Below are 70,586 nucleotides of genomic sequence, written 5' to 3' on the forward strand. Positions count from 1 at the left end.
GCAATCGCCGTCGGCACCGTGTCACTTCAACTACCATCGGGATTAGTGATGAACTTAAATCATTGTTATTTAGTGCCTGCGTTGAGCATGAACATTATATCTGGATCTTGTTTATTGCGTGACGGTTACTCTTTTAAGTCTGAGAATAATGGTTGTTCTATTTCTATGAGTAACATCTTTTATGGTCATGCACCGAATGTGAGAGGATTGTTCATATTGAATCTTGATAGCGATACACATATACATAACATTGAGACCAAAAGAGTTAGAGTAAACAATGATAGCGCCATATTTTTGTGGCACTGCCGCTTGGGTCATATTGGTGTAAAGCGCATGAAGAAACTCCATGCTGATGGACTTTTGGAGTCACTTGACTTTGATTCACTTGACACGTGCGAACCATGCCTCATTGGCAAGATGACTAAAACTCCGTTCTCCGGAACAATGGAGCGTGCAAGTGACTTATTGGAAATCATACATACCGATGTGTGTGGTCCGATGAGCGTGGAGGCACGCGGCGGATATCGTTATTTTCTCACCTTCACTAACGATTTAAGTAGATATGGTTATGTCTACTTGATGAAGCACAAGTCTGAAACATTTGAAAAGTTCAAGCAATTTCAGAGTGAAGTAGAAAATCATCGTAACAAGAAGATCAAATTCCTACGGTCTGATCGTGGGGGTGAATATCTGAGTTTCGAGTTTGGTACTCACTTAAGACAATGTGGAATTGTTTCGCAGTTAACACCGCCTGGAACACCACAGCGTAATGGTGTGTCCGAACGTCGTAATCGTACTTTGTTAGAGATGGTGCGATCTATGATGTCTCTTACTGATTTGCCGTTATCATTTTGGGGTTATGCATTAGAAACAGCTGCATTCACTTTAAATAGGGCACCATCAAAATCCGTTGAGACGACACCATACGAACTGTGGTATGGCAAAAGACCAAAGTTGTCGTTTCTTAAAGTTTGGGGATGTGATGCTTATGTCAAAAAGCTTCAGCCTGAAAAGCTGGAACCCAAAGCGGAAAAATGCGTCTTCGTAGGTTACCCAAAAGAGACAGTTGGGTACACCTTCTATCTCAAATCCGAGGGCAAAGTGTTTGTTGCTAAGAACGGAACTTTTCTCGAGAAGGAGTTTCTCTCGAGAGAATTGAGTGGGAGGAAGATAGAACTTGACGAGGTTGTCGAACCTCTCATCCCTTTGGATGGTGGCGCAGGGCAAGGGGAAACCTCTGTCATTGCGACGCCGGTTGAGGAGGAAGTTAATGATGATGATCATGAAACTCCAGTTCAAGTTTCTGTTGAACCACGCAGGTCGACGAGATCACGCACTGCTCCAGAGTGGTACGGTAATCCCGTCTTGTCAATCATGTTGTTAGACAACAATGAACCTGCAAATTATGAAGAAGCAATGGTGGGCCCAGATTCCAACAAATGGCTAGAAGCCATGAAATCCGAGATAGGATCCATGTATGAGAACAAAGTGTGGACTTTGGAGATACTGCCTGAGGGCCGCAAGGCTATTCAGAACAAATGGATCTTTAAGAAGAAGACGGACGCTGACGGTAATGTGACCGTTTATAAAGCTCGACTTGTGGCAAAGGGTTTTTCACAAGTTCCACGGGTTGACTACGATGAGACTTTCTCACCCGTAGCGATGCTTAAGTCTGTCAGAATCATGTTAGCAATAGCTGCATTTTTCGATTATGAAATCTGGCAGATGGATGTCAAAACGGCGTTCCTTAACGGTTTCCTTAAGGAAGAGTTGTATATGATGCAACCCGAAGGTTTTGTCGATCCTAAAAATGCTGACAAGGTGTGCAAGCTCCAGCGATCCATTTATGGACTGGTGCAAGCATCTCGGAGTTGGAACAAGCGCTTTGATGAGGTGATCAAAGCATTTGGGTTTATACAAGTGGTTGGAGAATCTTGTATTTACAAGAAAGTGAGTGGGAGCTCTGTGGCGTTTCTAATATTATATGTGGATGACATATTACTGATTGGAAACAACGTAGAGCTTTTGGAGAGCGTAAAAGGTTACTTGAATAAAAGTTTCTCTATGAAGGACCTAGGAGAAGCTGCTTACATTCTAGGCATTAAGATCTATAGGGATAGATCAAAACGCCTGATAGGACTTTCACAAAGCACATACCTTGATAAAGTTTTGAAGAGGTTCAAAATGGAACAGTCCAAGAAAGGGTTCTTGCCAGTGTTACAAGGTACGAGATTGAGTAAGACTCAGTGCCCAGCAACTGATGAAGATAGAGAGCATATGCGCTTCGTCCCCTATGCTTCAGCCGTAGGCTCTATCATGTATGCAATGTTGTGCACTAGACCGGATGTTAGCCTGGCCATAAGTATGGCAGGTAGGTTCCAGAGTAATCCAGGAGTGGATCACTGGACGGCAGTCAAGAATATCCTGAAGTACCTGAAAAGGACTAAGGAGATGTTTCTCGTGTATGGAGGTGACGAAGAGCTCGCCGTAAAAGGTTACGTCGATGCAAGCTTTGACACAGATCCGGACGACTCTAAGTCGCAATCCGGATACGTATTTATTCTTAATGGGGGTGCAGTAAGCTGGTGCAGTTCCAAGCAAAGCGTCGTAGCAGATTCTACATGTGAAGCGGAGTACATGGCTGCCTCGGAGGCGGCTAAGGAGGGTGTCTGGATGAAGCAGTTCATGACGGATCTTGGAGTGGTGCCAAGTGCACTGGATCCAATAACCTTGTTCTGTGACAACACTGGTGCCATTGCCTTAGCAAAGGAACCAAGGTTTCACAAGAAGACCAGACACATCAAACGACGCTTCAACCTCATCCGCGACTACGTCGAGGAGGAGGACATAAATATATGCAAAGTGCACACGGATCTGAATGTAGCAGACCCGCTGACTAAACCTCTTCCACGGCCAAAACATGATCGACACCAGAACTGTATGGGTGTTAGATTTATTACAATGTAATTCACATGGTGATGTGAGGGCTAGATTATTGACTGTAGTGCAAGTGGGAGACTGTTGGAATTATGCCCTAGAGGCAATAATAAATGTATAGTTATTATTATAATTCCTGTATCAAGATAATAGTTTATTATCCATGCTATAATTGTATTGAATGAAGACTCATTTACATGTGTGGATACATAGACGAAACACCGTCCCTAGCATGCCTCTAGTTGGCTTGCCAGTTGATCGATGATAGTCAGTGTCTTCTGATTATGAACAAGGTGTTGTTGCTTGATAACTGGATCACGTCATTAGGAGAATCACGTGATGGACTGGACCCAAACTAATAGACGTAGCATGTTGATCGTGTCATTTTGTTGCTACTGTTTTTCTGCGTGTCAAGTATTTATTCCTATGACCATGAGATCATATAACTCACTGACACCGGAGGAATGCTTTGTGTGTATCAAACGTCGCAACGTAACTGGGTGACTATAAAGATGCTCTACAGGTATCTCCGAAGGTGTTAGTTGAGTTAGTATGGATCAAGACTGGGATTTGTCACTCCGTGTGACGGAGAGGTATCTCGGGGCCCACTCGGTAATACAACATCACACACAAGCCTTGCAAGCAATGTAACTTAGTGTAAGTTGCGGGATCTTGTATTACGGAACGAGTAAAGAGACTTGCCGGTAAACGAGATTGAAATAGGTATGCGGATACTGACGATCGAATCTCGGGCAAGTAACATACCGAAGGACAAAGGGAATGACATACGGGATTATACGAATCCTTGGCAGTGAGGTTCAAACGATAAGATCTTCGTAGAATATGTAGGATCCAATATGGGCATCCAGGTCCCGCTATTGGATATTGACCGAGGAGTCTCTCGGGTCATGTCTACATAGTTCTCGAACCCGCAGGGTCTGCACACTTAAGGTTCGACGTTGTTTTATGCGTATTTGAGTTATATGGTTGGTTACCGAATGTTGTTCGGAGTCCCGGATGAGATCACGGACGTCACGAGGGTTTCCGGAATGGTCCGGAAACGAAGATTGATATATAGGATGACCTCATTTGATTACCGGAAGGTTTTCGGAGTTACCGGGAATGTACCGGGAATGACGAATGGGTTCCGGGAGTTCACCGGAGGGGGGGCAACCCACTCCGGGGAAGCCCATAGGCATTTGGGGGGGTCACACCAGCCCTTAGTGGGCTGGTGGGACAGCCCACCAATCCCCTATGCGCCAAGAGAGAAAAATCAAAGGAAAAAAAAAGAGGAAGAAGTGGGAAGGGGGAAGGACTCCCTCCCACCAAACCAAGTAGGACTCGGTTTGGGGGGGGGAGAGTCCTCCCCCCTGGCTCGGCCGACCCCTTGGGGATCCCTTGGACCCCAAGGCAAGGTCCCCCTCCCTCCTCCTATATATATGGGGCTTTTAGGGCAGATTTGAGACGACTTTCTCACGGCTGCCCGACCACATACCTCCATAGTTTTTCCTCTAGATCGTGTTTTTGCGGAGCTCGGGCGGAGCCCTGCTGAGACAAGATCATCACCAACCTCCGGAGCGCCGTCACGCTGCCGGAGAACTCTTCTACCTCTCCGTCTCTCTTGCTGGATCAAGAAGGCCGAGATCATCGTCGAGCTGTACGTGTGCTGAACGCGGAGGTGCCGTCCGTTCGGTACTAGATCGTGGGACTGATCGCGGGATTGTTCGCGGGGTGGATCGAGGGACGTGAGGACGTTCCACTACATCAACCGCGTTCTCTAACGCTTCTGCTGTACGATCTACAAGGGTACGTAGATCACTCATCCCCTCTCATAGATGGACATCACCATGATAGGTCTTCGTGCGCGTAGGAAAATTTTTGTTTCCCATGCGACGTTCCCCAACACTAACCGCTTCTGGTTCAGACCACCCTCCTAGCCGAGTGGCTCCGGCGTCGCGCCTCCACCAGGGGGGTCGTGGGTTCGAATACCCCTGGCCTCTTTTTATTTAACTATGTGGTGTGTGCTACTGCAACAAAAGACCTTCCAACGGCGCCAGAAACACGTGCTGACGGGAGACTATTCTTGTCTTGATACTCCTCAGCAACGGCACCAGGAATCCTTCTGCTACGGCTACGCCTTTAGGTACTTCCTTGGCAAATATGCAAATGATTCCCTCGTGGCATTGGAGCCTTGCATTGGTGTTCCCTCGAAGCGGAAAGGGTGATGTAGCACAGCGGTGGTAAGTATTTCCCTCGGTTTCGAGAACCAAGGTATCGATCCAATGAAGGAGTATCACAAGTACCTGCACAAACACAAAAGGCTTGCTCCCAACGCTATGAAGGGGTTGTCAATCCCTTATAGATTGTTTACCAAGTGAGAACTGAAAGCAACAAAGTAACAAAGCAAAGTAAAAGCGAAAGTGGAAATGATAGGTGTGAATAGACCCGGGGGCCGTAGTGTTCACTAGTGGCTTCTCTCATGAAAGCAAGTAGACGGTGGGTGAACAAATTACTGTCGAGCAATTGGTAGAACCGCGCAAAGTCATGACGTCATCTATGGCAATGATTATATCTATAGGCATCACGTCCAAAACAAGTAGACCGATACTTTCTGCATCTACTACTATTACTCCACACGTCGACCGCTATCCAGCATGCATCTAGTGTATTAAGTCCAAAAGAACAGAGTAACGCCTTAAGCAAGATGACATGATGTAGATGGACAATCTCATATCTACGACAAAGCCCATCTTGTTACCCTTGATGGCAACTACACGATGTGTGCCTTGCTGCCCTTTCTGTCACTGGGAAAGGTCACCACATGGTATGAACCCAAAACCAAGCACTTCTCCCATTGCAAGAATCATAGATCTAGTTGGCAAACAAAACCCAAGACTCGGCGAGACTTACAAGGATATAAAATCATGCATATAAGAAATCAGCAAAGACTCAGATATATATCATAGATAATCTGATCACAAATCCACAATTCATCGGATCTCGACAAACACACCGCCAAAGAGGATTACATCGGATAGATCTCCATGAAGATCATGGAGAACTTTGTATTGAAGATCCAAGAGAGAAGAAGCCATCTAGCTACTAACTACGGACCCGTAGGTCTGAAGTGAACTACTCACGAGTCATTGGAGGGGCGATGATGATGATGTAGAAGCCCTCCAACTCCAAAGTCCCCTCCGGCAGGGCACCGGGAAGGGTCTCCAGATGAGATCTCGGGGAAACGGAAGCTTGCGGCGGCGGAAAAGTGTTTTCGTGGATTCCCTGATTTTTTCTGTATTTTAGGGAATATATAGGCGAAGGAGCTAGGTCAGGGGGGCACCAGGGAGGCCACAAGCCTGCTAGCCGCCGCCCCTGGTGGCGGCTATAGGGCTTGTGGGCCCCCTGTGGCTCTCCTGGCTTGGCCCTCAAGCCCCCCGATCTTCTTCCATTCGGGAAAAAATTATTTCGGGGATTTTATTCCATTTGGACTCCGTTCCAAAATCAGATCTGAAAAGAGCCAAAAACACACAAAAAACAGGAACTGGCACTTGGCACTGAATTAATAAGTTAGTCCCAAAAAAGATATAAAAGATACATAAAACATCCAAAGATGACAAGATAACAGCATGAAACCATCAAAAATTATAGATACGTTTGAGACGTATCAGTGTGTGTGCTGGTGTTGTGTGTGTGGGGGGGGGCTAACAGTGGGCCACACGGGGCCACGTGTCATCCAGTGAGGGGGCCCTGACCACTGCCAGGTGGGTCCCCCCTCCTTATTATTTTTATTTCTGTTTATTTTATTGTTTGTGTTTTTTATGTGATAATTAGAAATATTTCCATTTCTGGAATATGTCCAGATATGGACTTGCCAAATAGGGCAAGCTCAAGAACATCCATGTTCTTGACATAGTTGTGGATTGATTCTGTGCCAATTTTATTTTATTGTTTGTGGTGTTTTTCTGAATGCAACATGGGTAGTATGATATATGGATTTGGGGTAGAAAATCCCAAGAAATTCAATGGTGGTACTGGAATCTGGATTTGGGCATTTTTGTAGAAAGACTCCTTGTGGTGAGGTGGCAATAACTTTATCTGTGTAGGTTAGTTCATGTGCATGGTCAAAGGTTGTGCTTGCATGCATCATTATGTCTGTGGCATCATCATTTGGCTGGTATTTATTTCCTGCTTGTTTCTTTTGGGTAGCTTCTGGGGCCAGAAACGAGTTCGAAGAGTCCGGTGAGTTCATGCAGGAAGATCAGGATCAGTTCCACTCTGAAGAAATCACAGGCAAGATGATTGTGACCTTGACACCGTTTCTAGCTTTGTTTTGCTTAGTGATTCGTTTCTATCGTTACATCTCCGTTGCCTACCACATGATATATAGGCCATCAAACATTGCCATGAAACCTCAAACACCTCCCCTCCTAGCAAATATTGTCTGGCTAAGTTAGGCTTGCTCAACCACTAATTGTTAGTGTTGCTAGTTGCAGGTGCCAGTTAGTCCATGTGATAACATGGGCAATTTGATATCATCATATTTAATTTTTATTTAATTAATGTGCCTATATACTTGGTAAATAGCAGAAGGCCTAGCCTTTTGCCGGGTGATTTGTTCCGCTGTTGCCGCCTTAGTTTTGTCTACCGGTGTTTATTTCCATAACTGAGCGCTCCTAACACGTTCGGGGTTGTTATGGGGACCCCCTTGATAAATCATTTAGTGTTAAGGTTTGTCTGGCAGGACCCATCTTTGGTGTTAATTTTCTAATAACTTAATAAAAAGCATAAAGAATAGCTACCCCGAGGAATTAATCTACAACCCGGGCCAGTGCTCCTCATGAGTGTTGGTCCAACCCAGAACAGCTTATTAACGCTCCCCGGGGCAACTCGGGTTTTGGCGTGGTAACCATAGCTCATCCTTCGTGTCCTGAGAACGAGATACGCGACTCCTATCGGGTTCGTCGACACATCGGGAGGTCTTGCTGGACTTGTCTTACCTTAGCAATATATCTTGCGCATGGGGATTCTGATGAGACTTTGGGTCTTCCCAGAGTTGAGGTTTTCCACTAAGGAATCCGACGAGATCACGAGTTTCGTGGTAGAGGATTACTATGAGGCATGTGGTAATTTGTGATGGACTAGTTGGAGCACCCCTGCAGGGTTTGATCATTTGGAAAGACGTGTCCGCGATTATGTGGCAAACATGGATATTTTGTTAACATCCGGTTCTAGATAACTTAAAGTAATTCAAATAAAACTTGCCAACTGAGTGCGTAACCGTGACTGTTTCTTTCAGAGCTCCTTCTATGATCGAGAACACTGTGGGGTTATAAATGACGTAAGTAGGTGTTCAGGATCACTTGGTGCTCATTCTAGTATTCGACCGTTTTACGTAGACCACCATATTTATTTTTGCTCTTCAAGTTAGCCACCATATATGCTTAGGATGCTGCAAACTCAAACACTTAACCCTACCTCACCCATTAACTTAGTTAGACTCGATACCAAGGTCATGAGATTGCTGAGTCCTCGTGGCTCACAGTATACTACAAACACCCACAGGTACATGTACCCCCGTTACAGATGTTCCCGAGGATACCCAACTAAGGAGGGAGTTCGACGAAGGCAGTGGCAGACCGTATGTGACGTATCCCGAGGACTAGAGGCGCATGGTCGTGATCGTGGGACTAGCAAGACGGGATAGGATGATTTTGCCGTTTATCTTGTCCGTAGTCAGACCCTGTCTTATGTATGAACAATGAATGCTTGTGTGGATTGTAATGTAGTTTGTGGCGAGTGTAAGACGAATCTTATACTCATATCTCTATTTATGTAATGTCAATGTTATCTTGCTTGCGAAACGCTGAGATGCGCCCCTTTCCCCTTTTGAGGCCTCTCCCCCAAATAAGGAAAGAGCCGCATCTTAGTCGTTACAGTTATGTATATTCTTTTGTGTTCCTTATTGGTTGCGAGAACCGGCAAGCAGCGGTACCTACCTGGCTACATCAGGCCGGTTGCATTCCATTTCCTCCTGATATCTCCACCCTAAACTTTGTTTACGACTCCGTTTTGAGAAATATTTGTTTGTGATATTCAACCCTAAATTTATATATATAAATTACTAGTGTTATGGTGGGTCATGAGACATCAATTTGACATGGAAAATCAAGGGGCGGGGCTTTCGCTGCTAGATTTGTTTTGTGAGTGTCATCAAGTTGCGATCTTCGGCTGATGGACCTGCCCCTCTTCTATCCAAAGTTAGAATTATGATATGACCTGTATGCAACTGCTTTTTGTTAGCATGCAATGCTAACATTGCCAGCCATTAAAGCCCATTTGGCCACACATCAGCGGAGGGGAGGTTTTGCAGCGGCGGTTGAGGGAGTCCAGGACTAAAGGGTCCTAGTATGGTGGGCTCATCTCTTATAGGCCGACCTAATGGGTCGTGTTGTTGAAGACCGGATTATGTGACGACCTCATGTTCAGGAAGGAAACCTCCGAAGACTGGCTTGTCATCCAAGTTAAGTTGGCTAGATCGGCGCATCTGTCCCCGGTTGGAGGTCGGTTGTATGTAACCCTAGGAACCCGTGGTGTCTATATAAACCAGAGGGTTTCATCCGTATAGGCAAGTTGACTCATCTAGGTTTTATCTCATATGATCTCGAGGTAGATCAACTCTGTAATTATCATACACGTCGACATAATCAAGCATGACGTTGGGTTTTACCTCCTCAAGAGGGCCCGAACCTGGGTAAACACTGTCTCCTTCGTCCACTGTAACCCATCGATCCAAGGTCCACAGCTCGGGACCCCCTACCCGAGATCCGCAGGTTTTCACACTGACATTGGTGCTTTCATTGAGAGTTCCTCTGTGAGATCACCAGAAGGATTGATGGCTCGCTTAATCATGAGTGATCGAATCAGCAACGGGGACATCTTCATCCCCGGGCAGGTTCTCGCGTTCGGCAGCTTCATGCTGCGGGCCGACCCGACCGGCCGCCTCGGCAGAATCGGATGCTTCGTCCCCGGTCAGGAGATAAGGTTTGGGACTCCTGGGGCGATCTTTTCCCCGCTAAGGTCACGGTTTCGTCCGATGAGCTCCAAAATCCCGAAGCCTTGACTTCGGGTCTCTTCCCTAGTCATGCCCTTGGTTCCCTCTTTGTCGAAGAGACGACTTTGAGCCCGGACCCGACCTCAGTGTCCGGGCCACAGCAAACAACCATTGCCGAACACACGCCCCTCGTGGAAGCCAGGGAGGTGAACTCCAAAACCATCAAGAGATCGATTAGGATAACCTCTCGAGGTTAAATGAGACGCTCGATCGGATCCGGTCGTTCAAGATCACGGACGGCTTGAGCCCATCATATACTCGGATCGGTCTGAATGCGAATTATGAGGACTTTTACGGCCCACCCACCACCCACTTGGTAGCCATAGTTGAAGTCTTAACCGACATGTTGGATTACACCTCCGAGGAGGTTGAAGAAATGGATGATGAGGCCGATGACCCCGCCCCTGTTAATACCGGGCAGTGGACTACCATCTCCACCTATGACGTCTACATGATGGACACATCCGACGGCAATGGCGATCATACCCCCAAACAAAACGCCGATAAGTTCGGGGAGGAGCCATCAAAGCACCGAAGGCAGCGTAAGCGGGCCAAGGCGAACAAGAGAAGGAAGACCATACAGGGCACAGGGGAAAACATAACCCCGAAGGACCATGACAACCTCGGATCTCCCGAGCAGCCACCGAAGGACCCGAACAAGCCCGAGGGCTAGAGCGATCTCGACGATCCCGATGACACATGACGACAACTACCCCCGTGTCGACGCGGAAGACATCCTAGAGGCCGAAGATTTCATAGTTCCCCAGGACCTTAAGGGTCAGGAACGGTTCAGGCAACAGCTTATAGCTTCCGCCCACAGCCTACAAGCGAAGCAGCAACACTCCAGGCCGAACAAGACACGATCAACAATAGATGGAGGAAAGTACTGGCAGCCGAAGAAGGATATGGCACTGAGTGGCCGAATGAAAACAACAGCTACCCACGCCGACGCGTGGCCTGGTGCCTCAGTTCGATGACGAGGCCCCGCAGCCCGTGTCTCCTAGGCACACAAAGTACGATGAGCCCGACCGCCCACCCAGAGGGCGCGATAAAGCGACCGGAGAAGCCGAGTATAGACCCGAGCCTCCCCACAAGAAAGGAAAGGAACATGTGCAACCCAGGAGCAGACACGACCTACGACACGGCCTGGACAACAAAACAGGTCGCAACTGGTCCATGTATGGATCTAGAACATACTCTCCGACTCGATGGGATTGAGACCAACCTCGGTTACCCACACCAACCGAGATCGGGAACCGTACCGCACACAACCAACAACCGATTTCCGACACAATATAGCTCGGGTCAGAAGCGCCGCCTACCCACTGTGCTTTACAAATGAGGTCATGCAACACCAATTTCCGGAAGGGTTTAAACTTACGAACACAGAACAATGCGACGGAACAGCAGACCCCGCCGTGTGGATAGAAGATTTCCTTCTACACATCCATATGGCCAGATGAGATGACCTCCACTTTTGTCATTTGTAGTGGCTCGGCATTAACAAAACCTAAAATGGCCACTTTTGTCATTTGTGGTGGCTCGACAATGACAAAACCTAAAATGAGCCTCTTTGGCCATTTGAGGTGGCTCGACATCGACAAAACCTAAAATAAACATCTTTGGTCATTTGTGGTGGCTCGACATCGAAAAAACCTAAAATGAACATATTTGGTCATTTGTGGTGGCTCGACATCGACAAAACCTAAAACAAACATATTTGGTCATTTGTGGTGGCTCGACATCGACAAAACCTAAAGCGAACATATTTGGTCATTTGTGGTGGCTCGACGTCGACAAAACCTAAAATGAGCCTCTTTGGTCTTTTGTGCTAGCTCAAGAACCACAAAACCTTAAATAACCACTTTTGTCATTTGTGGTGGCTCGAGATCGACAAAACCTAAAATGAGCATCTTTGGTCATTTGTGGTGGCTCAACATCGATAAAACCTAAAATGAGCATCTTTTGTCATTTGTGGTGACTTGACATCGACAAAACCTAAAATGACCCGCTTTGGTCTTTCGTGGTGGCTCGACATTGATAAAACCTAAAATGACCACCTTTATCAAAGACATAAATAATCAAACACACACACACACACACACACACACACACATCATTCCTCATACAACATTCATAGTTGAAACATTACATTCCATAGTTCAAACATTAAAATGCATAATCAAACATTAAAATGCATAGTGTTCAAACATTACAATCCATAGTTTAATGATCGTAAGTAAACATAATGACCCACATGGTCAGTTCCAACAAGGTCAGATCATCTAATTAATCTTCATCACAAATGGGCATTATCTCCTTCAGCTTCCTCTTGTTTTTTTTCACCTGATTTCTTCAGGTCTGCAACACAACACTCAAGAGTCATATTATCTTTGGTCAGCTTAGCAATGCAGCAATCGACGTTCTTATTCTCAATGATCAACTTCTCCTTCTCTTTCTTCAAGTCAGCAAAGCAAAACTTCAAAGTCCTATTATCACAGCTCATCCTTTCCTTCTCTTTAAGATGATTGAACTTCAAATTCCTCATGACATTGCCTTGAGCAACATGAATGAACTTCAACCGGTCAACTACAGCCTTCGACTTAGTGATCTCAGCATCCTTTACAACCAGTTGCTCATTCACATGTCCAATGCCCTTATCCACATGGATAGTATTATTCTCCTCCTCTAAGCCATTCTTCAAATTATGCAGTACATCGGGTTGTTGTGGAAGGTTATCCTGGGAATCCGGCAGGTTGTTCACATCTTCAACAAGCTTTTCATAAGTTCCCTACAACTGTTTCTTCTCTTCTGTGATATTGTGGACATTAGCTGAATGATCCACGCAAGCAATCCTATTAGAATGTTGGCTATCCTCATACATAAGGCAGAGTTTGTGAAGAGCATTCTGCAGATGATCTGTCCAATCCTCATATACCCATTGTACTACTCCACAGTTACCATCTCCCTTCAGTTAAATTCAAGATTTTGTTAAGTTAAATATTCAGTTAACTTGAACATTCATTTGAGTTAAATATTCAGTTAAAGACTCACTTCAAAATTCAGTTAACACTTACTTTACCAAAATAAAGATTCAACTATCTTAAACATTCAGTGCCAAATCAACCGATCAGTGCCTTTTGCAGAAATTTTACTGAATGCACCGTGATTTTTGTTAAGGATTAGTGACCTCGTAATTTTCTGCAAAAGAAGCCTGAAATAGGGGGGGGGGGGGGGTATGCTTTTAATTCCCACCAAGCTGACTGCAGCTGGTTAACCAGAATAGTAGTTAGCTGGTAAGCAATATACTACTCCATCAGGCAATTATGCATGACACTAATTTACTCTTCCGGTGTCCAGACATTCAGTCCGCCGAACACATCAGGCCGTGTTGACTGCCGCGCCCGTCCATGAATCATCTGAGATCCTGCAGGCGTTGGGTACAACTTAGCCATTGGCGACGGCAAATAAAGTTGTGATAATCATGCAAGTAAAGTTAGACTTTGGGGTTGGACATGGACCCGAGGAATGAAATGAGAGAATCTCATCCTGCCTGCCCCCCCTCCCCTTTTCTATCCGGGCCTGTCTGCGGGTGCACGATGGATTAGGTGCCACCGTACAGTGCAGCACCGCAAAGCTTAAAAATTAGCTCATCCGTTGTGGTGATCGGGCGGGTCAGCTTCGGAGGAGCTCGTGTTAGGTGCCTCTGCCCCGCTGGTTTCATGTCGCCCAGCCATCGCCATTGCATGGATGTATGTATGCACAGCACGCGCTTTCAAACAGTGGTGTTCCGTCCATCACATGAACGACGCAGTCTTCAGTAATACTACTCTCTCTGATTCATATTAATCGTCGTTGAAATAGATGTATCTAATCATAGTGCTTTGTACTCCCTCCGTTCCTAAATATAAGTCTTTCTACGAGTTTCACTAATGAACCACATACGGATGTATATAGACATACTTTAGAGTATAGATTCATTCATTTTGCTTCGTATGTAGACACCTAGTGAAATATCTTAAAAGACTTATATTTAGGTACGGAGGGAGTAGTTGCTAGTAGTGTGGTTTGGGTGACATCAGGTTTTTACCCCAATGGTCCGTTGTCCTGATAAATGTGCAAACAGGGTTTTTGATGTTGCTTCAAACTCGCTTCTTCTCTTTTTCTAGCTTTCCGGTTTTGGCTATTCCCAGTTAAAGAAATATATATTTCAATGGTAGATACATCTATTTGAGTGAGAATTGGAGGTAGTGCTTCAGTTTCTTCATATTTATCTTGATATTTTCGGTGAAGTGTATGGCACACATTTTTCTTCACATCACATGCACGACAGATTTATTATTTCTTACTTCCTCTGTTCCTAAATATAATCTTTTAAGCAATTTCATTAGGTGTCTACATACGGAGCAAAATGATTAAATGTATACTCTAAAGTATATCTATATACATCTGTATGTAATTCACTAGTGAAATCTGTATAAAGACTTTATATTTAGGAACGGAGGGAGTACTTTATTGCCAGTGGTCCTAGTTTTGGTGTTTGTGCACACACTAACTACACATGTTTAGGCTGCTGTCATTGTTCGTGCAGTGTTTGGTTGGTATTTTCCTTTGGCTGCATTGCACCTGCCGTCATGAAATCTCGCAAGATGCTGGTAGATAATCCAACAATTAGGCACAAAAACAGCCGGGGAATTGTACGGGCTGTTCGTTATTCATGATTAGTAGAGGCGCCGGTGTTGTTCATGCACACGATTCGCATGTGTTAGGTTCTCCGTCAGTTGTCACTTGAGACTACAACGTACTCTGTCGAACGGCCTTTGTGCGCACCGACTTGTTTAGGCTCTGTTTGGAATCATAATAGATTATGATAATCTGAATTATAAAGATAGATTATATAATCTGGTTTATAAAATAATCTAGGTGATCATGTATGGAGGCCAGATTATATAAACTGTAATCCAGGTCTTACATTGCATAATGACTTGTCTGCCCTTTGTTTTTTTAAAGAGGAGGGTGTCGGTGGCAGGAATGTAATTATCTTCAACTTTACAAGGATAATGGGTCATTAGCAATTCATAATCTGATTTTAGCTGGGGTAGAGTAGATTATGAGTTTTTAATAATCTGTCCATCTAGTTTTTATAATCTACACCATAATTTGTCCTGTTTGAAGACAAAATAGATTATAAAAACTGGATTATATAATCTGAGTGGTACCAAACAGGGCCTTAATCAGTCTCCGTTGGAGACAAGGGTCGACTATGGACAGAGCGTGAATATCTAGTGATACCACATCCTAAATGCTGCCATGATACCATTTCGAATAATTCAATTTTAAATGTTCAAAAATTTGTGGATGTCCACATCACATGAATGTGCAGTTTCTAAAATTTTCGAATCAAAATTCAATACACACTGAAAAGCAAAAAAGGCAAATCATGCATGAATAGCACACCCTCCCCCCCCCCCCTCCGAACATTTTCGAAATGACACATTGGTGCACAACATGTGATGATCATGATCGAACGACCAAGGTAGCGTCGTACATGCTCCAGGAGCACCGAATATATTCTCTTTGTGGATGGGCTATCTCGTCCTTTTCCCTCCCACGAGGCTATGAGGGCAAAATACTCTCCTGATCTTCGTCTTTGAATCCGAGGATTTGCCTCCACTCTACCTACCATCCAGGTGATTGATAATAGGGACGGAAATCCTGCTGCATTGGCTTCAACTAGTAAATAAGTTCAAAAATTAGTCCTCGTAGAGGCGACATCTCCGGCGAATGGCGGTGCTTGATTGTTGAGTCGGTCTTCCGGGCTCCAATCTTCCTCAAGTTAATCCGCCGGGATGGATAAGACGAAGCCTAGGTGTAGATTCTTATTGGATCCTTGGGACAGTGACATTAGGGTTTCCTCTCGTGTGTACGCGATGGTGGTATTTTATATAAGGTTCTTCACCTCCATTTAAGGGTTCCTTCGGGACTTTAGTTCTTAGAGTCATATGCATGAAGACTTCTCGGCTATCATCGAGAAATTCATCCCGACTCCGATATGGGAGCGACAATAGTGACGCACCGACATATCATTCTAGTAGGTGTAGTGTTCATTCTGCTGGGAAAAGGAGCTACCCAACCGTCAGGGACATCGCTCATGAAAGAAGGAGGGACACCAACATCGAAGCCAAACATTGGTACATCGCTTCTACTCAAGAACTAGAGCCACCCAAAGCTCCCACCTTCGGCGCCCCATACCAGAAACCTGGGCATGTTGACCTCTAAGTGGTGACGTATTTATGTATTAACATAAGTATGATCAATTCTCATTCGTAATATCTTCTATTCATGAGTAATTGTTATTTGTTGTGGTGTCCATCTTGTTACCAACATATGACCTTTCATATGTTATGAAGTCATATGTTGGGGCAATCAATACGTGTTTTTATTCTTAGCGGAGATTGCAAAAACTTCAATGAAGCTAGGATTGCATGTTGGGTGTTACTTTGAGGAACGTCGCATGGGAAACAAAAAAATTCCTACGCGCACGCGATACCTATCCATGGTGATGATCATCTACGAAAGGGGAGAGTGAATCTACATACCCTTGTAGATCGCTAAGCAAAAGCGTATATAACGCGGTTGATGTAGTGGAACATCTCCGCGATCCAAATCGCAGCCCGTCCCGCGATCTCATCACGAGCCGTCCCGCGATCCCATCACGATCCATCCCGATCTAGTGCCAAACGGACGACACCTCCTCGTTCAACACACGTACAGCTTGATGACGATCTCCGCCTTCTTGATCCAGCAAGAGGGGCAGAGAGGTGACGAGTTCTCCAGCACAACGACATGGTGGTGGTGGTGGTGAACTAAACTAGCAGGGCTTCGCCTAAGCACTACTGAATTAAACTAGAGGAGAAACAAATCAAGAGGGAAAGAGAGGGAGCACGTGGCAATTAGGGTTAGGGGCTGCCCTCAAAATCCCTCAATATATATAGGAGGAAGGGGAGAGGAGGCAGCCGAACCAAACAAGGGAGGAATCTTGTGGGAGGTGGAATCCTATTAGGACTCCTTCCTAATTTGGAAACACTTTCCACCTTTTGGCATTTTGCCTTATCCCTCCACTCCAGCCGCATGGGCCCTTAGGGGAGGCTTCGGCCAACATACCAGGGGCTGGTCTGCCTCCTCTCATAGCCCATGAAGCCCTTGGGTCGTCACATCCATCCCGGTGGTCCCCCGGAACCCTCCCGGCACTCCCGGTACACTATCGATGAGCCCGAAACTTTTCGAGAGACCAAAAGAGGACTTCCTATATATCAATCTTTACCTCCGAACCATTCCAGAGTTCCTCGTGACGTCTGGGGTCTCATCCAGGACTCCGAACAACCTTCGGTCACCAACATACATAACTCAACTATACCGAAACGTCACCGAACCTTAAGTGTGCAGACCCTGCGGGTTCGAGAACTATGCGAACATGACCTGAGACACTCTCCAATCAATAACCAATAGCGGAACCTGGATGCTCATATTGGCTCCTACATATTCTACGAAGATCTTTATCAGTCGAACCTCTATGTCAAGGATTCAGTTAATCCCGTATGTTGTTCCCTTTGTCCATCGGTATGTTACTTGCCCGAGATTCGATCGTCGGTATCTCTATACCTAGTTCAATCTCGTTACCAGCAAGTCTCTTTACTCCTTCCGTAATACAAGATCCTGTAACTAACTCCTTAGTCAAATTGCTTGCAAGGCTTGTTGTGATGTTGTATTACCGAGTGGGCCCCGAGATATCTCTCCGTCACATGGAGTGACAAATCCCAGTCTTGATTCACGCCGAGCCAACAAACACCTTCGGAGATACCTACAGAGCACCTTTATAGTCACTCAGTTACGTTGCGATGTTTGATACACACAAGGTATTCCTCCGGTGTCCGGGAGTTGCATGATCTCATTGTCATAGGAACAGATACATTGACATGCAGAAAACAGTAGCAATAAACTGACACGATCATATGCTACGTTTATAATTTGGGTCTTGTCCATCACATCATTCTCCTAATGATGTGATCCCGTTATCAAACGACATATCATTTCTATGGCCAGGAAACCTTGACCATATTTGATCAACGAGCTAGTCAACTAGAGGCTCACTAGGGATAGTGTGTTGTCTATGTATCCACACATGTATTTGAGTTTTCAATCAGTACAATTCTAGCATGGATAATAAACGATTATTATAAACAAGGAAATATAACAATAACTAATTTATTATTGCCTCTAAGACATATTTGTAACAGCTACTAGTTGGTATCACAGCCAGAACCTACCCTTGGAGCCCCAAAAATGACCATTGTTGAGTCTAAAAAACTATCTTGGTGCTACTTATCGAAGAGTAGGAATTCTGGAAGAAAGGACCTCAGACGCGCCTCCTTGAAGAAAGGACGGCGTTCGATGGTGTCACCGCCGTCGGGTCGTACAAGCCAACCTAGGGTTTCCTCTAGTCCCTAGCTACATCACCAGTCACCCATCTGGTCCGGATCCGACGACATAGAGCTAATGCCAGTTGGATACGTCAGGGGAAATATAGTCGAAGGGAGAGACCAAACCTCGTATGTGATAGGAAGAATTGCTCTGGGACAAATCAGTCGTCTCACCACCCGAGTGGTCGAGCAACTCGACCATATAACGAACAACGCCCATCGCAAGGGCGCAGTCGCCTCAACTACCTAGGTCACCGTCCAAAATTCTGGAGTCCCCAGCCTCGGAACCAGGGGTACAAGGGCCTTGCCGCGACAGATACCGGCGTCCAACCGAGTATGCCCGGCGCCGGTGGCCTCCTTGGGTGGATGCGAGGGGGAAGGGGTGGCGGCGCTCAAGAAAACATAGTTGTTGCCAAAGTCATCCCACACGGACAACACAATGGCCTGCTTCCCCTTCATGTGTGTTCGCGTCCGGTGGCTTTCCTGTGGCTCTCAGATGATCGACGGGGCGCGGTGGTGTGGCTAATGTGGCGTTCTCTCATTACCACAGTGATCATGATCTGTGGATGCTCTCGGTCTCAAGTTTGGCACCTCTCCAACTCTGGGGTGAGTGTCTCTCAAGTCCAACGACATGTTGCCTTTCGACCAAAGGTGAGAGGGTAGGACCCCTCATCGGCTTGAGAGCGGGAGGGTGTTGTACCACCAGTACAAGATGTCACCCTCACTCAAACATCCATTCCGTATCAAGCTAGTGCCTCGACGTGCCTTGGATGCTCGTTGTATTTGGTGCTTGAGTGTTGCGCTCTTCGACATCTGCAAGTAGCAATGCTCAAGTGTTTTTAAAGCATCTCCAACCAATCCCTTAAGGATACGACCGAGTGTCCTTTAACGAAGGATATCTGCTCCTCTAAAAAAAGAATCGTTTCCAGCCGATCCCCGATGGATGCCCGATCATACCCGACCCGATTGCCAGGTTGAGACGCAGATGAAACGTCCGGGGACGGAGGTGGAGTGACAGAGGGGCACCATTTGCAGCTTAAATTAGTTGATCCGTTTTGTCAATCGGGGTCAGCCTCATACCGTCCTACAGTAACGTGTTAGGTGCCTCTGCCTCGCTGGTTTCCTGGCACCCAGCCAGCCATGCGTTACACACACAATACACACAGCACGGTTTCAGAGTCAGGCAGAGGTGCTGAGTCCATCTCAGTGCTACAGTCCCTCGATATCCCGGTGGTACTGCAAGATCCGGGCCAGATGATCCAGCGGTTAGGCACAAAAACAGCCCGGAGATTGTACTGTCACCGCATTGTTTAAGATCACCAGCAGCATTGTTCATACACACGATACACATGTGTTAGGCTAGGCAGGCTCTCGTCACTTGTCACTGGACACTTGAAACGTCCAACATCGATCGATCGATCGATCATGTTGGCCGGAATAGTTTAATCGGTCTCTGCCAGAGACATCGATACAAGACAGATAGGATTAACCTGACAGACAAACCGTATTATATCATACTTATATAGTAATTAATTAAGAAACTATGTATATATAATAAGCAAAGGAAAGGAAAGCAGGGATGGGGGAACGGACCACATGCTGCTGCGTGAGTGTTGATATTAGGTGCGTACGCATATATTCGTCCGCTTTCTCCTGTCGTTGACAAATATCATTGCTTCCATTATACTACAAAAATATACAACAAAACAATTCCTACTACTACTACTAACCCACACCACCACTGATTTCTCGTCTCCTTTTGAGATGCTCGCACCACACCACCGCCACCGATTGATTGATTCGTAGTGGTGGCCGGTAGTATGATTGACGCCGAGAGCCAACTAAAATTAAGGGGAAAGGAAATTCAGAGCCAACAGCAGGTTCAGCAACCGGAAAAGGTGATTGATTCAACACCCACACAAATATTGAACATAAGTACAACACACAAAACATCTTCAGGATATCTGTCGCAAAGCGCATTGTTCTTGCCAAGCATGACAGATGCACCTACGCTTCAATTCGGGCGGCGGCTTTTCTTTTGTTGGCCGATCGAAACCGATGGTTTTTTCGGCTATGCCACGGAGAAGGGTTGTCGGTTCGTAAAAGATATATGAAAAAAACAAAACGAAACAACAACAAAAAACTCAGGTGAGGGTGTGAGTTTTTTGTTCGGAAAAGCATCATGATTAATTAGTTGGGCGTTATTTTTTGGGGTGCCATTGTCAGTGCCAAGCCAACATTATGAATTAAGCAATGTCCTCGCTGATGATTTGCTGTGGGTGCACTTTTTAAAATCATAAATTTCCTGACGAATTTCTTGCCATCAGTACTGATTAACCCATGTTACTCTAGCAAATGCGCGTGGCATTTGTCAAGCCATCCCAGCTGGACACACACCCCCGTCCTGCCCGTGGGCCCCACGCGTCAGTCAGCCCTCCAACTGGAACACGCGGTTGCGCCGAACTCTGCCGTACTTTCGCGCACACACCCCTATAGAATCCTCAAATTGCAAAGGGTCCCCTCGGAAGCCACGCCAGTACATAGGCGCTCTTCCACTTGCCCCCCTCCTCGTCTTCCTCGCCGCGGCCACTCCGCCACCACACTGCCACGCCGACGCCGCCCTCCCTCGCCAATGCCGACCCGCCTCCTCCTCCTCCTCGCCGCCGCCAAGCTCTGACGGAGAACCGGAGGCTCCGCCGCCGCGCACCCCGCGCCGTTGCCTCTGCACCACCGCCGAGCGCCGCCACGAGCTCTCCGACTGCGCGTCGAGGTAACCGCCGCCGCCTCTCCCTGCCATCGCTATTTAAGGCTCGCTACGACCTGCCTACTATCTTCCGTTGGTATTTTTTTTTGAACGAACTTCCGTTGGTATTCTCTGATCCGCGTCGATATCTTGCGGATTCTGCAGATTTCTCGAGCCGCTTTTACGGTTCTTGATTCCGAGAAAGGGGGGCAGGGGAGGATCCGGCGCCATGGGGAGCGAGCCCAAGGAGATGAAGTACAGGCGGAGGGTCAGAGCTCCCGAGCCGGGGGACTACGGGCAATGCGGCGACCGGGGAGGCGGCGCGGTGGACTGGGCCGCGCTCAAGCAGCAGGACCCGGCGGAGCTGCTCCGGAAGCTGGACGAGCTACGGGACCAGATCACCCGGTCCTGCGAGGCCGCCGGGCCGCCGCCGCACCGCATGGGCCGGCGCGCTGTCCCCATGCGCCCCTCCCACGCGGACCCCCTGCCACCCCCGCCGGGCCGTGGTGCGCCGCCGGAGTACTACCGCCCCTCGCGCCACGCCGGCCGGTACGGGCCGCCGAGCTCCTACGACCAGCGCTCCGTGTGCGATGACAGGTACGCGAGGCAGCCGAGCGGGAGGTTCCGGCAGCCGCGCCCGGAGGGGCAGTGGGAAGGCCACGGGTACGGCGGCCAGGGGAGCGGTCACCACAGCTCGTGCCAGTGTCCGCAGTGCGTGCACGGCCAGCGGGCCGTGCCGCCGCAGGAGGAGAGCATTCCGATGGCGAGGTTCTTCGCGGGGCAGCAGAGGCCGCCGTACCAGTTCGACAGGTCCGCCTCGTCGATATCGTCGGAGTACGACCGGAGGTCCGTGGCCTCGTCGCTCTACTCGCAGCACCTTTCGATATCCAAGAGAAGGGTGGAGTACTTCAGCAAGAAGGCCGACAGCTTCTGCCGGCCGGCAAAGGGCGGCGCGCCGTTCGTTGTGTGCAGCTCCTGTAACCAGCTTCTGCAGCTGCCTCCCGGGAAATGCACAGCACCCAAGCAGAATCAGGTTCAGTGTGGCTCCTGCTCAGAGGTTGTTACTTTCATCAAGCTTAAGGGAGTGAAAGTTCATCCGGTGATCCCATCGTCGTCTTTCAGTGTACCAAAAAGTGTGAGAAGCTCCGATCGTCGGGCTCCCCAAAGTTCTGGTTGGTATCCATATCAGGATGATGACACTTCTAGTTTCGACAGCTATCGACAGAAACAGAATTTCTCCGACAATCTGTCGCAGTCTTCTATTGGAAGCTATGGCAGCAGCACAAACAAAGAGCACGGGCCAAACAAGAGCAGTCAGGTAAAACCTGTATCTGTCAGCAAGTCTAGATTTGCAGATAGCCCAAAAGATATATTATGTCAAGGAGATGCAGACAGCCATGTCGAAGCTTCACTTATTCGCACAATCTGTCCACAAGCCCCAGTTTTAGAGGATAAACTTGTTGATCCTTTTTCCAGCCAGCAAAATGATTGCAGCGGTGGAGATCAAATCAAGAGCAAGAGATATGGCTTAAATAGCAAAGGAAACTTTGATGTTAGAGGTGAGAGGATCGATGTGAAATGCGAAGAAAAGAGAAATGGAAAGCAGAAGGATGGATCTGGTGAAGAAACCAGGAAGAAAACATATGGACAGAAATATCTCAAACAACTTAATGCTAGTTGTCCTACTAGTCACATAGGCAACAAGAGCATGCGGAAGGCCAATAGTGATGATAGCAGCAGCCTCGAAGATGAAGTGACAAGCAAAAAGTATGAAGAAAAGAGCAAACAAGACAGCAACAACTTTGAAGTTCAAGGCATTAACAAGAGATACGGCAACTGCGACAAGGAAGGTTATAACAATGACTTGGAATTTGATAGCATAACTAAGACATGTGAAGAAGAGAGCATTGAAGATGATTATTCTAAATCAGTGTCTTCAAACTGTGAAAATGCCAAGACAGTAGCCAAAAATGAGTCATCAGTCAGTGAGCGAACAAATACTAGCTCACATGTCTCTTCTGATGCTGGGCTAGATGAAATTCAATCTTCAGCTGGTAAGAGTGGGGACTCATCATTTTTTGGTGGTTTCTTAAAGAAAGGTTTCAAGGATCTTTCTTTATTCAATCAGTCTATGGACAGTGTCAAGGTTTCCATCAATGGTCATCCAATCTCTGAACGTGCTCTTCGTAAGGCAGAGAAAAAAGCTGGTCCTGTTAGCCCTGGTTCATATTGGTAAGTCATTTCCTCCCATTGGAATTCAGAAAGTGTACTGTGTTTGCAGCAGATGCTGTATATCCTGTTGCCTTAGTTCATCGTTTACTCTAGTATCATCTGCCCAGAACACACACCTTTCTTACCTAAGGGATGCTGCCATAATCAAGAGACAAATAAATTGATTTGTATTCTCCTTCAGAATAAATCTATCTTAACAGTGAGAATCATGAGGAAGTATGCTGACCCACTGTTATAAAATGATCATGCCTGATTCCACTGCATAACTGTGTAGCCTTTCATAATCTAAAGAAAGAAGGAAGCCTTTGCTGTTTTAGCCAAAATTTCCCCTTCATCTTGAAATGATCACTAGACTAGTTTGTACTTTCTTTCATAGATTTTGAAGATTCTTGTTCATCAATGATTTGTATCCGTTGGTGATTGCTCCACTGAATGCTATTAGCTCAAAATTAGATACCATATGACTTCCATGTCTGTCTGCCTTTAATCAGACACAACAATCTTAGAAGTATACTTAGAAGGCAGAGACAGATGCATGATTAAATAATACTGTACCTTATACTCTGCAATTCCATTAGATCTTCAGCACAGAGACTCAGTTACAGTGACTTCTATTCACAGGCACTTGAAATTTCTTTAAAGTAAAGGTAACATAGTGTTTTCTCTCTTTGATAATTCAGGTATGACCAACGTGCTGGATTTTGGGGTGTCATGGGGCATGAGTGCAGCGGCATTATCCCTGTAAGATAATTCTTTTCCATGGGACGTTTTCCCAAGAACTGCATGTTTGCATGGCATGACCCGTCTTCCATTTTGCAGCCATTTATAAAGGAATTCAGTTATTCAATGCCCAAGAATTGTGCCGGTGGGAACACTGGAGTGCTTGTAAATGGCAGAGAACTTCATCAGAAAGATTTCGATTTGCTTGTAAAGAGAGGCCTTCAACGTTTCTCTGAAAAATCATATACCGTTGATATCTCAGGAAATGTGATTGATGCTGCAACAGGCGATAAATTACGCAGCCTTGGAAAGCTTGCTCCTACGTAAGTTGCTCCTTCACAGACTGCATCTCCTCAGGAAACAGTGGGCTATGTCTATATGTTTGTTTTTTCTATCTTCATATAAAACGAACCTCAACTCATTTTGAAATTAAAACACATGCAGCATTGTGCCCAGGTAGTTTTTGGTTTCTAGATATCCAGTGCCACCTTTTGTAAAAAATATCCAGTGCCACCTTTTGTAAAAAATATCCATTGCCAGTCTTGGGTAAAATTGCCGTGGGATTTGTAATTTGTATTTAACAAATCATCTAGTGGCATAATTAGTTACCCCCGGGATTCCACTATTTGAGATGGATTACCTAATAGGCCAAAGTCAGCTTATTCCTTATTTCCATGCAGTTGGTCAGCATCATTTGTTCACTTTCTCCTTAGACCATTTTGTACACGAATGGAAATTACTGATACCATTTGAACTTTTGCAAGATTCTCACTTTGGTTGAAGCATGAAGCACTATGTTAGAAGTTTTTATTGCTTTTAGCCGCCACCTGTCTCAACTCTGAACACGGATTTTTGTCAGTTTCCTCTGAATGTGGATTTTTCGTCAGACACTAACCATTTCGATTTTCAAATACCAGAATTGAGAAGATGAAACGCGGCTTTGGCATGCACGTCCCCGAAGAGATAAGTTAGCAGCGCCCTGTCTATGTTGATGTCTCCTTGCTTTGCTATCCCCCACTTGAAAGCTGTGTATGTGAGTTAGATCTCTGGACTCTGCTCTGGAAGAAGTCTTTTAAATCATACTTCTGGTAGCCTGTGTGCAACTGCAGCAGCAGCAGCAGCAGCAATGATACTCCAGGAACAATACTCATCCAACCTATTTCGCACATTCCATTCCTTCACCCGAAACACCCGACAGGTATACCTCCTAAAGTCCTAATCATACATCTGGGCAGGCAGCTCCAAGTTCCTCCGGTCGTGTCGCGTCATTTCTCATCTCATTTGCTGCACATGTTGTTGATGCAATTTTTCCTCGGTATAGCATAGGTGGCGTCATAACTGCTGCGCGTTTTTGTGGGCTTGTAATTCACTGGTAGAATATTCCTACCTTGTAGAACCAATTGTAAATATCAAACTCCCATGCCACCTCCTCCTAGGTGGGCAGGTGGCTGGTGTGTGCTTTGTGGAATGGTTTGTTTGTACTTGTACACCTGTCTGTCCGTCTGTGTCCGAGAATCAATCACAAGTAAGTGTCTGTCAGTTTGGAGCATGGTTGGCATGCTGTGTAGTGGTAGCAGTAGTACCTCCATTTCTGTGCTAGTGTTTTTGTCTGAAGAACAGCCGATCCTTTTCGTTTCTCCCGGTCAATGTTACCGGCAGGGTGGAAGCTCAAAGTGAACACAAGTTGCGTCATAGTTGAATTTGAATTGCAAGCTCAGGTGAAGACAGAGCATATATTTCTTTTTTGTTATTATTTGAAATGTTGAGCGACACGTCATGCGGGAATTGGCCCTTGCTATATAGTCAGAGATGATCAGTTGTCTTGCTTGCTGAGCTGCTGCTGGCATTTGATCGCCGCCTGCGTGCGGTTTCTTCTTCTTGTTGTTGTTGTTTGAGGATACTAATGTTAATTCACCGGCAGAGGAAACAGAACGTGTGTATGCCTGTTGAACTTGGAAGCGTTCGTAGCTTCGGCCAGCACTCTGCAGACTTCTGCTCCAGACTCGGTCGGCCTATGCCCCTCTGGAGCAGTATCTATCTCCCTTTCAGTACGTAGCATTGCCATGTCCAACTTTGAATGCTTCTCCAAAGCTGCAATGAGCCAGTGACCAGCAGACCACTTGGATGGAAGGAAACCATTGTTTTTAATCTTGTTTTGAAACAACCGAGTGGGACTAGTGTTGTTATACTACAGTGTGATTCATTCATTCATCTTTGCAAATGCTAGGATCTTTTTTTATAGTAATAATTTTTATGTTTGACCTCCGGTCAGGCCGGTGGTGGTAGCCGCCGGCGCATGTGATAGTATATGTATGCGTGATCCAGCCTTTTACCTCGACCCATGCGTACTCAGTTGTGATCCTGCGAGAGCAATCTTCTTCAAGTCCTGTCTACTCCCTTCCTTTGTCCCAGCTCGCTAGTATTGGTTGACTGAGCTTAGCTACCCCCATCGTCGGCCGGTCTCCAACGTATGTACTCCATCTGAGCATGCATGGTGACGCCGTGATCCCGTGACGGACCACCATCCATCAACCCTGCCGCGCGCGAAGCCAAAAGGAAGGAGCATCCATGGCCGTCGCCGTGCTGTCCTCCTCCTCGGCCGTCGCCGATGAGGCAGCGACGACCCACCGGAGCGTGTCCGGCGCCGGCGAGGGCCAAGGGAAGGACGCGGGGGCGGCGTTCGTGCTGGAGTCCAAGGGGACGTGGTGGCACGCGGGGTTCCACCTCACCACGGCCATGGTGGGGCCGGCGGTGCTGTCGCTGCCGTACGCGCTCCGGGGGATCGGCTGGGCGCTGGGCCTCGCCACGCTCACCGCGCTCGCCGCCGTCTCCTTCTACACCTACTACCTCATGTCCCGCGTGCTCGACCACTGCGAGGCCGCCGGCCGCCGACACATCCGATTCCGCGACCTCGCCGCCGACGTACTCGGTACACTAGGCAGTTCTGCTTACTACTAGGCATAAGTATTTCTAGATCATCAGTTTGATCCACCAAATATCAATCAAACCAGTAAAAAAACCACTCTCATCAAACTAGATCCGATTGATGATCTAGAAAATAGATACTCATCATGTGTACTGCTAGTTGAATTTTTTTTAAGCAACACTGCTAGTTGATATGAACCTACTACTGATGAGCGGTGTGGTTTTGGATATATGTTTTTTGGTAGGGTCTGGATGGGCCTTCTACCTAATGGTGGCCGTCCAGGGTGCGATCAACGTCGGGGTCACCATCGGCAGTATCTTGCTCGCAGGCAACTCTCTACAGGTGATTAGTCTCATTCCAGAATTATCTCTACCCATAATATTACCATTTGCTAGATCCTCTGTTACAGAAAAAATATATGTCAAAATCGGAATGTAATTCCAAACAGCTAAGCTTACAATTACATGTGTATAATTGTGCAGATTATGTACACGAGCTTGGTTCCAGATGGCCCATTGAAGCTATACCATTTCATCATCGCCGTCGCCTCCGTGCTAGCTCTCTTGTCCCAGATGCCCTCGTTCCACTCTCTGCGGTACATTAACCTCGGCTCGTTGGTCCTTAGCGTCTGCTACACCATCCTCGTCTCCGCCGCTTGCATTCGAGCAGGTATGCACACACATCAACAATGATGCATATATACGTGTCTATATCTATGTCGTACTCGGTGTTTTCAAGGTAAAAAAATAGAAGCTCATTGTGATTTGTCAATCCCTACCTGATAGGTCTCTCGAGCAATGCTCCGGCGAAGGATTACTCGCTGAGCACATCCAAGTCGGAGAAGACCTTCGACGCCTTCCTCTCCGTCTCAATCCTAGCCGCGGCGTTCGGCAACGGCATCCTGCCGGAGATCCAGGCCACGCTGGTGCCTCCGGCGGCCGGGAAGATGGTGAAGGCACTAGTGATCAACTACTCGGTGGCCTTCTTCACCTTCTACCCGCTGGCCATCACCGGCTACTGGGCCTTCGGCAAGACGGTCCAATCCAACGCCATCCAGAGCCTGATGCCGGACGCCGGGCCATCGCTGGCGCCGAGGTGGCTCCTCTGCCTCACCGTCGTGCTCGTCCTCTTCCAGCTCCTGGCCATCGCGCTCCTCTACGCGCAGGTGGTGTACGAGGTCATGGAGAAGAGGGTGGCGGACGCGGCGCGGGGGAGGTTCTCGTGCCGGAACGTGTTGCCAAGGGTTGCGATGCGGACATTGTACGTGGTGATGTGCGCGTTCGTGGCGGCGGCGCTGCCCTTCTTCGGCGAGATCGTGGGCGTGATCGGCGCCGTGGGGTACATCCCGCTCGACTTTATACTACCTGTTGTTATGTACAACATGGTGGTGTCGCCGCCGAGGAGGTCGGTGGTGTACATGACCAACGTGGCGATCATGGTCTTGTTCGCCGGCCTCGGGGCCATTGGCGCCGTCGCGTCCGTGAGGAAGCTCGTGCTCAACGCCGGGCGCTTCAAGCTCTTCAACGACCATGTCGTCAAATGAGTCGATTTGATTGATGACAAGGGTATTAGACTCTTTTTGCTTTGAATATTAATTATTAGACTTATTCGGTAGGTCAAAATGTTGGAGCTAAATTGCTGCAAACATCTTGAGAATGGCAAGCTCGAATAATCTCGTGATATGGTACACTTCACCAGAGATATATAAACGATTATTGCAACTCTGGGTACAAACTCAACACGATTAATATATATATAGAGGCTGGCCGATGGGCTTTTGGGCCCGCAGGAACGGGGTCCTTGGATCACGCGTGCGCGGCCGGGGATTGCAAAACACAGAAAGTGGTCGTTTAGTCCCACCTCGGCTACGCAGGGAAGAACAGAGCGGTTTATAAGCTCGCGGGCGGCAGCTAGACTCGTCCCTTCGGGGACATCCGATAAAATTGGAACGATACAGAGAAGATTAGCATGGCCCCTGCGCAAGGATGACACGCACAAATCGAGAAATGGTCCAAATTTTTTTAAGGTTTCGCGCGCCGGTCCCTTGGACGTTTTTTTTATTGCATCTCTGCCCCTGGAGCCTTCCTTCAGTTTCAGTGGCGTCAGCTGCGTACAAAACATCCTCTGTTTCCTTGCAGACAAATCCCTGTAGTTTTGTCAGCCCCTTCTCATCTCTACAAACAAGTCTAAAATGCATAATCTACTCACATGTTGGCCGTTTTCTTCAGAGGATGACTAATGATATCCATAACTAGCATTAACCATGCCATCTACGTAACAACTCGTATTCACATGTTGACCCACATCACTCAAATGTTGACCCTCATCACTCAAATACAGGGCCTGCTCGAAAGCATTGTACTAGTCGGGGTCAAGGCTTACTTCCTCCTCAGACTCTAGATTATAATCGTCATCATTGTCGGCGCCATCTTTCGTTGCGTCGCCGTTGTCATCGTTTCATTGTTTCTTGTATCAGCATTGCGAGTGCCCCAATTACAACAACCCTTGCGCCATCGCTTGGGTTTCCTCCCCCCCCCCCCCCCCCCCGCGCGTTATTGGGGGTGCCTATCATGTAGACATCAAATGTGGAGGTTGTTGTCCACTTGGTAGTGTGATTAATGGCAGGTGGCGGAGTGGTCTCTAGTGTCCCACCGACGTCTTCATCTATGTTGGTTTCCTTCTCAAAGGCGTTGGCTAGGATGTCGGTTAAGTCTTCGATGGTAGCGACTAGGTGGGTGGAGGGCACGATGAAAATTCCAGCTTCTCCCAGGTTTTCCCAAATCTGATCATATACCAAGTGCCGATCTAACATTTCGCTCCGGCTCAGAATTTGATCTAACGTTTCGCTCAGGAGCGTTTTGTCTGCTTCGCCCATAATCTTATTGATGGTTGGGCTCTACTAGAGTTTGATAGAGATCTGATCTGACATGGTCTCATGCTCTTCATCGGTCAAGCTAGAGGCCTGATCCATCACATTATTGGTTGGGTCCAGGCTGAAGGCCAGATCCGAGGCAAGATCCATGTCATGGTCCCAATCTTTGTCTGGATCCGAGATCTGGACGAAGGTGTTGGTGTGTTCTTTGATCTGATATGATACCCAGGCCGAGAACGCAAGCTCGCCACCTGAATCCGCATCATACTCCAGGTTCCCAAATCTGACGACCTAACATGGAGCATAATTCTTGATATGGCCGAGGTGGAGAGCCGAGTCAACATAAAGCGTGATTACCAAAGAGAAAAAGTTGTCCCAAGAAGAAAGTCATGTCGCAATCGACTCTATCATCGATCTAGAGGTGAGCCATCAAACCGTTTCAATAACACAGAGGCACCTGTATGGGCCACCAATGATGTAGGCGGTCGACCGCACTAAGGATGGCAGAAGTCATAGGGCGATGGGGCGAAAAGCAATGCCTTAGTGACGGAGCATGACGTGTGTATACGTTATCGTCGCCAACAACAATTAAGGCCTTGTGCAACTTTCTCTAGTTCCACAACCTCCGTGGGCCCTACAAGGCTGCAACTTGAACCCACCGTCAAGGAAGAGCACAAGCTCGTTGTCTCAAGAAGGTCGCCGACCCTTGATGACGGAGTCAAATCCAACAGATCTCGGTATGGGGGCCCGAGCTGGTAGCCTTGATATGATGGTAACATGACAAAGAGGGGACAATGTATTTACCCAAGTCACGTCCTCTAGAAGAAGTAAAACCTTTTGTCATGCTTTTGTTGTATTGATTAGGGATAGGGTACAAAGTATAGACTGATCTTCCTCGAGATCGTATGTGAATGAGTCTATCTGCATCTACTCAATATGCCCCTCAGCTTATATAGATGCCAAGGATACCTAGGGTTACACATATCTGGACTACATCTGAAGGTAAACATGTCGATGATTGAATTCGTGCCTAGAAGTATGCATCAAGTCTTTCCATATTGATCACTTCATGGGGCGTGATGAATGGGCCCATCGATAGGCTGTTTGGGGTCCTCGTCCCAACCCAAGTTTGGGAGCCGACGTGGTTAGCACCCCTATATCCAACACACCATCACCTGTCAAGCCAACCGGCTCAAGCCGGCTCGGGGCCTAGACATCGGCCACCCTGCTAGGGCCCGACGCGAGACAACTCCGGCCCAGCGCCCTGCAGTTGCAAGTCCGGACGAACGGTCGGCCACCTAGCAAACCGTCGTCGAGACACACTCAGGACGGCTCCAGATCTAGATGGGGCATTCAGAGGGGATCCGAGCACCCCCCGGAAAGCAAGACTGCACCCACAACACGAGAGGGGGATGGCAAGCCGGGGGGTGGCGGCTCGGCCAGGTCGCCTCCCGAGTCGACACTGAAGGAGCGGCACGGGGGCCGGAAGGGGAGAGTCTCTTTTCAGATACCTTGTGTTATTTTACCTTGGATGTCTAATATAGTAAGAAATGCATTGAGAATATCGTCTGGTGCTCTTGTTATTTTACAGTTTTGGTAGCAACTAAAATGTGGATAGAGTTAGTATTGCCAAGAAAGGAAGCATTTACGTCAGTACCATAAATAGCCAGAAACAGCCCATAGATATCCCACCACATGCGTGTATATACATGAGTACTCCTAGGTATGGGAGATAACCAAGTGTTGTCGTGTTGCTCCCCGATCCCGGAGAGGATTGGGTGGATAGAGATGAGCAGATAGTTGTGTTGCACGGCACGGCTGCACCCCACATCTGGTATTGTCCTATATACTCTATCTAGTAGTAGGAGTATCTTTTATCTGGATCTCCACGAATTCGCAGCTCCGTCTTCTTCCTCCTCCTTTTTCCACTGCAAATCGAGAAAAGTAAACCAGAGAAGGGCAGCTCACCGGCGTTGACTTGGGGTCTGCCCGCCCGCCTGCCTGTCCGGATCTGTGGTATCCCGGCGGTCAAAGCCGGCAAGCCCAATCCACGTGCTCCAGCCTCGCCTAGTCGTAATCCAGCAAGAACACGAGCACGCCCTAGGAGTAGTAGCAGCCACGATCTCCCCGAGATCGATCTCGCGCCACGCGCCATTAATCCCGCCCCGCCCCAGACCTTCCTTCTACACCTACTCCTACCCTACGGCGCGACGGTCGACTGATCGAGGGTCGAGGCGATCATCGATGGATCCCAACATGGCGGGGCACACCGGGGCCAGCCCGTTCCTGGTCTCGCCGGCGACGGGGCGCGCCATGACCCCCTCCGCCTCCTACGACGGCAAGCCGGCGGCGGCGGACGCCGGGGCGGAGTTCGTGCTGGAGTCCAAGGGCACATGGTGGCACGCGGGGTTCCACCTCACCACGGCCATGGTTGGCCCGACGGTGCTCACGCTGCCGTACGCGCTGCGCGGCATGGGCTGGGCGCTCGGGCTCGCCGCGCTCACCGCCGTCGCCGCCGTCACCTTCTACACCTACTACCTCATGTCCCGCGTGCTCGACCACTGCGAGGCCGCCGGCCGCCGCCACATCCGCTTCCGGGAGCTCGCCGCCGACGTGCTCGGTACGTCTGCTTACCGTACTACATGCCTGCCTGCTGGATGCTTTAATTGTAGCCATTAATATATGGTCAGTAATTATCGTGGACCAAGTGTAATGATCGGCGTGAATAATGTGCTGTTTTGGATTGGTAATATGGTAGGGTCCGGGTGGGTGTTCTACGCGGTGGTCACCGTGCAGACCGCCATCAACGCCGGCATCACCATCGGCAGCATCCTCATCGCCGGCAACTGCCTCCAGGTATACATACTCCTGCTACATGAATTAATCTCCAGAAATTTCTATTGAACTGTTAGCGGTGCACAATTTCTATTGAACTATTAAAGCATTTACAACTCGATGCCTCAAACAATCTCTCATATGTCCGTGGACGCGTTCGGTCAGTGATCGAACAGAAGAAAGAAGAAAAAAACGATCGGATCCTTCCTATCATTCCTGTATGCCCGGACGGTCCGCGAACCGTCGTATTAAGGACAAATATAGAAAGGATACGATGGCTCGCAAACGCGCCCGAGCAATCTGCCACGTAGGACACGACCCATCACAGACCGTTTTTTTTATTTATTCATTTTTTTTCTTCCTCTTCATCAATCACGTACAAGTGACTAGACATATAAGACTATGAGAAAGAAAATGAGAAATATGACCGCACGGACGGACAAATAGGGGACATATCCGGACACTGACCGGACACGTCTGCGGATGTTTAGATAGTCATATTTATATGTCCGGCTGTAGATGCTAGCAAATAAAAATGTTTTTTATTGTAAAATACTATCGGTAGACGATGCACAATAGATCGTGTAACAGAATAAAACAAAATGTTTCTTTACCTTAACTGTGCACCTCTGGTACGGTACGTGTTGGTGCAGATTATGTACGAGAGCTTGGCGCCGGATGGCACCCTGAAGCTGTACCACTTCATCATCATCGTCGCCGTCGTGTTGTCGCTCTTCTCGCAGATGCCGTCGTTCCACTCGCTGCGGTACATCAACCTCGGGTCCCTTGTCCTAGCCTTCGGCTACACCATCCTCGTCTCCGGCGCGTGCATTCGGGCAGGTAACGTGCAAACGGTGTTTCTGAATCTGAAATGTAAAAAAAGGAGCGACAAAGAAAATGCTTTGGTCCATATCTCAAAGAGATCTGAATTCTTTGGCAGGTATGTCGAGCAATGCTCCGGTGAAGGATTACTCGCTGAGCCCGTCAAAGTCCGGGAAGATGTACGACGCCTTCCTCTCCATCTCCATCCTGGCCACCGTGTTCGGCAACGGCATCCTGCCCGAGATCCAGGCCACCCTGGCGCCGCCGGCGGCGGGGAAGATGGTGAAGGCGCTCGTGCTCTGCTACACCGTGGTCTTCTTCACCTTCTACCTGGCAGCCATCTCCGGCTACTGGGCCTTCGGCAACACGGTGCAGTCCAACGCGCTGCAGAGCCTGATGCCGGACTCGGGGCCGTCGCTGGCACCGACGTGGCTGCTCGGCCTCGCCGTCGTGCTCGTCCTCCTCCAGCTGCTGGCCATCGCGCTGGTGTACTCGCAGGTGGCGTACGAGATCATGGAGAAGGGGTCGGCGGACGCGGGCCGGGGCCGGTTCTCGTGGCGGAACCTGGCGCCGCGGGTGGCGCTGCGGACCTTGTACGTCGCGGCGTGCGCGTTCGTGGCGGCGGCGCTGCCCTTCTTCGGCGACATCGTGGGCGTGGTCGGCGCCCTGGGGTTTATCCCGCTCGACTTCGTGCTCCCCGTCGTCATGTACAACATGGCGTTGGCCCCGCCTAGGAGGTCGGCGGTGTACGTGATCAACGTGGCGATCATGGCCTTGTTCACCGGCGTTGGGATCATCGGCGCCATTGCTTCCGTGCGGAAGCTTGTGCTCGACGCCGGACAGTTCAAGCTGTTTAGTGACCATGTCGTCAGCTGAATTGGTTTCTTGCCCCGTATGTAGATCATTTTTATCATTTTTTAGGGGAATATCTTTTTACAGCTCGGGTAAAGTAGGCCGGGCGTACGTGGCCCATCAACCACAGGAAAAAGTTCAAAACAAACCTTAAAGTTATAGACGAAAGCTAAATCAAACCTTGAAATTTGAATCCATGAAATCGGCACACCGAACGCATTGATCCTGATCTATTTTAAACGTTGACAGAACTTAGCCGGGATTTGCTGAATTGGACCGGGCCCATTAGCGCAGTTGCGCACGCGCGCATCCTCTGCTCTGGTTTTTTTGTTTTTTCATTTTCTTTTTGCTTTTCTACATGTGTATATTTTTTGTCAGTATCCAATGTATTTTTTAACACATATATGTATATCTTTTGATAAACTTCCAATATTTTTCAACACATTATGTACATTTTAAAAGTACATCTTACAAAAAAAATACATGGTAATATTTTTCTAAATAAATATTTTATATTTTATAAATAAAAATAAACATTTTATAAAATTGATATATATATTTTTGAGGTATAAATAACAATAAACGTTGAATGTTTGGCGCTAGGATTATGCTCCTACAAATTTATAAAATGCATGTTGGACCAATACGAATAGAATTAAAAATATGAATAGAATTAAAAAATACGAATAGAACTAAAAATACGAATAGAATTAAAAAAAGCCAAACATTTTTTTGAAACAAAAAAGACATAGAATTTGTGACAAAAATAGTAAACATAAATATTTTTAACTTCTGAACAATTTTAAAAATGCGCGAACTTTTTTGAAACTTTGTAAAAAAAATTGTTAGTGAGCCGGTCCAATTTCTGTCTATAAGAGTAGCAGCCTAGCAGGTTATCCCGGTCGGGATTGTGGTATTGACAGAATCCCGGTGTGCTAAACGGAACTAGGGTTTAAAATAGACCGGGATTACAAGTTTGGAGTGCCAATTTTAGGGATTCAAAGTTTAGGGTTTGATTTAGCTTTCGTCTATAACTTTAAGGTTTGTTTTGGACTTTTTCCTCAACCGTACAACATCTGTCGCCGAATATCTCGCATTCCATGTTACAATACACTCCATCCGTCTTAAAATAAATGACTCAAAAATGACTTAACTTTGCACTAAATATTTTTTAGTGCAGTACAGACGCAGACGCTCATATACACGTGCATACACTAACCCTTATGAATGCACACACGTATACCCTATCTCTATGACCACCATCGAAAGACTGAGCCGACACATCATCTTGAGATTTACGAAGTCATTATAGATGCCTCGTCGGCGGCGGGACGTCTCCTCCCACCGAAAAAGTATCGTCGAAAATCCTGAAAAATATCCAAAAATAATGCAAGCACCAGGACTTGAACCCTGATGATTTGCATATGCCGAATATTTATGTGAGCAGCACAAAAAAGAGTTTTGATGTATTTGTTTCTTTGTAATGGAAAACATTTCCATTTAGCCGAACTGTTGCGTCCGACGCGTGCCACATGTTTGGATCAGTGGCGGAGCCAGCTCAGCCGGAGAGCCAGAGCAAAGGACACAACACTCCTGGATGTTGGTTGTTTGCCCCTAGAAAATGATGACCTGCTCTCTATTTACCACTACTTTTCATACGGGGATCCATGGGAGAGCCGGGGCAGTTGCCCCGGGCAGCCGGGAGGTGGCTCCGCCACTGGTTTGGATCTAAGCAAAACATTGGTGTCCTGGTGCGCCTTCTTCCAGATCTCCTTTTTTTTCTTCTCACTCCTCGATGAACTACCATCCGCCCGGTGAGCTCGCGCGACCACGGTCCCTCGCCCCTCATCCCGTCATCGACCAACTCCCTCTCAACGCTGACACTGGTGATCACAAGAGATGGGAGCCCATGGCCAACATGGAGGCAACGAGCCTAGGAGCTGCGGCCGGTGTCAGCGGAAGCTGCAACCAATGTAAGGCAGAGTTGCGACCATGGACGGCGAGCGTGGTGACCGCAAGGATGTGGCAACGTTGCTCCAAGGAAACAATCGGGCATCACCAATTTGTTACATGCTTCAACTAGCATCATAATTTGCTACAATAGTTGTACGTTTTTGCTACTACAGTTTATTTTTTTCCTACATCCATCACGGTGGAGCTGCGATTCCACGATGGTGACGACTTTTTTATTGCAACCAACATTGGATTTTACTGTCACCGGCAAACAATTTTGCTGCATCCATCATGGCGGAGCTGTGACCCTGCAACGACGGCGACTCTTTTGTTGCAATAATCGTCTGATTTTGCTACTACCGGCGTGTGATTTTGCTCTAGGAATTTTGCTACTATTGTGAAAATTTGTTCATGATTTTTATAAAAATGTTTATGTTTCAAAAAGTGTCCAGGAATTTAAAAAAATATCTTTTTTAAATTTTGTTCAAAATTTAAAATCAGGAAAACATTTTATGAAACTCCCAAAGAAATTTGCAAACAAGAACATTTTCTGAAAATCCCTAATGTTTTTCGAAGTTATGAATACTTTCTGAAAGGTGAACATGATTTTTAAAGATGCAAACATTTTTTTTTTAATTTGTGAATGAAACATAATAATAGGAACATTTTTTAAGCTTCTAAACATTTTTTGAAATTTTAAAGAACAAGAAAGAGAAGGAAAAGGAATAAAAATTAGTAAATAATGAAATAAATAACATAGTCCCTATTGGGCTGGCCCAAGTCGCTGCCTCAGTGTGCGTGTGTACTCGTGTGCCTATCGGGACGGTCCATGTCGCTGTTTGTGTCTGCGTCGAGCGGCTACTCGGTGAAAAATGCGGCGCATAGGAGCTCCCTACTGCAAAGACAATTGCGGTTGATGTGCTGAGCATCTCCTGTCATTGTGCCTTCGAGGAGGCGTTTTTTGACCATCGTGGTTTTATGCGGGCGGAACTTTTGCTTTGGGCGCCGAATTTTTTCCAGTGGTACCCCCATCCAAGAAGCCACTCACCGAAGCTCTCGACTTCAGCCCGTTTGCACCCTTACACGATGGGTTCCGTAGTGGGTGTGCATGCACGTTGTGAGCATGTGAGGAAAAAGGAGAGAGAGTGAGGTGAGAGTTTGACTTGTGGGGTTTTCACATACGAAAAATAGCGCCGACGCCCCAGCTGCCCCACAGGATCGTGGGTTTGGGTTGGGTTCGCCGGTCGAAATTTTGACCAAATCCGACGCTAATCGTGCTCGTGGGGGTGTGAATGGGACTTTTTTTGTCCGTCGGTGTCGAAAAAGTGCTCCTCGGGGCTTCTTGGCAACACGGGTGGAGATGCTCTAAGAAAGAAAAAACATTTCGTTCGGTTCGTTCTTAGAAAAAAACTTACATTTTGTTTTTTAGACAAGAGGAAAATATCATTTCCCGTGTTGATGGACCAATTTCCCCCTCAACTCTAACACCGGATTAATCAGTCCCTTAAATCTTTAAAACGGGATAAAATCCCCCTAAGGTGGTTTTGGACTTGATTTTGAGTGGTTTTGATCTAGACAGTGCAGAGATGACCACTTCACTACCTCTAGCTGAAGCGCCTAGCTTGCCTCCGTGGCCGGCACGCTCGTCGCTCGTCGTCTTCTTGGTCTCCACCAGGTTGCCGCGAAAGTACTCCCGCTCGACACTCACACCGACGTCGATGCTTCGCGAGAAGCTGTCCGTCGCCGTGCTACTCCCAGGTCCGATCGCCCGTGTGGGAACCACTCTGTGTGCGCACCGCCTGGACTGGTTTCCTACTTGGCCGCCGTAGGAGATGAGCTGCATCAGCACCACCATCTGGGTCAAAACCACTCAAAATCAAGTCCAAAACCACCCTAGGAGGGAATTGATCCGGTTTTGAAGATTTGTAAGGTTGAGGGGGAAATTGGTCCATCGGACGATACTTTCCTCTTTAGACAAACAATTAAAGGACCGATTGTTTCTATCCGTACGTCGTCGATCATTTTACAGAAACTCCCCTATGTTTTTTCCAAATCAATCTGCAGTCCTGACATTAGTGACATGAACGAACCATTTTTTTATATTTTTGCAAAAGCCCTTTCTATTTTCGTTAAATCAACCCGCAGTCCGTCTTTAAATGAGAGCGAAACATTTTGTTTCTTCGCATTTTACACAAAAAACACTGACTTTTATGATAAATAACCCGCAATCCATCTTTTAGTCAAAACAAATCATTTTTTATACTTTAACATAAACACGCCTGGCATATGCGTTAATAACCTCGTAGTCTATTCAGAATAAATTTGCATTTTCCAATAACAATATCTTTTAAACCATGAATTCAATTTAAACATGTTATATATATGAAATTTTATTAAAAAATGTGTAGAGTTTGAATATGTTTTTATTTTGCATGTTAAATATTTTTTAAATACTATATAAGATACAATGTTAATCAATATTTGTCTTTATTTCGTATGGACGATCTGTATTATAATATGTAAACTTAAACGTCAATATTTGGAAAACGTTATAATCTTTGGGTATGATGTACTTGCACTGAGTTCTCTCTTTGCATATATTTCATGACCTAAGACCTTACGTACGTGTCTTTTCTCGGTAGAATCCACACATGTTCTTAACAATGAACTACACTTTTTTTATAGTGAATACAAAAATAATTTTTATAGGATATACATGCACTTATAAAATTGATAAACATCAAAAGTACACGAAGGTTTATTTTAATGAATATTAATAGTTTTTTTTAGGTTTCATCTATTGCATATGATGGCTATGCATATATGCTTTTTAAAATATACTTAATTTGTAAACGTGTCCTCCTCAGTGCCGAACGACACCACGGCGATGATGCCTGAGTGTGATCTTAGGTGTGCGACATCAATTTGACGAGTCAAAATAGAAATTCGGTTAAAAAAATCTTAACTATCCGTTGCAACACAAGGTTATATGTGCTATTTAGACAAACACATTCAATTAGGTTGCTACCACCCCGCATGGCCCGTCCCATCCCAGCTCAATAGAAGCCCTCCCGTATGGCCCAGCCCATCCCAGCCCAATAGAAGCCCTGAAGGCAGACCAAAACCCTCGTCCTCGACCACTCTCCCCACCCTATTCCACCGCCCCCCTTCCTCCCGCCACCACACCAACCTCGCCGCCGGCCTCACCCCCGTCCTCCCGCCACCGGAGCGCGCCACCCACCAGCGTCTACAGAACCAGAACCAGAACCCCTCGCCTTCCGCGCGCCCTCGTCTTCTCGGCCGCGATGATCTCCGCCATGTCCTGGGTGCCGAGGGGCGCCGCCAAGAGCGTCCCCATCGAGGCGGAGCCGCCCACCAAGGAGGAGATCGAGGAGGCCATGAAGAAAATCGCCCTCGGCAGAGAGTAAGCCCCCCCTCTCTTCCTCCCCCTTCCTCGCCGCGCCGCTGCGTTCTAGTAGAATGAAAGTGCGGTGCTTTCTTGCAGGGCCGGGAGCGACGCCGACGACGCCGACGGGGACGAGGACGACGACGCCGTTATGGAGGTCGACGGCGCCGAGGACGAGGAGGTCGACGAGGTCGCCCAGGCCAAGGCCGCCGCCAAGGCGCTCGGGACCAAGAGCAGCTCCGGCTCCGGCGCCGTCGGCGAGGTTACTGACGGGCTGGCCGAGCTCAACATGGACGCCTACGACGAGGAGGAGGATGGTAGGCGCTCGCGCTCCCCCCTGACTGACCCCTCCCCTGCAGGTCTTGTGTGACTGACTAATACTCTTGTGCTTTGGTCAGGGCTCGAGCTTTTCAGCACCGGGTTGGGGGACTTGTACTACAAAAGCAACGAGGAGGACCCCTATATCATCAAGAACGACGACGATGTGAGTATGCTTTCTCTTGCCTTGATAGAAATATGCTACTAGTATTCGCTATGGCGATTGAGGTGAATGACCCCCGTTCGCTGCCTTATTAGGATGATGGCGAGGACGACGATGAGGAGATTGAGGACATGACTATCAAACCTACCGATATAGTGATTGTTTGTGCTCATAACGAGGATGAATTCAATTCTCTCCAGGCAAGTGTTGAGTACCATTTCCTTATTGCATCTTGTAAAAATGATGCCGTGGTTCAGGCTTAATGCTGGTTCTATTGAGTAAATTTGTCCTCAGATTGATGAATGCAGTCATACAGAATATACTTAGTTCATATTAGTCCATATCCTACTCTGTGCCTCTCGTTGCTGGATGTTACCGACTCATATAGCCTCAGTTTTTTTGTTGGACTGCATGAAGGTGTGACCAGTGTCTGTTATGTATGGCAGGTTAGTATAGTGGAAGAACTGGAGGATGGGGATCCTAATATGTTTGTGCACCATGAGGTCCCTCTCTCAGATTTTCCACTCTGCACGGCTTGGATGGATTTTAACCGTCAGGATGGCGAACAGAAAGGTAAAATTGTGGTGTCACTTGAGTTTTGACAAATAAAGAGTGCCAAATTGTTTCTGCAGAAGAAAGCTACTCCCTCCGTTCCTAAATATTTATCTGTTTAGAGATTTCAGTACGGACTACATACGATGTATATAGACATAATTTAGAGTGTAAGTTCACTCATTTTGCTCCGTATGTAGTCTGTAGTTGAATCCTTATTTAGGAACGGAGGGAGTGTATGCTAAGGCTTTACTCTATTCCTCGTCTTGTGTTGCAGGAAATTTCATAGCTGTTGGCACCATGGATCCTACAATTGAAGTATGGAACTTGGATGTTGTAAGTTTTCAGAAACACACAAGACTATCATTTGTTATTGTCATGAATTGCTTTGCTTCAAAGAATTTATTCTGTTTTGTGAACTTCGATGTTATTTAACAGGTCGACGAGGTCGAACCACATTTTGTGCTAGGAGGAGTATCAAAAAAGAAGAAAAAGGCTAAGGGGAAAAAAGTATGCTACTAATATTTCATTGTTGAGTTACATTGAAGTTTTTCTTCTCGTGACTCCTTTTCTTGCTCTATTGCAAAGTCTCACTCGACACCCCCCTCCCCCCCCAACCATGTAGCTTACTAGCTTTGTATCCCCCTAAATGTGCTGAAATGGCTGATTTAGATCGAGGCTAACTCCACCTAAACAGAAGGCACATGAAGCGAGGTTGAATTGATCTATTTGATTGTTCATTGCTAAGTATGTTACACAGGTCCTAGTAGGTTCTGTAAGTTAAGGTGCAGACTGGGTTACTTTATAGCTGTCAAATTGACTATGTTGGTGCAAAATGTTGCTGATTGGATGAGGGTACAATGTGTCTAGAACAAATGTCGGTACTATGTTTTCATGATATTATGATTCACATATGCCTGTGCACACACAGGTGAGAATTCATTCCTTTCTTAAAACCTTAGCTACATTATTCACACCGCATGCCATGTGCAGGGAAAAACATACAAGAAGGGCAGCCATAGAAGTTCTGTGCTTGGTCTTGCATGGAACACGGTGGTGAGGTGCGTTTTGGTTTCAGCTTAAGCGATTGCATCTCCCGCTCTCTCTTCACTTATTGCCCCCTGCTAATGATTCCTTTACTTCAGGAATGCTCTAGCGAGTGCAAGTGCAGACAAAACTGTGAAAGTTTGGGACATGAGTGCTGGTAAATGTTTAGTCACATTGCAACATCATGATGACAAGGTAATGGTGGATGCTACATTCTTCTTATTGATTTGTATATATATTGGCCCGAAAGATTATGATGGCATATCAAGTTAATTTTCCTTCTGCCCAACGCGTAGGTTCAATCAGTTGCCTGGAGGTCACCTGAAGTTCTTCTTAGTGGATCTTTTGATAGAACAATTGCCATGGTAATGGATGTCCTTGGCCATCCTGTGAATTATTCTCCTGCAATTTCTGCTGCTGCTTATTACGTATTCTGGTTATTTGTCACATGACCAGATTGTATTAGCATGCTGAACTCTAGCATGTCAGCAAATAATAATCTTCTTCGCTTGTGTAATTGAGCTGTGGATACTAGCCAGTTTTGGATCAGCAGCCACTAATTAAAGGCGATCATACTAGTTATATAACATGTTGCTTCTGGGAGTTCTGGGAGTTCACCTTCATAGGTGAAGACGATAATTCGATTTGCCATTCTTGTGTAGCAGCCTGTTGCGTTACCATAGATATTTTGAGATGGACTTCAGTGTTTATTTGACATTACTTTTGAGAAGGTTGTTGCTTATTTTTATATGTTTTGTACTTACATCCACTAAACTTATTTTGGTAACATTTTACAGACAGATATGAAAGACAGTGGACAATGTTGCCATAAATGGCCTGTCGAAGCAGATGTAGAGAGCTTAGTTTGTGATCCACACAATGAACACTCCTTTGTGGTAAGTGATTTCGTTGTATTTTACGGTTCAACTCAATTATCTGTCGTTTCATAGAACAATTGGAAATCTCTGACAGACAAAAACTTTCTGCTGAACTTTAGTGAAGTTTCCATTAGAAACAGTATGATTGAAATCCAGATGAATATAGTTCTTCTCTTTCATGAAGCAAGTCTATAGTTCACATCTTTGGATCCCTGCAGTTAATTATTTAAGGCTATTCTAAGTCATTGTCTCAGAATGAATTTGTATTTGTGATTTTCTTTTTGGTGCATGTGTTATATACTCGATGGTATGATAATGTGGCAGCTGGGTCTTGCAGGTTAGTCTTGAAAATGGGATGGTTCAAGCGTTCGATATTCGGACAGCTTCATCAAATTCGAATCCTGGACAGCCGATGTTTACTCTGCATGCACACGAAAAGGCCGTTTCTTCCATATCCTTTGCCCCTTCGACCCCCAATGTATGTTACATTTTCAAATCAGTGTGCTAAATAAAAGAAAGAGAGATGCGGCAGCCACATAAACCGAATTACTGATGCTGACCCTTCTTTTCTGCAGTTTCTTGCAACAGGTTCAACTGATAAAATGGTGCGTTTAACTGTTTATTAACTTTGTGCTGAAGAAGCTATTGGCACTCGTGGTATTGATCCAACCAGTTGCTAACATATCTATATATAAACACAGGTGAAGCTCTGGGATCTGTCCAACAACCAGCCTTCATGCATCTCTTCGCTGAATCCTAAGCTTGTACGTACTCTGGCTGAATTCCTCCCTTGTCCATCTTTATAATGAAAGAATTACTGCAATGTGGAGCTATGTTCTGTTCCAGGGAGCTATACCATATTGCTCATCCATCTCCTTTCTTGTTTCCAGGGAGCTATATTCTCGGTGTCGTTTTCGAACGACAACCCCTTCCTGTTAGCGTGTGGAGGATCGAAGGGCAAACTGAAGGTAAGCAGCATGTCCTCTATACGTTGTCTGTCGAAGCTTCCATGTGTGGCTCTTCCACTGACAGGAGCTCTTCTTGCGTGTTTGGCAGGTCTGGAACACGCTGTCGGAACCCGCAGTCGCGAACAAATTTGCAAAGGGACGGCAAAATGCGCCAGCTGTGCGAAACGAATCCCCCACAGAATGATGGGCTCGAGCTGTTTCTGGCTATGTGTTAGGATAGATTTTCCGTTTCAGTTTTGATACTGGGTGAAATGTAACAGGAGCATGGATTTATTTATATGTGCTACAACCAAACGACAGCAGAAATGGATCTGTGGCGAGAGTTTGCAGTTTATCATATTCCGTTTTATATTTGGACTTAGAAAAGGGAAGTCAAGTTGGCGAAAATTCAATTCGGCTCCCGGGTATACGTGCTCCTGCGTGTGGAAATAATTTTTGAAATGTAAAAAAAATCCCAACAAAACATTTATGTGTTCAGTCACATCCCAATGCTACCTTCAAATTTATAGGCAAAAAGGTTAAGCAATTTTTCCTGGCAAAAAATAAAAATAAAAATTGAACACCAAATGTTACCCTCAATTTGTTTTTTTTTTTTATCGATGAAACATTATTGCTTGGGACATTATCATAAACATTTAAAAAAAAACTCTGAATATTTTTAAGCTTTTTACATATTTTCTGAACTTGCTGTTCATGGGGATGTAAATGCTCCAGGGAGCTGAAACGCCTCCCTCGTCAAGTTAGCTGTCAAGTTAGCTGTTTTATACTTGCTCTGTTTTTAAAATGTATGTATTAGTTTTCAGAGAAGTCTAACTTTTCTGTTTTATAGAGTAAATTATAAATAACCATAATAGCAAATTATTTCATGGAGTGCTAGAAAATAGCCCGTAGTGTTAGGTGTCTAGCACAAAAGTTGAGTACAAATCTTTGGCAAATGCCACCATCGAAATTATTTGGTTAGAACCATTGCTTGAACAATTGGGAATTAAGCTACACTGCATCCCACGTTTATGGTGTAGAAATTATTTGGTCGGAATCATTTCTTGAATAACTGGGAATTAAGCAACACCTCATCTCATGTTTATGGTGTGGCAGTTTGGGAACAACTTATCTTTCAGCTAGTTCCGTCTTTCGTGCGAGAACAAAACATACTAAGTTTGATTTTCACTTCGTATGAGAAAAGGTTGCAGAAAAGAAATTGAAGATACGGTTCATTTCTACCAAAGACCAAGTAATAGATGGCTTCACCAAAGCTCAGTCAGTCAAGATGTTTGAAGAATTTAAGAGCAATCTTAACTTGGAGTAGTTTAGATTAAAGAAAGGTGTTAGACTATAGTTTTTTTCCCTTATGTTCTCCAACACAGTCCATGTAATCTCAACTAATACTTGTGAGCCATGCAGGGGTGTTCCTGCATCAATCAATAAATATCACATTTCTTCTACGGAGGGGTAAGAACGTTTCCAATCTTATAATACACTTCATACATCATACTCTCGAGCCCATCCCTTCCCTTCGTGCAAACAATGATGCATCTAAGCCACCATCGCCGTGCTCTTTGCCCTACTGGTCTTCGCCGCAGCGTTGCAGCAGTCTGAGGTGAGGGTCCAGCCCATCGCCATTGCCCTAGATCCCGTTATGCTCTCGCTCTTTGGATCGCTCACTCCCTGGGGATTGCCTCAGATCCCAGGCATGCTACATACCCACCTTCTCTTCAAGCCCGCCTCCACCGAACGAGTGCCTAACACCGTTGACCGCGGATGGATGTGTGAATTAGGTTGGAAGCGTTGAACCCTTTGCTCGGGCCGCATATGTATACATATTGGGTAAACCTTGGAGTACAAGAAAGAGATCGATGATCTCAGGAGTTCGGTTACAGAGGGAGAGGAAGAAGAGATAGAATAGGATATAAGTTTAAACAAATATCCTCTATCCTATACATATTCTAACACTCCCCCTCAATCTAAACCTCATGAACTTCTGCCAAGGTTGAGATTGTAGATGAACTCATCAAACCCAGATTTTTGGATTTCGTTTTGTGTTTTTTATCGGCCCTGGACGAAATTGACGAAATTCGTTTTTTCGGATTTTTTTTCGGAAAATTCCGGACGAAAAGCACATATCAAAATTTGAATTTTGGGACGAAAAATGAACGAAATTTGCCCAAAAAATTGAAATACAACAGACCACAAAATGAGCAAAACATTCTCATAAAAATCAAGCAGTAGAATCAAATCATTACACACCAGCAGATTAACACTTCAATGGTTTAGGTAGTATCATAGTCCATCAACTGAGAGAGCAGCAACCATTGAAAAAGCAACATGAAAGTTTAGATTAACATGCGACTTAATATTGGGATACTGGGCAGTCAAATGAACAAGCATAACGGTTCAGAATTACAATCCACATTAAATTTAACATGGCATTCATCAAATATGCCGACCCCAAAATACGAACATAAAGTTCAATTCGGACTTGCTGTTCTTCACTTCGGACTTCCTGTTCGTCCACCCGTTAGTCTTCAACTTCCTAGTCTTGCAGCACCAACTGAAACAACATATAATATCATATGGACAAAAGGATAGTGAATTATACAAACATCACAAGAATCTGAATCAAGAACAGTATGTGGAAGGAACTAAGCGGCACATAACAAACATCACAAGAATCTGAATCAACAAATAACAAACAAGATCAATAGGACAAAACCTGAAACAATATAATGTGGAAGGAACTAACTAGCAGTTTCTACTAGTTTCAGACCATGTTTCGACATGTGCGCACAAACTGATAAGTCGACATGCTACCTAGTATTTCCATTCAACTACTTTTACTTTTCAAACAAGTTCCAAAGTCCTAATAAAACCCATCATAGGATCCAAATCTCAGATGTTTGCAAAAATATAAGAAGACAAGAAACCTGAATTTGCAGAAACTAGATTTTGCAAAAATATGAACCTGAATTTTGTTCACAGGTTATTTAAAAACATCTATTATGATTTTGCAAAAACAGTACATATAATATCATATAGACTAAAGGATTGTGAATTATACAAACATCACAAGTAGATGGCAGCCCAATTGAAACAACATCGCATGTTTATGACAGAATAAAAGAAAGAGCATAAATGGAAAATTATTGATGACAGCACAAAAACTTACTTGTCAATTGTAAAGGCTTGTGACCTCCTTGACCTTCTTGGCTTGCCTAACCCGCTCAGATCTACGGTTCACCAAACTACCATCACTTGATACCTCATCATTGTTTCCAACTTGGCTTGGTAAATCCTTCTCAAGTTGCATTGCCGGATCTCCTCCATCAGACTGACTTGCACCATCATCATGGCTATCATCGTCATCATCGATTTCCAGCTCCTCATTCTCTTCATCATCATCCTCACTATCATTGTAGTCGTCCTCTTCTTCCTCTACCCTCTTCCTTTTCTTGCCATTGTCCATCCTTCCAAGATGAGATACTTTCTTACTTGAGTTAAGCAAACGTATTTGCTCAAACACGACACTCGCAGCATCAACTCCATCCAAGATTACGTGCTCATCATTCTCATTCAGCCATTCCATCATAGGATTTGTTGCATCAAACATGGTTGTATCCATCATCATTGCACATGCATCAACTTCCTTCTGCATATGATTCTCTCTCACTGGGTCTTGATCTTCTTCAACACGTATCTTCAAGGTGTGAAAACAAAATTAGTCACTGACAATGATGTGCCTAGTAAACAACAGCGTATGGGTGAATCATGGCACAAGGCAAACCCATTTCATACCTTCAAGTTGTAGCGCACAGATACAAGCTTATGCAGCTTGCCATATAGAAGACGGTTTCTTTGCTTCGTATGGACCAACGCAAAAGCACTCCAATTTCTCTCACAACCACTTGACGAAACACACTGTGATACGATCCTCAAGGCACACTTCTGCAGATTAGGAACTTCCCCTCCAAATTGGAACCACCACTCAGCTGCAAGTCAAAACAGAATTAACATAGTCAGATGAACGGAGTTGCAAAACTGAAGTAATGGAAAATATTACAAGTGCAGTATTGTAACTTACTTGGTGACATTTTCTCTGCAGAAGAACGTGCTAACCTTTGGCCAAACCTTCCACGACATTCCCTATAAGTGCTGACTTCATCAATGGCTAAAACAGCGGTCTCAGGGTCTGCTATCTTCTCAATGGCATCTGTTAGTGCAGAAGCATAGTCCGTAATGTTGCTCATGTTGATCTGATAATGTGTGTAAGGATCAAGGACAGCAGCTACATAGGAGAAGGAAGACCAAAATAAGTTAAACCCATGAAAAGAGAGCAGCATAATACAAATTTAGTTAGTTTTGTAACTACCTGCAACCAATAGTGTGCCTTCTTGCATAGCATCGATCCTCTTGGACACCTTGCTCATGACTCTATGAAACATCTGTGACCCACCACCAAGATGACTTTCCAACTTTTGTATGGCTGCCATCATACTCTTCTTGAATCCAGATAGAGTGCATCTCTTTTGTGTATCAGCATATCTAAGGGCTTTGTAGAGTGGCTCTAGCATAGCAAGAACCCACTCTAAAGCTGCCCACCACATACTACTAGATAGCAACTCTTCAGCAAACACATAATCAGCAGTATTGTTCCAAATACTTCCCTTCCAATCATCAGACACCATCCATTTCCTAAACTCATCTTTCTTACAATGAAAACTCTCCAGGAACATGAACACCGTTCCAAACCGGGTCGCATTCGGTTTTATGAGTTCACCACCAATGTTCTTTTTCATGCTATCATGCAGGTTATTGTGATTATAGAAAAATCTACAGATCTGCTTAGCACTTTTAACTATCACGTCAACCTCACGAAACTTAGCAACATCCTTAAGCATGAGGTTAATAGTGTGAGCAGCACATGGCTGCCAAACAATATGACTAAACTCTGGTTGTTCTACCAGAGTTTTACATGCTTTCTTGTAATTTGACCCATTATCAGTTACAATTTGAACAACATTCTCAGATCCTATCTCTTCCACAACAACCTTTTTGATCTCTCTATAGATAAAATCTGCCAATTAAATAGAAATAGCAGATTTTCAACTCTAAATGTACCATGATATCAAGTAAAAAACAGAATAAAGCATAATATAAAGATATAGCGATGAATAAACAGAAATAGCTGATTTTCAACTCTAAATGCACCATGATATCAAGTAAAAAACAGAATAAAGCATAATATACAGATATAGCAATGAATAAACATAAATAATTAGCATAATATACAGAAACATTAGAAAACTAACCTGCAGTCTGAGTTTGACCTGAAGCGTCGATAGATTTATGAAAGAACATCCGTGCATTGCAATACACCATGAAATTGATGAGACACATACCGGTAGGCCCTGTCCATGAGTCACACATCACAGTTACACCATAGTTCCTCCAATCTTGCTTGAAAATGTTCAGCCACTGTTCAACTTCTTCATAATTTTTGTCCAAATATATCCCATCAATCTGCTTAGCAGTTGGAACAGGAGCTGGTCCAAGGTTTTGAGTTATCTTGACTGCCGCTCGAAAATAGGGACAATTTGCTTTCAGCCCAGCAATGTCATTAGCATGAAAAAACTTTGCCCAAGCTTGCCCAAGAACATCTTCTAACTCAGGATTCAAAGCAGTGCTGATCTTTGGCTGCATTGATACTTTGTTACCCGATAATTCCTTGTCAAAGTATGCTGTGATGCTTTGCTTCCCAAGAGACACACGAACACCACTCCCACTCCCACGCCTCCTCTCAACTGCACGAGAGACATTCTTGTCTCTTAGGGACTCCCGAAGCACGGTCTGAATCTGTTCATCATCATCTTCAATATTTATCACCCCTTCTCCATGGTACAGCCCTTCCATGATATCCCGTTCCAAGCGAAGTCTACGATTTTTCTTTTCCCTCTTCTTCTGCCTTGCATCATCCCGGGAGTCCCTCATTGCAGCACGCACATTTCTTGGAACATTGGGGCACTCCCTCACTTCACCAGGTATACCTCCAAGGTGCTCCCTAAAGCGGGTTGCACCTCCTCCTCTACTGATTAGGGAGCAGTACCGACAATTAAATCCTCCACCAAACTTGGGGCCATGGTTCCAGATATAATAGATGTCATTGCTTACAAGCCCTATATATAAAAAATTGAAACAACATGTTAGCAATGCATCATAGTATATAGCTACAACAGAATAAACAATATTTCTACTCTAAATGCGTCATAATACGAAATAAAAATGAGTAAGCAATAAAAAACAATGAACAAGGACAGTAACAAGAATTATCACAATTTTTACAACAGAATAAACAACATTTCATTTTTCTCTAAATGCATAACAACATCAAGTAAAAAGATAACAAGACATAGCAAACAGAATTGGCACAATTTTAACTATAAACAGAATTAGCACAATTTTTATTTAAATGTTTCAGAATATCAAGTAAAAGAGAATAAGGCATAAAACAAAATTAACCATGAGTATACAGATTTTTAAAAATCCTCTCTAAAAGCATCATAATATTCATAGAAAAACAACAGCAGAACAATTAATAGAATGTAGACCTTTCCAAGTTGTCTCCCTTCCATTGTCAGGGTTGCCATTACCCCTCCTTCTGGCTTCATCGCTGCTCACCCTATTAAGATACGGTGCACTTCCATCACCTACAGATTAAAGCATGACCTAAAGATCAACTTTATTTGCCATCATTCAGAAATTTTAAATCACAAGGCGTGCTGCACCTCATCTGTCCACAGCTCAATGGCATCACGCCCTGCATATATGCTTAACCAAAGGAAATATCAGATATGTATCTACATGCTTAACCAAATCTTAGTGCAAGGAAATATGCACATATGCTTAACCAAAGGAAATATGCAAGGGGGCTTTCGACTCAAATGTCGTCGTGCTAATCAACTAGTTTCTGCACAGAAGAATTTTCTTCTCTTAGCTTGCATCTTGCCTAAATGGGTAGTTAGCCATCTACCTTATTGTTTCAGCATTTTTTATTTAATCAGTAGTTTTTTTTCTGCGAATTTCTATTTCCTAGTTGCTTACTCTAAGGCAAAGTTTCATGCTTCCTTCTTCTCTAAATCCTTTATATGTACATACATGCTCATTCCGGTCGTATTTTCGTAAACAAAAACTCAAAAGCCAAAAAAGAAAGGGCCTTCAAAACAAGAGGCATATAATGGGGCATCTCGTATGCAATTGTTATTAAATACTTCTAGTAACTAAGGTGGCAAGACCTCTAGCACCCCTACCATTGTTTGGGAACAACTGCTCCTAAAATGCTAATTAAGCAACCACCACGAAAAGTCTAGCCTTGTCAATGGGGATCACTGATATTTCACAGCCTTTCCATTTGACTTCTGAAAGCTTCCAAAAAAAAGGGCCACCAGCTCAATTTTCTAGCCAACCTTAATGTTTGCTAGTAGTTGGGTGGTGACAACTGTGTTATGGGAACAAGAAAAGGCCACCACCCAAAAGTTCTTCCTGGACACAATATGGTTGATGTGCTCGATTCTCTTGACTACATGCTTAACCAAAGGAAATATGCAGATATGTATCTACAGGATTACACAGACAATACCTTGTCCAGCTTGCCATATGTTGCTACACCAGTCGAGCCGGTCGACGCCGGAGCCTCCACCTGCAACCTGGTCGGCACGGCCACTCTCCATGGAGCGCTGGGAAGAGGGTAACATGCAGATGGGAAGAGGCGGCGCTGCACCTGCACGGCTGCACCACGCCTCCGCCTTGCTCGCTCCACTCCTGTTGCACACTGGTGGATGGGAAGAGGCGGGGCTGCACCTGCACCGCGCCTCCGCCTCGCTCGTTGCACGGGAGTTGCCTGCAGCCGCCGTTCAGTGGGATGGAGAAGGGGAAACTAAAATTTAGGGTTAGGAGCAGATGAATTTGTGCTTTTATATCAATGGGAGGTATCTGTGGGCTGTACTTCACCACGGGCCGGGCTGTGTATTCAAAAATGGCCGAATTTTTTGGGCCGGAACGCACACATACCGGGCCAGAACGAAATGGACGAAATTCGTTGAGAAACCGTTTTTTTCGGACGAAATCCAAAATTCTGATCAAACCTCCTCATAGTGAGTGGTTTTGTGAATCCATCAGCAAGTTGATCTCCTGTAGGAATGAACCGAATCTCGAAAAGCTTTCTAGCTACTCTTTCTCTGACAAAATGAAAATCAAGTTCAATATGTTTCATGCGTGCATGAAAGACAGGATTGGCTGACAGATAAGTTGCACCAATATTATCACACCATAGTCTGATAGCTTTTGGAGCTTTAATTCCAAGCTCATAGAGTGGTGTTTGTATCCACATTACTTCAGCTGTGGCATTTTCCAAAGCTTTGTATTCAGCCTCAGTGCTTGACCTGAAGACTGTAGCCTGCTTTCTTGCACTCCATGACACAAGATTGGTTCCTAGAAACACAACAAATCCACCAGTAGAACTTCTATCATCAACACATCCTTCCCAGTCTGCATGAGAGTAGGCAGTAACAAGCATAGAAGAGGACTTGGTAATCTGAAGTCCAAGCCCCTCCGAAAACTTAAGATACCTCAAAATTCTCTTGACTGCAGTCCAATGAGTAGTGCTAGGGGCATGAAGATACTGACATACCTTGTTTACAGCATAAGAAATGTTAGGACGTGTAAGTGTTAAGTATTGTAAAGCACCCACAACACTCCTGTAATTTGATGCATCCTCTGATCCAAGTGCCTCTCCACTTTCAACTAAAAGTTTTTCTGAGGTTGAGATAGGTGTACTCACGGGTTTACAATTTTCCAATCCTACCCTCGTGAGTATGTCAGCTGTGTACTTTCCTTGTGTGAGAAGTATACCATCTCTTATCTGTTTGACTTCCATGCCAAGGAAGTAATGAATATATTCCAAGTCCTTGAGAGCAAACCTTGAGATCTTTAAGAAGACAAGTAGTAGCACTTGAACTTGAACTAGCAACAATGATATCATCAACATAAATAAGCACAAAGACAATGACATTTTCTTTATTGTAAAAGAATAATGAGGCGTCTGCCTTGGATGATCTAAATCCAAGTTGTTGTAACTGCATACTCAATCTAGAATACCAAGCTCTTGGGGCCTGTTTCAAACCATATAAAGCTTTATCCAACTTACAGACATAATGTGGTGCGCCTTGATCCTCATAACCTGGTGGCTGTAGCATGAACACCTCTTCCTCAAGAACACCATGAAGAAACCCGTTCTGAACATCTAGCTATCTTAGGCTCCAATCTCTAGAAATAACAATAGACAAGACAAGTCGAATAGTAGATGATTTAACAACTGGACTGAAGGTATCCTCATAATCAATGCCAAACCTCTGTTTCAAACCTTTAGCGACTAATCTAGCCTTGTATCTGTCTATACTTCCACCATACTTTCTTTTTATCTTGTACACCCATTTACAGTCAATGACATTCCTACCACTTTTTGGTGGTACTAGGTGCCAAGTTTTATTTTTCATAAGTGCATCATACTCATTGTCCTTGGATTCTTTCCAATCTTTGTGAGCCAGAGCATCACACAAATTAACTGGTTCACCAGCAGTAGTGAGAAAAGCACGTTTTGTTTTGTCATACCTTATTGTACCATCTGTATATTCCTTCTTCTTGACAATACATGACCAAGACCTTGTATGTCGGCGAGAAGCAATGGGAGATACATGAGCTGGGCATTGAGGAAAAATTTGTGCAACATTTTCTATAGCAGGGGAAGGTGCCGCAGAAGGTCCAGGCCCGGAAGGCGCCGCAGAAGATCTAGGCCCCTGATCCGCGTGGTCAAGGCTCACCTCGGGATCGCCCTTCGGATCCGTGCGAGTGGATGCGCGCGTCGGGACAGCCGGGTTGGGCCCAGCCGTTGCCGCCTGGTTGGCCACCCCTCGGCCCGTGGACTCGTGACGAGAGGAGAGTCGCCCCCGCACGCGCCTGGACTGGTGGGGTCTGTGTTGTCGGCCACTGGGTCGCAAGCTGCCCGCCGAGGGGAAGAGTCCCCCTGGGATCACACGCAAGATCGCCTGCTGGCGGGATCCTCCTCGGGGCGAGCACCGACTGTGTTGGCTGCATCTACACACATGAATTCATGGGACAAATCTGCACATGAATTAGTAGAAATACAATTTTGCATGGATTTATTCACATGATCAGCTTTAGACAATTCACCCCGTGATCAGAAATTATGTCATAGTGTGGGAGAAGTTCTATTTCAGCACGTAGAAGAACTCCTGCATTGGAATGAAGTTTGGCAAACTGAAAGAGAATTTCATCAAAAACAACATCTCGAGAAATATAGATACATCGAGTTGCAATTTCTAGGCACTTGTATCCCTTATGGAGATTGCTATAGCCAAGAAAGACACATTGAGTGGACCGGAACTCAAGCTTATGATGGTTGTATGGACGTAAATTGGGGTAGCATACACACTCAAAGATTTTGAGAGAGTTGTAGTCAGGTTTTTGATGGTATAGACGTTCCAACGGAGTGGAGTTGCCAATGACTTTACTGGGAAGTCAATTAATGAGATATGTTGCTGTAATGAATGCTTCATCTCGATATTTGAGAGGAATTGATGCATGAGCAAGTATTGAGAGGCCAACTTCAACAATGTGACGATGTTTTTGTTCGACAGAGCCGTTTTGTTGGTGAGCATGTGGGCAAGAAACATGATGTTGAATGCCTATGCTACGAAAGAAAGAGTTGAATTTTTCATACCCCCCTCCCCAGTCACTTTGTACCGTTAGGATTTTCGTGTTAAAGTGCCTTTCAATAAGTCTATGAAACTCTTGGAAGATGGAAAAAACTTGAGACTTATATTTGAGCAAATAAATCCAAGTGAACTTGCTATAGTCATCAATGAAACTAATATAATATTTTTTTCTTCCAAAAGAATCTCAGGCATGACCCCATACATCACTGAAAATAAGCTCTAAAGGAGCACGAGACACACTATTTGACTTGGGATAAGGAAGTTGATGACTTCTGGCACATTGACAAGACTCACAAACTGACTCACTAATTTGACTATGTGACAATGGAAGTTTGTCTTTATTGACTACTCCCTCCGTCCGAAAATACTTGTCACACAAATGGATGTATCTAGAACTAAAATACATCTAGATACATCCATTCATATGACAAGTATTTTTGGACGGAGGGAGTACTTGTTTAACTATGATAGATGACGGATGTCCTAATCTTTGATGCCACCTTGTCAATGACGGCTTGATGGAGGAGTAGACTTGACGACGCTTGCTACCAAGTGCTCTGGATGTGATGGGGGTAGATACCTCCAATGCATCTACGGTGATGAAGGAGTTCCCTCGTTACCCGAACCTTCATAAAAAAATAACGAGGGTGAGTTTCAAAGAAGACATTATTATCAGTGGCTAGACGAGACATAGATGCAAGGTTCTTATCGGCTTGTGGAACATGAAGGACATCTCTAAGGACTAGATCACGTGAGAGTAGGAGAATTGATGGAAGCTTGACCAATGTGACAAATATCCATACCTCCACCGCTTGCGGTGTGAATTTGGTCGTTGCCGAGGTATCTTTCACGAACAACACGTTGCTGTAGTTCGCTTGTGACATGGTCTATTGCACCCGAGTCGACGTACCAGACGCTATCTCATCCTTCTTCACGAACAGCTGCGGCAGCGTGACGAGCGTCAAGGACGTAATCTTTATCATAGCGGTGCTAGCAGTCCATGACCTCATGGCCTGGCTTCTTGCATAGCTGGCAGCGAGGACGTCGAGACGAAGGAGTGCGACTGTTGTTGTTGTTGTTGTTGTTGAAGCCACCACTTCCCGTGTTGCCACCGTAGCCGCCACCACCAGGGCGACCGCCCTCGCCCTGGTTGTTGCCACGGCCGCGACCGCCGCTGTTGGTGTTGCGGTTCTGCCCCTAGTGACCGCGCCCACATCCGCGGCCACGGGAAGCAGAGTTAGCAGAGGACTGCCTCATGTTGGTGCCGTGGAGAAGGGTCAGGCGAGTGTCAAAGCTCAAGAGCTGGCTGTACAGCTCCTGAACCGAGACTGGCTCAACCCTAGCAGCCAAGGCGGACACAACTAGATTTTACTCCAGATCTAGCCCAGCTAAGATTTTGGAGACGATCTCGGTGTCAGGAAGAGGAGCTACAGTGCAGCATGCGACTTCATCTGTAAGAGTCTTGATTTTGGCAAGATATTCAACCATGATCATGTTACCTTTTTGCAGGTTCGTGAGCTCGATGCCGGTGTTGATGACCTGGGCTTGGCTTTGAGCAGCGAACATGGTGTGGATGGCGCTCCACACCTCTGCCGGCGTTTGGAGTTTAGCGACTTGTGCAAGGATATCGCGGGAAAGAGATCCCGTCAGATACCCTTGGAGCTATCGATGTTGTGCATACTAGAGGGATCGGGCAAAGTTGACGATATGTTCTCCTTTTTTGTCCTTGGTGATGGTGAGGGTGGCCGGCGGTACCGGACTCTTCCCTTCAAGGTGGCGCTCCATCTGTGCACCTCTGATCTGAGGAAGCACAACGGCCTTTCATAGGAGGAAGTTTCCCCTCGCCAGCTTCTCCTGAGGTGGCGGTCCGAGAGAGGCATCATTTCTGTTGGATGATGGTGAAAAGGTGGAGGATTCGGAGGTGGTTAGGGAGCTCATGGGGGAAGATAGGGCCGCGGAAGAAGACATGATCTCGTCCGCGGGGGAGGTAGCTAGATGCGATCTTCGATCTATGAGGAAGATGCTCTGATTACCATGTGAATTAGGTTGGAAGGGTTGAACCCTTTGCTCGGGCCACGTATGTATATATATTGGGTAAACCTTGGAGTACAAGAAAGAGATCGATGATCTCAGGAGTTCAGTTACAGAGGGAGAGGAAGAAGAGATAGAATAGGTTACAAGTCTAAACAAATATCCTCTATCCTATACATATTCTAACAGGGTCGACTTCAATTCATGGGTATTGAGTTAAATACCCACTAATTTTGTCAAAGAATCATGTATATATGGTACATACCAGCCCACCTCCAAATTCTCTCATTCCACACTCGTTTATGGCTCACATCACGGTTGCCCAATTTGAAGGAAACCGTGATAGGCATTTTCTATTCGGTGCCTTTAACACTCGTTAACATGCATTGACAATGTTCTTACCTGGGCCGGCCCATCTAAGCATGTAATGGGAGATACCTCTTTCCGGTTTTGGTAGCTTCCCAGCTGTTTTCTTTTTCTTTTTTCTTATCAATTTTGTTTTTTCTTGGAATGGTCTTGTTTGATTTTTTTATTTTTCTATTTATTACGCATTATTTTACTTTTTCTTTATTTTTTTATTTTATTTTTTCAAAGGCACGATGTTTTTAAAATCTCAATGAATTTTTTTGAAGCGAAAATTTCAATGAACTTTAGAAAAATGATGAACGTTTTTTCAAGTTCATGATTTATTTTCAAAATAAATGTACAATTTTCTTTTTGTAAAAACTGATAATCCCTTCGTCCGGAATTACTTGTCATCAAAATGAAAAGAAATGAATGTATCTAGAATTAAAATCTGTCCATTTCTATGACAACTAATTCGGGACGGAGGGAGTATTTTCTTTTCAAAATGGTTGAACCTTTTTCATAATTTGATGATTTGTTTTTAAAAGAATGTGAACTCTTTTCTTTTCAAAATTGATGAACTTGCGCTGAGATATGTACGCATGCTCTGGCTTCTAGTCACCACCATCCATCAGAAGACCACAGGCAGAGCTGTTCGGCTTGACGGCGCCTCCCGAAAAGACCCCAATTCCGATCGCATTAAGGCTGGCCCATATAATTCACATCTCTTATTCAAAATCAAAATCAAAATCTTGTCCTAATTAATACCATTGCTAATTTAGTACTCGGTGTTTACTGCACGGGATCGGGATGAGTTATAGCACCGGATCTCTCTTCTCTAAATCTCTCTATATATACGAGTAATGTGTTGATTGCTAACAAAATATTCTAGAACAAATAAATATTGCTTAATTAGCAAGTGCTGTATCGGCCGGGGTATGGACAAGCACACGATTCACATCCTGGCACTAGCAGCCCTATTCTCTCTGTATCTCGTATGCTCTGCTACTGTTGCTCACTGTAAGCACACCATTTGCTTATGCACTGTTAATTTTTTTCAGTTCTCCCGCACTAAGGACCTTTTTCATTTGTTTATTGTCTAATCTGTTGTGCCTTTATTTATTCTTCACAAATTTTCTTTTCACATAACAAATGTTGGCTTGTTATCCCCTAGGCCGAATCATAGATGCCACGGATAGCGAGAAGATCAATTTACCAAACGGGCTATGCGCCAGGAAGCGATGCAAGGGTGATAAAGAAGATTGCTTCTGTTGTTTGGCAGAAGCTGACAGCTGCTACTGGAGTATGAATGATTGCAAGGCAGCGTGTCAAAAACCTCCTCTTTTACCTGCTCCTTAATTTTCCAGCCTAGTCAAATTGGCTTACATATTTACTTGTCCCAAGAAATAATATTATCTAATATATGTGTGGAAATGCAGTTGTGCTAAGTTCTAGCTAGTAATAACACAAGCAACTAATAATACAAGCTCTTGAAAACGACAAGTTCTAGCTATTGTAAGATCAACTAATACTCTAGCAATTGCTAGATCAACTAATACTCAAGCAATTGTTGCTATTTGGTCCGGCTAAGTTCTAATACAAGCTACGTCATGTGAGGCCTAAACCACAAGTGCTTTTCCTCCATACATGTACGTGCAGCGAGCGAATATGAATCGTTCTAGTGCCCTGTGGAGAAAAGAGGCGATTGAGTCTATTGAAAACATGATCTCTATGTGGTTCTGATTCATCACTGAAAGACATCTCAAGTTGTATACAAATCCCTAAGAACAATCCCCACACTACTGATTTAAGAAAATCGGTTACTCTATGCATATTATTCGTAAAGGAACGCTTCATTATTTAAAAAGTTTAAGCATTACGTCCGGCCTCTGCAGGACTAAGATGCACACAGCCAATAAAGTCCACTCAACAAGTCAAAAAGAAAAAAGAAGGTGAATACGAACAAATGTGAAGAATCTGTATAATGCCTAAACCATAGGTGGCCCAATCCTAAGATCATGCTGCCACCCATATTGGATAAAAGTACCCTTCGTCAAAATCTCCAGTCGTGTACACACCTCCATAAATAGGTCTTGATTCTCTACTCGTTGTAGAGAGGATCATAAACGAAACATCACAATACATCTGTAAATAACCTGCATAAGAAAAGTACGTTTATCGTTCAAAAACTTATTATTTCTATATAGCCACAACAACCAAATCACGGCAAACGCTCCCACCCTAAAAAGAATCCTAAACCTATGATCAATTTTATGTAACCAGTTGTCAAATATATTAGCAACACTATAAGAAGGATACATGCTAAAAGCTATTTGAATGACTGATCATGTAAAACGAGCCAATTTGTATTGAAAGAACAATTGTTTAATTATGTCATCATGCGCATATATGAGCTGTTAATACATGTTCCGATGATTATATAATTAAAAACGTATGAACAAGCAGCCAGACAAACAGAGGATCTGAACAAGCAACCAGGCAAGAGACGATCTGAACAAGCAGGCCTAAACAATACCATATGTACACACACAACCAATCGCAAAAAAAACTACATACACTATCAAATCACATACGTATCAGTTTGAACCTTGTAATCATCGAATCTAAGCCTTGTCATATTACTGACATTTGTGATATAGTTAATGAACAGATATCGTATGATTCATTAAAAAAAAGACATCGTATGAGAGTCGTATTTTAGCAGTATCATTTTAACTTTAATATGCAATGGACGATTGACATTTGCATCTTAACATATAATCGACTTAATTTAATTACCATTCTGGTTTGTGTTTCCCCTGTCGATCTCGTCGCAAACGAAATGTATTACGAAGCCGACATCCATCATTCACATTATCATACACGACTGTCATTCATTAGCAGTGTGTTAAACTTTCACCTCATCACACACGCGGCTAGTGTTGAACGTGTGCACTGCTTTAAGTCATTGCACACATTTTGCTTTTATCAAGCATTTGTCATTTAACGTTCATAATAGTGGAGGCTTCTTCCAGCCGATACATGGCCAAACGAGCCGGGTGGGGAAGCTTTGCACTGTTCCGCGTAGGAAACTGTACGGTTGCGCGGGAACGGACTCACCAACGATGCGTTGGCACCTCTTTGAGCCGACACATTGTCAAATGAAACGTGTGCGTGTGTGCTAGTCAAGCTTGCACTGGAATCCTTCGCTTGAGAACGCGGTGACAATATGTGTCAATTACAGCCCTTTTAATCCCCATTTACTCCATCGCTCATTTAACCTCTTGTCTCTCTTTAACCTTTCCCCACAACCCAAGAAGCACACCCACGACGCCAATACAATGGCGCCGCTCCGAGGTGTTGCTGATGATGAGCGACAGTTCATCGTTCGTACCTACATGGACACCCACGTAAGGTTGAAGGACATCTCAGTGGTGTACACCAACGACCCGGTCTGGCTGGAGAAGTCCATCCACACCCATGAAGTAGTTACTTGCCGAGGACAAGTACAAAGTGGTCAGCTTCGACCTTGAGTGCACCGGCAGTCGTGCCGGGTATGATCAGAAGGTCCCATCGCCCAGCTATGCGTCGACCATTACGTCCTTGTCCACCACTACTGCCTGGCCACAAGGCCTTGCAAGCGTTTCGCCAGGTTGGTCAACAACCCCGACTACATATTCAGTACGGTGAACACCACCAACAATGAAAAGGTGCTCAAGACCATGGGTTTGGCCTGTCAGAATCTTGTAGACATCCAATGCCAGTATAGGGTCTTGGACAGCGAGGAGAATTGGAAGCACTCCATGGTTACTATAGAGGCATGAAGGATTTGTGCAAGAAGAAGAAGGTTGCCTGACACCGCGTATGGGTGTGAAGACTGGCTGAACATCACATCAAGTAAGCTACGAGATGTGCAGGCGGATCGTTGGCATGAGGAAGTGCCTCCGTCCTGCACCGACCGACACCTCTCGTCACAAGAAGTATAGATGATTTCATGATCGTTACTACTAGTTTAGTATGCATGAACTTGTTAATTGAGTTCTGCAAATTTTATCTGTAGTCAGTAATATAATTGGATGTTTATTTTGGTTATTCAATCACATTGTGCATCTAAATCAAATAAACTCACACACACTCCTCCACTAAAACATGCGAACCGCACTACTTCTAGAGCATTTGAAATAAGCTAAACTACTGGTGAGAGACGAGGAGATGAATTGCTAACCTTTTTAGAATACTTGGATAGTTGGTGCACCGCCAAACCTAGAAAAATATCTTGGGGGAAATGAAGATTGGAGGTCGATCTTGGAGGGGAAAGAAAGTTTAAGTGTGACTCGGGCATTTCATCAAACACCTCATGTGCATAGGAGGTGAGAACTAGAGTAGCACACACCTCCACACGCTGGCCGGCCAAAAATAAGAGGAATGAGCGGCAGGGACGAGCATATATATAGGCAATATTTTAATCCCGGTTGGTGTCTGGAACCGGGACTGAAGATAGCCATTTAGTCCGAATTCCAGACATGAACCGGAACTAAAGTGGTTGCACCAGGAGCCAGGCCCTTTAGCCCCGGTTTGTGGCACGAATCGGGACTAAAGGTCCTAGAAGAACCGGGACTTATGCCCGCCGAGGCCCGACCGGCGTCCTGGCCGCTCGAACCGGGACTAATGCACGCATTAGTCCCGGTTCGTAAGTTGACCGGGACTAATGTTCTTATCAGGCCAGGACCAAAACCATGTATTCTACTAGTGTTTCCAAACTTGCAAGCAAATTCCATATTCTATGCGAATAATGGAAATCAACATATTTCTTTGCAACGACATTACTCATGTAATACAAATAAATGTAGAAGTATATAAAACATACTTGTGCAAGATCCATGAGGCTTTGAGGGCCTCAACCAATCATTTTACATGATAAAATGATGCATAATGAATTATTATGCAATTCAGCAAGATCCAATGGATTATCTTGTATATTTGCTCTTACGCATTGGGCATAAAACAGAAATAACAATAACCCTATGATTAAAGTACCAAAAACAGCCAGCCCGTGGCTAGCAAAGTCCAAGGAGAGTCATATGGCTTGTAAGTTTCGGTAAATTTGAAGGCTAACCAAAAATTACAAGGACTTTTTAGGGTTATCACAAAATCCTTTGGTTGATTTGCAAAATCTACAAATGATAGGATTTTCGTCCTTCTCCCATCGGTTCCATCCCACGAGGGGATTTTGGTAACCGCCGCAGTCGGCCTGGCCGTTGGCCACGCCGGGGCCGCGCGCTGGTCGTGCGCCACGGGGAGCCGCGCCGGTGACATGCCGTTTTCGGGTGGCGGGCGTCACCCAGCCGCTGATCGTGAAGACCAAGCGCGCCTCAGGGAGCAGCACCATGCTAGGAGGCCGCAATCGGGGGTGCCGCCTCACCGCAAGGATGCAAGCCATGCGACGCCGCGGGCATGGCCACCGCCGTGGGAAGCGCGACGCAAGTGTTGTAGACTGCAGAGGTTCGCGCAGGTCCAGCCACCACCGCCGGACCTGGAGAGGATGAAGATGCCGTAGCGACGCCGGGTGTGGGCTCACCTTGCTGTGTAAAGGATTCGTCGATTGTCCATCGACGGTATATGAGAGAGCCACCATCCATCTGCTGCTTCGGTGAAGAACGTCGTTCAGTTATTGCTTCTAGCCAAATTTCCTTGTCTCAAATTGATGCATGCAAACAAAGTCTTACGGTAAACTACTTCCTCCGTTTCAAAATAACTGACTCAAAAATGATTCTATTTTGTACTAAAGTTAGTACAATGAGTCATTTTTGAGTCATTTATTTTTGGACGGAGAGAGTAGTATATACTAAGCATATAGTTTAATCTAAGCAAAAACGGACAATCAATGCATGAAGTTTTGATCGCGTCGGGATCAATATTGCTTAATGTACGGAAGAATGCATGTAGTCATCTTTTTCGTGGACGACCTGTGCATGGACGTTCTCAACGCCGATGCAGAGGAAACTCTTCTCGCGGTGGCCATGCCGCCGTCACACTGCCGCTGTAGCCCGCATTGTTGACACCGCATCAGATGCAACCCGCAGTGGCATACAGCCACCATGGCGCTACATGTCGGTGCGCAGCCGACCGTGCCATCACATGTGGTTGCCGAAGCCTCGCGTTGCTGCAATGGACGCCGTCTCGGTGCGTCGCGCTGCCAAATCGTTGATGGCATGGTCGCAAGATTCTTTGTAAAGGACGCTGTCTTCCATGGCGGCCATGCCGAGCACGCAGCCGTCGTTCTTTTTTTTTTTGGAAAAGGAGGTTAAGACCTCCAGCCTGTGCATTAATCGATGCATACAACCATCTTTATTACTTATTTAACAAAGGTCTGATAAGAACATACATTAAGACACCCGAAGCCCTCACTCAGACCTACAAAACGCGATAATGTGGAGTGCTCTCACTCCTCATATCTAAAACCGATGTCGTCGCCGATCCATCCATATAACGTATCGGAACTAACAGCCGGTGCAGCGGACCTAAAGCGTACACCACGCGCACACGTTTTAGAAGCCGCCATCATCATCGAACCGTTGACCCATCTTCAGAAGAGAAATCCACATCATCCATGCCAGTCCGGCCATCCGTCGACGCCACCACGGCGCCCAACGATGCCACCTCCCTGCGCTCATCCATCCAGACGCGAAGACTCTGTAAGATCTGTCGTGCGTAGCACCTGTCAAACATGCATGACAAAGCGTAGCACCTGTCGGCCAGGCATGACCTGACATCACCATCGAAGCTCCGTGCAGGACGAAGATGCTCCACCTCCTGCCTCTGACTTGCAGCGCTTCTCCAAAAACAATGCTCCCTAGAGAGAAACGACACCGCAATGCCGCCATCGTCCGATCTGGAAAATCAGATGCTAGGGTTTCCCCTGGAGCAGCACGAGTGGATCGACCTCCCTGCGCTCATCCATCCAGATGCGAAAACTCGTAAGATCTGTCATGCGTAGCACCTGCCGAACAGGCATGACAAAGCGTAGCACCTGTCGACCAGGCATGACCTGGCATCACCACCGAAGCTCCGTGCAGGACGAAGACGCTCCACCTCCTGCCTCTGTCTTCCAGCGCTGCTCCACAAACGATGCTCCCTAGAGAGGAACGACACCACAATGCCGCCATCGTCCAATCTGGAAAACCAAATCCTAGGGTTTCCCCTGGAGCAGCACGAGTGGATCGACAGTAGTTACAAGACGAAGCCTTCATCAAGGTAACGACGCAGAACGCCGCCATCGTCCGCCGTCGGCTCGGTTTTCACCGGCAACTATATCTCCCCGACTCGTAGCCAGTACGGAATCCTGTGACGAGCCCTGTCACGGGATCCCAAGATCCGTCGTCACCGGTGCCGCTGCAAAGACCCACCACCTGGCCCGTCATCCCCGGCGGAGGGGACGTCGCCACCACCATGTTCGGATCCGGGTTAGCCGTCGCCGTCGCCACCGCCAAGACCGGATCCGGGCTGAACGCCGCCACTGTGTAATGCCCCAAGTGTAGAACCTATCCTATTTGGACCTACTTCATGTGGGACCACCTTGTCATTGATATGAGTGTGTCCTATGCTTGGATGATTTCATGTGTCCTTTTATTTCTTCCCTTGCTTGCATGCATATCATATCATTTCATGTGTTAGGTGTGGGTGCAATGTGGTCATATGATTCCATGTGGTGCTTGAAATCTTGTGGTCATGTGACTTGTGATTTCATGTTAGTGTTGGATGTGTGACTGAGGTGATGTACATGATAGTAGGAAGTACATTGTGGTTTGCTTAGAGTTCAGAGCTACCTTCCTCCTATTATCTTAAGCCATATATTTTCTTGCCTCTTAGGTGTAGTAAAAATGTCCCTGTTTAAGCTATTGACTGTGGTGATTTTGTGCATTGCAAATGATGTTTTATAAATGTTTCCAACAGGTGCAAATATTCCCAAAACAGCCAAACATAATGCTGTTTTGAAATATTTAGTTGCCCCAAATACATCTCTGTTATTTTATTCAAATAGGTTGTAATTTTCCTTGGTCAGTGGTATTTTTGTGGTATTTTTATCCCCAGTGGGATTTCCTCTGTATTTTTATCTCCTGAGGCTTTTCCTGTTAATAGGAGAGGCACCAGAGATTTTCTCTTCTCCTATGTGTCGTCCATGTGGGCTCCCTCCCACATGGCCGGCCCATCTCCCTTCTCCCTGCGCCAAGCCCACGCGCGACGTCCCTCTGTTCGTCCATCTGACGCCGTCTCCCCCTCGTTGCACCTTTTCGTCATCCACCAGAGAGGGCGCGATAGCGCCGTGAGCAGCAACGTCGAGGACCCCCCCTTTAAAACGCGTTGGCGTCCGTGCCAACTGCCTAGGGTTCCTCTTCCCCCCTCAGCCGCTGCCGCCACCTCTCCCCATCCCATCTCCATCTCCTCTTTCTTCCCTGGTAAGTCTTCTGTAGACAGTAGCAGAGAGAAGCAGAGGAGCTCCGCCGCGTCTACGCCGTCCTCCCGTCGTCTCTGGCATCGGTGGCCATGTCCAGGGGCACGGGAGGTCACCCCGCGCTCCATTCCCGCCATCGCTGAGGTCGAGGAGCGACCCCAATGATGGCCAGGACCTCGTCATCGCCTCGGTCCAGGAGCTCTTCTTCCTCTTCTTCGGTTCGACAACAACAGTTCGTCTCCTTCCTCTCCATCGTCTCGTCGCCGTTGGGTCCTCTCCTTCCTTCCCCAAGGTGAGGAACGTATTCCCCTTCCTTCTTTCTCCTCCCTCGGCCTAGATCCGCCGTGGCACTCCTCGTGTCTCGCTGTTCGCAGTAGCCAGCATGAGAGCAGTAGTTCGTGCTCGTTGTGTGGTGCAATAGTTGGACCGGCTGTGTGTGTGTGTGATGGGTAGCAGAGGTTCCTCCCCCCTCGTAGTGCATCGTTGGTTGTGTAGGTGGCTCCCTTCGTGGGCAGCAGCAGCAGCGATTCTGCCCGACGTCCTCCCTGACGCCGGCGTGCAGAGCACAGGTTCAGGTGCTCGTGTTAGCTTAGCCTACGGTACTCCTGTGTTCTAGCAGTTACCTATCTGTAGCGCAGTGGTCGGAACCTTGGGCTTGCTATCAGCTGGTCGTGGGTTCGATCCTAGGGAGAAAACCTCCCCTTTTTTTGTGGATTTCTTCGGCACAGTAGACGCAGCAACAGGACACCTTAACCTGATAGGTGCCCCTGTTCTGTCGAGCGCCTGGGCAGTAGTAGAGTGGTTTCGTTGCAGTAGAACCAAGAGCAGGTGGGGAGTTCGATTCCAGACACTGCCCCTTTTTATTTCTTTGTGATTTTTTACTGTTGCAATATTTTGCTATTTATTTTTCCTGTGCATATGTCTTGGCAGCATCGTAGCATTTTTTCCCTTTTGTGCACCATGTAAGTCTTCCTGCAGATTGTTAGTGTATGTATGTGATCTAAGTGAGCTTTGGTGTGTGTGCATACACATGGTGATGATCATGTGCATGTGTGTGTGTGTTGAGATGCTACCCTAGTATATGATGATATGTAGGTGGCTTATGTCCTTTGCTTGTGTGAGTAGTTGGATGGCAGTAGGTGATGTGCATGTGTATGTGTGTGTTGCACACACATGAGGTGTTGCTTGTGTAGGTGTGCAAGTGAGTGTGGCATTACTATCATTTGCTTGATAGCTTCCCTTATATTGTTCTTGGAGTCTTAGGGCTTATGATGAGATTGTGGTGTGATTTGTAGGTGGTAAACCAGCCCCATTTTCAAGTTGTGCATCTCCTCATGTTTAATATGAGAGAGAGCATGATGTGTGTGTGTGGGTGACTTAGTGAGTAGTATTTGTGTTGTTGATGTGCATGACACAAACATGGGGTTCAAACCCCCATGTCACTTTGTCATTGTGCACATGAACACAACCTTTGTAGTTGTTTTCTTAGTAGGAACTACATGAAATGATGCCCATTTCCTAGGCATGATTTGGAGTAGTTTTCTCTCCCTTAAATTTGTGGTCACTTGTTCCAAGTAAGTTCCCACATATTATATATGATTTTGGGGTAGAATCTCTCAAGGAATCCAGTGGTGAAGTTTGTTTTGCCATTAGGATACTTTATGGAGTGGACATAGTCAGATTTGTTGCAAGTTTGAGCCTTGATTCCATGAAATAGGTGGAGCCCAAGGGCATGAGTTTTTGTGTGATAGTAGTAGGGGTTTTGCTCTACACTATAGTGGTGTCATTTATCACTTGGTGTTATGTGTGTGCAAACTATGCCTAGACAAAGTGGGCATGTGGCTGAAAAATTCCAGTTTAGTGAAATCTGAAATTTCACTAAGTCTGGGATGCTGGAAACATTTTCTTCTCTTATAGATGAGGATGTGCTGGTCATTCTGTTGAGAACTATCCTTAGTTCAGTGCTAGAATTTTGAACCTGGTAAGTTTGTGAAGCTCCCTGTCAAATTTCAAATAATTTGGAGTCCAGTAGGTTGTGTTTGGATTGCTGTCAAAAAGCTTCAGAACAGAGACAGAAAACTCAGGTGCATGAATTTTCACTAAGTCTGTGAGATCTGATGGTTTTGGGAAAGTTTGTGGCCTTGTATCTTCTAGAGTTTAATTCCTTTTGCTGTGATTCTTTCTGGTGCTTGTAGTGATCTTGGTGGGCAACAGACACATATATTATTTGTCATGTTTGGAGACCTGTAGCTATGTTGCATGTAGCTCCCAAAGAGCTAAGATGCAGATTATGGCAGATTATGTAGTTTTGTCATTTTGATCAATGTGTGTGCTTAGATGATGTTGTGGTGTTCTTCCTTGCTCCATTCCATCCATGATGGCTTTTTTATGTCTTGGCAACCTGGGAATACCAGATTTGTGCCAATTGTGAGTGTGGTGTTGATTCTTCCACGCAGAGCTTCATATCTTGTTTCGTTGATTCTCGTTGATCCGTAGCTCCGTTTGCAATGTTCTTTATATGGTTTTGCACCGTTTTCACGAGCCGCATCTGTTCATGTCATTCTCATGCATGTCAAAATAGCTTAGTGTACAGTTCTGTCCAGAAACTTGCAGTAGTTTATTTTGCTTGTGCTAGTGATAGAAATAGTGGTGCATGCTCAATTTTCATCTCATGCATCATGTGATTGTTGCATCTTGTGGTGCTGCTGTTCATTGGCTGTTGATATTATGTTGGGTAGCACCGGGATCGGAGAACGAATACGTGGAGTCAGGAGAGTACGTGCAGGACGAACCAGAACCATTCCAAGCTGAGGATATCACATGCAAGATGATATGACCTTGATTCCATCTCTAGACTTGTTATGTTAGTTTCGTTTCCATGTCATATTGCTCGCTGCCTACCACTGAATTAAATTGCCTCTTGAAATGCCATGAGCCCAAACACCGTTCTCCTTCCTAGCAAACTTGTGTGGCTAAGTAGGCTTGCTCACCTACTAATGTTAGCAGTGCTAGTTGCAGGTGCTTTGACTCATGTGATAAACATGAGCTTGATATCATTTTTCTTAAATTCTGTTATTTACTTAATGCACCTATATACTTGGTAAATGACGGGAGGCCTAGCCTTTTGCCGGGTGCTTTGTTCCGTTATTGCCGCCTTAGTTACCGATTACCGATGTTTGATTCCATAATGATCGCTCCTAACACGTTCGGGGTTGTTATGGGGACCCCCTTGATAAATCGCGTAGTGCTAAGGCTTGTCCGGCAGGACCCAACATTGGTTTTAATCTGCTAATCACATAATAATCTGCATAGGGAATAGCTACCCCGAGGAATTTAATCAACAACCCGGGCCAGTGCTCCTCATGAGTGTTGGCCCCACCTGAGCGATGTCCGGGGCCCCACTGGTCACCCAGAGGTTTAGCCATCCCGACGTCTAGCTCATCTGTCGTGTCCTGAGACTGAGATACGCGGCTCTTATCAGGGTCGTTGACACGACGGGAGGTCCTGCTAGCCTTGTCTTACCTTAGCGGTATATCTTGCGTATAGGAATCCCAGTGAAGCTTTGGTTTCCCCCAGAGTTGAGGTTTTCCTCTAAGGAATCCGACGAGATCACGAGATTCGTGATAGAGGATGACTTTGCGGCCTGTGTTCGTTTGTGATGGACTAGTTGGAGCACCCCTGCAGGGTTTAATCTTTCGGAAAGCCGTGCCCGCGGTTATGTGGCAACTTGGAATATTTTGTTAACATCCGGTATTAGAGAACTTTAACATAAACTAATAAAATTGCCAACTGTGTGCGTAGCCGTGACTGTGCCTTCGAAGACCTCTCTTCGATCGGGAACACGGTGGGGTTATGAATGCCGTAGGTAGGTGTTCAGGATCACTTACTGATCAAGTAAACCCGACCGTTAGCGTAGACCACCTTCACTTCTATTTTGCGTAAGTTAGCCACTTATTCAAGCATAGGATGCTGCAGCCTGATACACTTCTCCCTTTCCCTACCCAATAACATGACTAGTTCTGGCACCAAGGTCTTAGATTGCTGAGTCCCCGTGGCTCACGGATTCCTCCGAAACTCCCAGCAGGTACAGGTACCCCAGAGTCAGATGATCCCGACGGCACCCAGCTGGCGTGGCAGTACGACGAGGAGACAAACCGCCTCTACGTGAACTATCCAGAGGACTGAGGCGTGGTCGTGATCTTGGGCCTGCAGCAGGGTAGCATAGCATTTTTCATGTTTTGTAGTCCGTAGCGGAACTACCTTGATTGTATCTGTGTTGTACTCTGAGTTATTAATAAGAAGACAGTTGAATCCTGAATTGTCTACTTGTATTATTATTTGTGCTATGTTACTTGCTTGTGAAACGCTTAGATGCGCTTCTTTCCTATTCGGGGCCTCGACCCCCAGATCGGAAAGGACCGCATCTTGGTCGTTACACGCTGCCACCGCCATCGGCCACGCCCAACTCCACCTTCATCTTCTAGCCACATCCAGTAGACCGGCATGCCGCACCCAGCCAATCTCCACCCGCGCCGGCACGCGCCGTCGCCGGGAGCTGTTGCATCGCCGTGCCTTCAATCCGCATGACGCCGCAGCTGAAGCCGCCGTCCCGCGCCGCAGCCGTCGTTCTTGGGACGGCCTATCTGTTTCTCATTCTGTGGCCTAACCACTCTTGGCAGAAAAAAGTGCTGATAACTTGTTGTAGAATGTGTTGTAGAGCAAATGTAAAAGAGACAAACAAAGAATACAAATGACTCCACTTATTCTATTGCAGGGGTGTGTTGGAAAGATACATTTTCCCCAACAGACACCTCCTGAGAGACTTCCCTTCAATTGATCATATGTTTTATTTCTCAACACAAATGTCACAATTGATTTTCCCCAACAGACACCTCCTGAGAGACTTCCCTTCAATTGATCATATGTTTTATTTCTCAACACAAATGTCACAATTGATTTTCCCCAACAGACACCTCCTGAGAGACTTCCCTTCAATTGATCATATGTTTTATTTCTCAACACAAATGTCACAATTGATTTTCCCCAACAGACACCTCCTGAGAGACTTCCCTTCAATTGATCATATGTTTTATTTCTCAACACAAATGTCACAATTGATTTTCCTAGCGTCAGTTTCTAGTGGGCTCTGGTCCCGGAAAAAG

General features: G+C 45.7%; 4 protein-coding genes, 1 long non-coding RNA gene, 1 other non-coding gene and 1 pseudogene across 7 annotated transcripts; 6 read left to right on the forward strand and 1 right to left on the reverse strand.

Annotated features, from left to right (window-relative positions):
• The first annotated feature begins 21,087 nt into the window (after positions 1 to 21,087).
• On the forward strand, positions 21,088 to 25,710 carry LOC123452136. 2 transcript variants are annotated; one of them, XM_045128741.1, is made up of 5 exons: positions 21,088 to 21,298; positions 21,437 to 23,325; positions 23,411 to 23,503; positions 24,184 to 24,244; positions 24,323 to 24,416. In XM_045128741.1, the coding sequence occupies exons 2-5, from the start codon at positions 21,501 to 21,503 to the stop codon at positions 24,330 to 24,332; spliced, it is 1,989 nt and encodes a 662-aa protein (XP_044984676.1). In that variant the 5' UTR covers positions 21,088 to 21,298; positions 21,437 to 21,500; the 3' UTR covers positions 24,333 to 24,416. The 2 variants fall into 2 exon arrangements, with proteins under 2 accessions (XP_044984676.1, XP_044984668.1); XM_045128733.1 differs by adding an exon at positions 25,141 to 25,710 and having other exon boundaries at positions 21,092 to 21,298; positions 21,437 to 23,503; positions 24,323 to 24,546.
• Positions 25,711 to 25,799: 89 nt separating this feature from the next.
• On the forward strand, positions 25,800 to 28,741 carry LOC123452152 (probable GABA transporter 2). The gene is made up of 4 exons (XM_045128754.1): positions 25,800 to 27,152; positions 27,394 to 27,491; positions 27,632 to 27,818; positions 27,935 to 28,741. Exons 1-4 carry the CDS (start codon positions 26,792 to 26,794, stop codon positions 28,690 to 28,692), a joined length of 1,404 nt encoding a protein of 467 aa, XP_044984689.1. The 5' UTR covers positions 25,800 to 26,791; the 3' UTR covers positions 28,693 to 28,741.
• Positions 28,742 to 29,067: 326 nt separating this feature from the next.
• On the forward strand, positions 29,068 to 29,170 carry LOC123422679. Its single transcript, XR_006620657.1, has one exon. It is a non-coding gene; the product is annotated as a U6 spliceosomal RNA (small nuclear RNA).
• A 2,582-nt stretch (positions 29,171 to 31,752) lies between these two features.
• On the forward strand, positions 31,753 to 34,657 carry LOC123421053 (probable GABA transporter 2). The gene is made up of 4 exons (XM_045107485.1): positions 31,753 to 32,641; positions 32,780 to 32,877; positions 33,510 to 33,696; positions 33,797 to 34,657. The coding sequence occupies exons 1-4, from the start codon at positions 32,266 to 32,268 to the stop codon at positions 34,552 to 34,554; spliced, it is 1,419 nt and encodes a 472-aa protein (XP_044963420.1). The 5' UTR covers positions 31,753 to 32,265; the 3' UTR covers positions 34,555 to 34,657.
• Positions 34,658 to 39,637: 4,980 nt separating this feature from the next.
• Positions 39,638 to 44,149, forward strand: LOC123452161 (periodic tryptophan protein 1 homolog). Its single transcript, XM_045128765.1, has 16 exons — positions 39,638 to 39,907; positions 39,989 to 40,206; positions 40,288 to 40,373; positions 40,466 to 40,570; positions 40,817 to 40,943; positions 41,200 to 41,258; positions 41,361 to 41,432; positions 41,916 to 41,983; positions 42,068 to 42,164; positions 42,266 to 42,334; positions 42,767 to 42,865; positions 43,185 to 43,325; positions 43,423 to 43,452; positions 43,549 to 43,611; positions 43,738 to 43,815; positions 43,904 to 44,149. Exons 1-16 carry the CDS (start codon positions 39,789 to 39,791, stop codon positions 43,997 to 43,999), a joined length of 1,527 nt encoding a protein of 508 aa, XP_044984700.1. The 5' UTR covers positions 39,638 to 39,788; the 3' UTR covers positions 44,000 to 44,149.
• Positions 44,150 to 47,741: 3,592 nt separating this feature from the next.
• LOC123402880 lies at positions 47,742 to 51,533 on the reverse strand (annotated as a pseudogene).
• A 6,339-nt stretch (positions 51,534 to 57,872) lies between these two features.
• LOC123421067 lies at positions 57,873 to 58,410 on the forward strand. Its single transcript, XR_006619441.1, has 2 exons — positions 57,873 to 57,992; positions 58,147 to 58,410. It is a non-coding gene; the product is annotated as an uncharacterized LOC123421067 (long non-coding RNA).
• The last annotated feature ends 12,176 nt before the right edge of the window (positions 58,411 to 70,586 follow it).

This window comes from Hordeum vulgare, chromosome 1H, assembly GCF_904849725.1.
Source record: "Hordeum vulgare subsp. vulgare chromosome 1H, MorexV3_pseudomolecules_assembly, whole genome shotgun sequence".
NCBI lineage: Eukaryota > Viridiplantae > Streptophyta > Magnoliopsida > Poales > Poaceae > Hordeum > Hordeum vulgare.

What these genes read in the sequence shown, in the direction of transcription:
- LOC123452161 (XM_045128765.1), top strand. Translation starts at nt 39,789, where the DNA reads ATGATCTCCGCCATGTCCTGGGTGCCGAGGGGCGCCGCCAAGAGCGTC. An exon ending in AAGTATGGAACTTGGATGTT is followed by an intron (nt 41,259 to 41,360) that starts GTAAGTTTTCAG and finishes GTTATTTAACAG; the next exon opens with GTCGACGAGGTCGAACCACA. An exon ending in GCATGGAACACGGTGGTGAG is followed by an intron (nt 41,984 to 42,067) that starts GTGCGTTTTGGT and finishes CCTTTACTTCAG; the next exon opens with GAATGCTCTAGCGAGTGCAA.
- LOC123421053 (XM_045107485.1), top strand. Translation starts at nt 32,266, where the DNA reads ATGGATCCCAACATGGCGGGGCACACCGGGGCCAGCCCGTTCCTGGTC. An exon ending in GCTCGCCGCCGACGTGCTCG is followed by an intron (nt 32,642 to 32,779) that starts GTACGTCTGCTT and finishes GTAATATGGTAG; the next exon opens with GGTCCGGGTGGGTGTTCTAC. An exon ending in TCGCCGGCAACTGCCTCCAG is followed by an intron (nt 32,878 to 33,509) that starts GTATACATACTC and finishes GTGTTGGTGCAG; the next exon opens with ATTATGTACGAGAGCTTGGC.
- LOC123452136 (XM_045128733.1), top strand. Translation starts at nt 21,501, where the DNA reads ATGGGGAGCGAGCCCAAGGAGATGAAGTACAGGCGGAGGGTCAGAGCT. An exon ending in GTTAGCCCTGGTTCATATTG is followed by an intron (nt 23,504 to 24,183) that starts GTAAGTCATTTC and finishes TTGATAATTCAG; the next exon opens with GTATGACCAACGTGCTGGAT. An exon ending in AGTGCAGCGGCATTATCCCT is followed by an intron (nt 24,245 to 24,322) that starts GTAAGATAATTC and finishes TCCATTTTGCAG; the next exon opens with CCATTTATAAAGGAATTCAG.
- LOC123452152 (XM_045128754.1), top strand. Translation starts at nt 26,792, where the DNA reads ATGGCCGTCGCCGTGCTGTCCTCCTCCTCGGCCGTCGCCGATGAGGCA. An exon ending in CCTCGCCGCCGACGTACTCG is followed by an intron (nt 27,153 to 27,393) that starts GTACACTAGGCA and finishes GTTTTTTGGTAG; the next exon opens with GGTCTGGATGGGCCTTCTAC. An exon ending in CGCCGCTTGCATTCGAGCAG is followed by an intron (nt 27,819 to 27,934) that starts GTATGCACACAC and finishes CCTACCTGATAG; the next exon opens with GTCTCTCGAGCAATGCTCCG.